This window comes from Chenopodium album, chromosome 11 (assembly GCF_948465745.1).
Source record: "Chenopodium album chromosome 11, dcCheAlbu1.1, whole genome shotgun sequence".
Classification (NCBI taxonomy): Eukaryota; Viridiplantae; Streptophyta; class Magnoliopsida; order Caryophyllales; family Amaranthaceae; genus Chenopodium; species Chenopodium album.
The window spans coordinates 1,098,233-1,158,085 of NC_137844.1; the positions used below are offsets into that span (position 1 = coordinate 1,098,233).

At 34.2% G+C, this 59,853-nt stretch overlaps 6 protein-coding genes across 6 annotated transcripts; 3 read left to right on the forward strand and 3 right to left on the reverse strand.

Moving 5' to 3' along the window:
* Window positions 1-4,786: 4,786 nt before the first annotated feature.
* LOC145567096 (uncharacterized) lies at window positions 4,787-8,538 on the forward strand. Its single transcript, XM_081626322.1, has 3 exons — window positions 4,787-5,165; window positions 5,544-5,986; window positions 6,891-8,538. Exons 1-3 carry the CDS (start codon window positions 5,064-5,066, stop codon window positions 8,152-8,154), a joined length of 1,809 nt encoding a protein of 602 aa, XP_081482448.1. The 5' UTR covers window positions 4,787-5,063; the 3' UTR covers window positions 8,155-8,538.
* Window positions 8,539-19,373: 10,835 nt separating this feature from the next.
* LOC145568140 (BRCT domain-containing protein At4g02110-like) lies at window positions 19,374-27,824 on the reverse strand. The gene is made up of 10 exons (XM_081627573.1): window positions 27,671-27,824; window positions 27,487-27,576; window positions 26,523-26,627; window positions 26,110-26,211; window positions 25,845-25,929; window positions 24,402-24,471; window positions 24,220-24,267; window positions 20,775-24,002; window positions 20,451-20,667; window positions 19,374-20,201 (listed from the first exon to the last, which is right to left on the reverse strand). Exons 1-10 carry the CDS (start codon window positions 27,743-27,745, stop codon window positions 19,695-19,697), a joined length of 4,527 nt encoding a protein of 1,508 aa, XP_081483699.1. The 5' UTR covers window positions 27,746-27,824; the 3' UTR covers window positions 19,374-19,694.
* A 2,307-nt stretch (window positions 27,825-30,131) lies between these two features.
* Window positions 30,132-33,111, forward strand: LOC145567097 (uncharacterized). The gene is made up of 3 exons (XM_081626323.1): window positions 30,132-30,464; window positions 30,784-31,003; window positions 32,649-33,111. The coding sequence occupies exons 1-3, from the start codon at window positions 30,265-30,267 to the stop codon at window positions 32,862-32,864; spliced, it is 636 nt and encodes a 211-aa protein (XP_081482449.1). The 5' UTR covers window positions 30,132-30,264; the 3' UTR covers window positions 32,865-33,111.
* Window positions 33,112-34,472: 1,361 nt separating this feature from the next.
* Window positions 34,473-38,631, forward strand: LOC145568141 (transcription initiation factor TFIID subunit 13-like). The gene is made up of 6 exons (XM_081627574.1): window positions 34,473-34,626; window positions 35,712-35,888; window positions 35,968-36,005; window positions 37,119-37,178; window positions 37,245-37,319; window positions 38,206-38,631. Exons 2-6 carry the CDS (start codon window positions 35,786-35,788, stop codon window positions 38,314-38,316), a joined length of 387 nt encoding a protein of 128 aa, XP_081483700.1. The 5' UTR covers window positions 34,473-34,626; window positions 35,712-35,785; the 3' UTR covers window positions 38,317-38,631.
* A 3,976-nt stretch (window positions 38,632-42,607) lies between these two features.
* LOC145567098 (phospholipase A1 PLIP2, chloroplastic-like) lies at window positions 42,608-47,322 on the reverse strand. Its single transcript, XM_081626324.1, has 5 exons — window positions 46,376-47,322; window positions 44,619-45,143; window positions 44,461-44,520; window positions 43,894-44,310; window positions 42,608-43,526 (listed from the first exon to the last, which is right to left on the reverse strand). The coding sequence occupies exons 1-5, from the start codon at window positions 47,039-47,041 to the stop codon at window positions 42,948-42,950; spliced, it is 2,247 nt and encodes a 748-aa protein (XP_081482450.1). The 5' UTR covers window positions 47,042-47,322; the 3' UTR covers window positions 42,608-42,947.
* Window positions 47,323-52,915: 5,593 nt separating this feature from the next.
* Window positions 52,916-59,283, reverse strand: LOC145568142 (dnaJ protein ERDJ3B-like). The gene is made up of 10 exons (XM_081627575.1): window positions 58,971-59,283; window positions 58,732-58,880; window positions 58,315-58,444; window positions 56,905-57,016; window positions 55,732-55,848; window positions 55,467-55,553; window positions 54,252-54,311; window positions 54,010-54,087; window positions 53,568-53,639; window positions 52,916-53,168 (listed from the first exon to the last, which is right to left on the reverse strand). Exons 1-10 carry the CDS (start codon window positions 59,051-59,053, stop codon window positions 53,010-53,012), a joined length of 1,047 nt encoding a protein of 348 aa, XP_081483701.1. The 5' UTR covers window positions 59,054-59,283; the 3' UTR covers window positions 52,916-53,009.
* Window positions 59,284-59,853: the final 570 nt, after the last annotated feature.

The following is a 59,853-nucleotide window of genomic DNA, read 5'->3' on the forward strand; positions in this document are numbered from 1 at the left end:
AACTAAACTGAAGAGCTGAATTGAAAAAGAGATAAAGGCAAGGAGGTTTACCTGCATCATCAGCAGTTGATTAGACCTTGCTGGGTCTGGAACTGATCTGCTGGATTCACCCATCCCAGTAGTGGCCTTCAGCGACCAGATCCTCGCCCTATCTACTTCAGTTAGGCTAGCAAAATTGCCGAAGTAGGCTGCAGTACCTTCTCGGTTCTAGCCCCATATGAGATCCCAGATGTGATCTGGAATTAGAATGCGAGGGGCCGAGAAACCCATTTCTCCAGACTGCAGCGTCTGGAATGAAGGAAAGGAAGATGAGGGAGCTTCCTGAGCCTTGGATGGCTCAGCTTCTTCTGGAACTTCTTCCTCCTTCTTCTCAGCAGAGTCAATGATTATGACCTCTGTTTCTTCTTCCGGGGTGAGGACGAAGGCCTCAACCTCTCTCGCAATATCAGCTGTGAAACCCTCAGTATCGGGCTTCACAGCATCTTCAGCATTGTGCTCAGCAGCACTCTCTTGGACTTCCTCCTCTTGGACCCCTCCCTTGGAATCGGGAGTTTTCTGATCCACCTCCATCTCAGGAGGTGGTGAAGGGGTCTTCGGCGGAGACTGGGGTGGTGGCTGGGGAACCCTCGGCGATCCACCGCCTTCCTCAGGTCCCCTGATGTTGATGCCGATGGGCCTCGGCCTCGTCTGAAAATCGTGAGGGCCGATGATGGCCATCCTTCGTCTTCTTTTGAGAAGAGGCTGCTCGTCCATATCAAATTCTTCAGATTCCTCTGGTATTTGGTCTTCGGGACGAGTAGGGGCTTTCCCTTCTCTCTCTCTCTTGCTCTCTTCAGACTGCAAAAGACAGGGGGCAGGAAGAGTGTGAGCAAAAAAAAAAAAAAAAAAAGGAAGCTGAAAAGCTAAGTCTAAAACTCACCGAGGTCTTCAGCAAAGCCTCGTCTTCTTCCTCAGCGGCCCTGGCTGCTGCCACCGCTTCTTCTGCTGCTTTGGAGGAGCCTTCTCCTCCTTCACAAGCTTCAATAACCCGCGTAACCTCCTCGGTTGTACGAGCAGCTTCGAGTTCCTCGGCCAACAGTTGAAGCCAGGGATCTCTCTTCTTCCACCAAGGCTTCTGCTTCTGATACACAGCAACAGCCTCAATTTGGAGATGGGAATGATCTAGATGAACTTCCCTATGCTTCGGATCAGTGATAGAAGGGGCCCGATCGATTATGACTCTTTCTCGGTTGACGCCGAGACGGTTGTAGTCAATGCCGACGTTAGTCTCGTCTCGCTCTGAGTATAAGAAAAAAGGAGCAAAGACCAGTTCAGCAAAATAGAAGATGCTGGATTGACTCAGCAGAAAAGTGCGAAACAAAAACAGAGAAAAATAAATAGTAAAGGCCTCGGCCCCAGCCGAAGAAGCTTACCATCCCTAAACTTTCGGCTGAGGCCGACAGCTGCTAACATGTTCTCTTGGAAAATGTAATGTGTATCCGGGAGCCAAGTCTCCGGGATATACTTCATTCGGCCGCCGCCCCCAGGGTTCAGCATTCTGCCGAAGATATTCTGCTGATTAAGGTTCAGATTTGGGCCGTTATCTTCGGGAGGGCCCAGACTTCCCATTTCAGGATCAGGCTCAGCTAGATACTTGGGAGCGCTGAAGACATAAGGGTGGTTAGGATCTGTGGGCGCCCTAACCCAGATCCATTGACCTCTCCATTCCTTGTCTGAAGAGTCGTTCGGCCACATTGTTAAATACTGGAGCCGAGACTCAATCCGGTACAACCCAGGACCGTGATCTCCGTGCCCACTTTGAGTGTTTGGCACTAGCCGATGGAGCTTTTTGAAGCAGTGCAGGTTCGGCACATATCTGAAGAACTTACAGACCCACAAATACGTCATCACCCTTCGGACGCTGACAGGAGTTAGCTGGCACAGGGAGACCCTGTAGTGGATCAGCAAGTCTCGGACGAATACGTCCAAAGGAATCCTCAGCCCGTACTGAAGCTGTCTTGTGTACACCCCCACGTACCCCGGGGGTGGACGATGGATTCTATCGGATGCTAGGGGCATTCTACACTAATACCCATCGGCTTCCATGATGCCGTAGTGCAGCTCAATCTGCTCGGCAAATCGATATACATCAGCGTGCTCTACCCACCATGAGTAGGGGCAGTTATTTATCATAGCTGAGGCTACCTCAGCATCCTCCCACTCTACAAATCCAGGGAGGACATCCCAAAGGTTGGCGGGGACTTCTTCGTCCCGCCCAGAAACACTTGGCTCCTCCGATCCCTCAGGAGGCGCCGATGAAATTGGGGTCGCCCTGATTCCTTCAACAGGGTCAGGTCCTACCCTTTGTCCATTCCAAGTCCCAGTCCTGTTCCTAGGATCGGGAATTTGCCTTGCCCTTCTTGGAGCACGGGCCCTACCTCTAACTCCTCTCACCATTGTCGAGTTTCGAAGAAAAAGTCGAAAAAAGGGGAAAGAGTTCGAATTCGAAGAAAAATAAACTAAAATCAAAGGAAATTACCTTTATCTGAAGCGGAATTTGCCGATCTACAAGTTGGTAGTGACAAATTTCAATTTCTAAGCTTAATGTTCGGGGAATTTGCGAAGTTTTGATGCGGGTTCTTGGGTTTTCTCGAGAGCTTTGGGTTCGTGTTTGTGAAGAAGTGAGGAGAGATAGTGCGCTTCTTTGATTTTATTTCCAGAAACGGGAATTCTAGGAGTCCGCGCTTTAATTCCTCTTAAATACCTCACTAAGTAACCGTTAAACACACGTCCCCATGATTAACTGCCCATTATCCGTCCAACTTCCACAAATTATCCATCCAGCCGCCGTCATTTCACTAATTGCGGTTTAAATTCAAATTTTTGGATTAATTAAATCATTTACTTCCCTCCTTTTTCTGATTAATTAAACCCGACCCGTCATACTTCCAAATCGGGTCTGGGGGGCAAGTTGTTTGGGTCCAATTTAGTCCAATTGGGCCTAGTCATTAAATGATCCAATTAAAAGCCCAAGGTCAAGGTTCAACTCTCCAATTGTGCTAAAGTCAAGATCAGTCAACAAGGCAAGTCAATTGGGCCAAGGCCCATTTCTCCCATATAAGCAAAGGTATAAAAGCCATCAATATCACATTTGTACATTCATTCACACAAAGCCTAAAGCAATTAATTATCTTGCATAGCTTTCTCTCTTTACACATTGTACTGACTTTAGCATCGGAGGGGCCTTCCTCGGCAACACCCCCGAGGCTAATTTACGTGTGTTTGCTGTGTCTTCACCACTTCATAGGACCTTCGGCAAGGTCCCATTGTTTTTACCCAAAACAGCATGTAATAGAGGATAAATTTATATATATATATTTAAAAATTGAAGTTAACCCAAGAAAATAAATGCTTTGTTCATAGAAGTTCTTCTTCCCTCTCTTCTAAAAACCCGTGACTGGTTGACCGGCTATACCCGGTAAGATATTAAGTAACAAAAATAATTCATTAACATTAACATTATTTAATTAATTATTGGAGAATGATAGGCAGAATCGCCTAACAAAAAATTAATAAAATTATTGAGTATTGACTAAACATTAATAAGTAAGATCCATTGACAATTTGACATGTCATATTGATATAAATTTTAAATTAATGACAGTACCATTTTAAGAGATATACGAAATACTCATTTAATATTATATACGAGTATCTTAAATGTTGCGTATATTATAACAATTAATACGGAGTAAGAAATATTATACTGTTGTACTTTTCTCTAATTCTACTCATTTGCTAATTTTTTGTAAAAAAATTTGACCTTATTTTTTGCTATATTGTCAGAGATGAGCAAAAGAGATTATGAAAAATTAATATAACTATGAACTATAAAAAAAATAATACGCATATGAATATTATATTTATTACGCATCGGAAAAATTACATAATTGGAAATTTAATAAAATTTCACTAAAACGTTGAGTACAGTATACATTTAGTGCTTGTTTGATTTTCTCGGGAAAAAAAAAGTGCTTGTTTGATTTAACTTGGGAAATAAATTCCCACACGAAATCATATATAGGGGGAACTTGGGGCCTGTTTTCTTCAGCTTAATTTCAACTCAGTTTCTAATTTTTTTCTCTCATAAACAGTTCAGTTTCTAATTTCTTTCTCTCATAAACAGTTCAGTTCAATAAATCATAACAGGACCTTGATGAGTTATTTTCCATGTTACGTGGGAATTTACATTTCTCTTGGTAATTTCATTCATTTTCTACGAAATTTCTAACCAAACACAACATATGTAGTATTTTAAGTATTGCCTAAGTATTTCTATTTATAAGGGAAATATCTTCCAACCAAACAAGCACTAAAGCTAAAATTGATTTATCTTAAATTAAAGATTTCAAATGAAACAAATACGGCGTCAAAAAAATTGAATAATACGAGTACAAGTAATTAAATGGGCAAAATAAAAGTAGTACGGAGAACTATTAAACTTGTTTAATAAAGGGTGTAAAAATGACTTAAAATTGTCAGACAATTTACTACTCTTGCTTGCTTACAATTACACCACACATAAGCCATCACCATCTCTTTAAATTTATTTAATTTCATTAAAATTAATCAAAATTAAATAAAAAATGACTTAGCTTAGCCTAGAGAGAGAAAGCAGAAAGTCTAGTGAGAGAAAGTAGAGAGAGAATCTGAGGGTGCCAGCGATGAAATTGAAGGATCAAAGCTTTCTCTTCTGAGAGTCAAAGCTGGCAAGTTTTTATGTCTAATTATTAAGGGAGTGTGTGTTTTTTTTTCTAGAGAGAGAAAATTATTTTCATTTTTCATTTAATTGTTTTTAACTTTTTTTTTTTTAATGAAAATCTAATCCATTTCAAATCCCACCCTCATATCTTTTCTCTCTCATATATAATCACTCTCCCCTCTTCTCCCATTCTCCTCCTTGAGGGAAATGAGCTCTTTTTAGAGAGAGAAACAGAGTGAGAACAATTCACAGAGTTAGAGAGAGAAAGTAAGAAGTTTTATTTATTTTTTTTTAGAAAAATAAATTAAAAAAATAAATTAAAATGGTGGATCAACCATTTACAACCATGTCTTCTACTTCTTCATCTTCTCCTTCTCATCTTCCTTCTACAGAAAAGAAGCATTGGTGGCTTAGCACCAAGAAGGTATTTTTTTTATTTTTTTTTTCAATCTTTAATTTCATTTCATTTTTTTTCTTCTTGGGTAATGCTAATTTTGCCTAAATCATAATGGGTATCAATCAAAATCCAAAATTTCCCATATCAATAAGTCAAAGATTAGAACTTTATCTTTAATTTGATCTCTAATTTGTCTTGAAATTCATTTCAATCAAATGGGTACCTCTAAATTTCTGTTAATTCAAATGGGTATTACTAAAAGATTGAAACTTTATATTTTTTTTAATGCATTCACACACATTTGATCTCCAATCTCCTTGATTTTAATCTGTTTTAGTCAATAAAAATCAAAACTTTAATGTCAAAATTAAATGGGTTTTAATGTTTGATTGATTCACATTACAGGTTGTAGACAAATATGTGCGAGAAGCTCGAGCAATGATCTCAACTCGGGATCAAAACGAGATAAACTCAGCTTTGAGTCTACTCGAATCCGCCCTTTCTCTATCTCCAAAATTCGAACAAGCACTCGAACTTAAAGCCCGATGTCTTCTTTACCTAAGACGAAACAAGGAAGTAGCAAACATGTTACAAGACTACATTCCAAGTTACAAAATCAGTGTTTACTCCGATGATTCTTCCGGTTCATCCTCGGATAACTCGAACTCGTCTTCTCAGACTTTGTCGAGAGAACGAGTCAAATTGTTGGGATCGTCTAAGTCGGAGTCTAATTTATCATCTTCGGGGTGTGATTACCCGACTTCATTCAAATGTTTCTCTGTTTCTGATCTTAAGAAGAAGGTTCTCTCTGGGTTTTACAAGAACTGTGATAGAGAAGGGCAATGGAGGTAATTTTTCTCATTAACCCATTAATTAATTATTACTAATGTTCATTATAATCGTCTAATTAAGCCAAAGTTCATAACTTAATTCATTATTTTGGGTTTTAAGCAATAAAACCCATTAATTAATTATAATGAGGCTAATTAGCTCAAAGTTCAAAACTTTGGTTAATTTGGGTTAAAATAATAAATATTTTTCTCATAAATCGAAAGGAAACATGATCTTGTGCATTACGCTAGGATTAGTTGCATTATGCCCTCCACCGCCACTCTGTTTTTCATGCTCTTCGATCCCCTAAACCAACAAACCCACTTTTTTTTTTTTTTTTTTTTTTTCTTTTCACATGGGTTAGTTTGGAGTTTAATGGAGTTAGTCCAAGTTGACTCGGTTTTTCTTGATTAATGGGCAAATTTTACTCATTTTCCTAAAATGTAATGAAATGGGCAATTTGAGGTACTAAATGAAAAGATTATTCCTTTTTTTAGAGTGATTTTGATACGCAGGGGTATTTTGGTAAATTTGCCGAGTTGGTCCGAGTTGACTCACTATTGCTTATGATCCCTTATTCATTGAATGTGTTTCCTACCTTAGGACAGTTGTATTGGTATTAATTATTATCACTAATAAATTGGTAATAGAAGTTTGTTTTATGTCAAACCGGTACTAATAATTGTTGGGGTTGAATTTATTTTGGAATTTTAGTCAAACAATAAAAATTTATTAAGATTAAAAGTAAATTCAAGACAAAAAATTATTGCTAGTCAAAACATTACAAATTGGTCATGTTAATTTTGACTCTTCAATGTAATTTTGGTCAATTTTTATTTGATTTTCTTGTGTAATTTTGGTCAATTTATTCCAAGTTGGAACAATTTGACTTAATTTTGTTCCGTTGATGATCATTTTCAGGTACTCAGTTCTTGGTCAAGCATGTTGCCACCTTGGGCTTATGGAGGACGCCTTGGTCCTCCTCCAACACGGCAAGCGCCTCGCCTCGGCTGCGTTCCGACGCGAGAGCATTTGCTGGTCCGATGACAGCTTTGCATTCACCATTTCCACCACCTCTGACTCAATTTCAGAGTCTTTAACTCAACATCAGCCTCTTACAGAGACTGAGTCAATATCCCACCTCATTGCCCACATTAAGCTTCTCCTTCGACGTCGTGCAGCTGCGCTTGCGGCTTTAGACGCCGGTCTCTTTACCGAGTCCATCAGACACTTCTCGAAGATTCTAGAGGGCCGTCGCCCGGCCCCTCAAGCGTTTCTTGCGGAATGTTACCTTCACCGGTCGTCTGCCTATAAGGCTGCCGGTCGGACAGCTGAGAGTATAGCTGACCTGAATCGTACCCTTGCATTGGACCCAACCTCGACCGTGGCACTTCACGCTCGAGCGGGTTTGTTTGAGTTCATTGGGTGTATTACAGACTCAGTTCATGATCTTGAGCATGTGAAATTGATCTATAATTCTATTTTAAGGGACCGTAAACCACCCGGTCCGGTTTGGAAGCCGAGGGCGGTTCCATATAGAGAGATTCCGGGCCGGCTTTGTGCTTTGGGCTCTAAAATTCAGCAATTAAAGCAGAGAATTGCAATGGGGGAGACTGGTAATGTGGACTATTTTAAGTTAATTGGGTTAAGGAGAGGTTGTTCGAGGTCGGAATTGGACCGGGCTCATTTACTTTTGGTTTTAAGGCATAAACCGGAGAAATCGATGAGTTTTTTAGACCGGTGCGAGCTAGCAGACGAAAGGGATTTTGATTCGGTCAAGGACCGGGCAAGGATGTCCGCGGTGTTGCTTTTCCGACTTGTCCAAAAGGCGTACTCGAATGTGCTGTCGACAATTGTCGAGGAGGAGGCGGCGGAGGCCGAGAGGAAGAAAACAGCATTGGCCCTACAACAGGCTCAAGCTCAGGCCCAGCAAGCTATCGAGGCACGGAAACAAATGCCGGTAGATGATAAGCCTGAGATTGGCCTTGGGACCGGGTACGAGTACGAGCCAGAGGTTGATGTGGATCAACCCGATGACAGGCACGACCCCAGTTGTGGTGGCAAAGTAGGGTCATTTGCTTACCAAGGAGTGTTTTGTAGGGACTTAGCAACTGTTGGGAGTTTGCTTTCTCAAGTTGGTTTCAACCGCCCTATTACACTCAAGTATGAGGCATTGAGTTGCTAAGGAAGATTTACTACTTGCTAGTGTAATGTAATTACCAAAGTTTAGGGGGTGAAAAAATTGATATTGTTGGGGGGTAATTTTGAAGTTTTCGAAATCGAGGGGGTGAAATTGGAAGAAAAGAAAATAAATTTTGGGGGTACATGTTAAATTAAGATAATGGCAGGGGGAATGTGATTAATTTTGGGGTTAAAATTCCATGTACAGAGGAAAAAAAAAAAAAAGGGAATGTGAAGGTGAAAAAATGAAGAAAAAAGAAGGATTAAATGGGCTGCCAGAAAATTTTGCTACTTGAATCTTTTAGATGTACAGACTTTTTATGCTTAAAATTCAATTTATGTGCACTTAGTAGTACTATTATCAATGAATCCAACTATATTACTAGTACATTTTTTCATAATTTCGAGCTTTCAATATTTTTTACTTCAATTCTACATTTATGCTCCATATTCGCCATTAAGTTGTGTAGGATAATAATGTTATCCTACATTATCAACTACGAATACAAAATTGATAGAACCTTTTTTTTTTTTTTACGCGTATTCAATTTATTTTGAATTACAACGGGTGACATTCGAAATGAGGTGGAATTAGTTAATTACATACACTTGAGACACAATTAATGCACAACTGAATTGTGCTAAAATCGGTTTTCATTGACCATATATTCATGTGCCCAAAAAACATGGGGAAATTAAATGAAATTTGGTAAAAAGGGGGTTTGGTACGGTGATTTTAGTTGGGAAAAAAGATGACATGATTTATGAAACCCCCCCCCCCCCCCCTTATTTTTTTTTTGTCATTCATGACATTTCTTCTTGTTGTACCTATTTATTAATTAACTAATATAATGCCCGTGCGATGCACGATTTAAAAATCAAAATTTTTATCTCATAGGAAAAAAAAAATACGAAGTATAATTTAATTAGTAAAAATAGACTTATTTACATTAACAAATTAATTATTAAAATGCTATTTACTGACAAATATGGTCAATAGAAAAATTAAGGAATGTGATATGAATATTTTTTATGTTATTTGCATTTCTTTTATTTGATTCTCTTTTATTTTTCAAATTGTTATTTTATTAATTGAAAATGAATAAATTATGTTTTATACAAGAATATATACTATAGACAATTGGAATAAATAAAAGATGATAAAGCATGATAATTAATAAATTCCTTTATTTAATCTTACCTTGCAGGTATCCACGCTATTTGTAACATACTTTTCATAAGATATTTTATACTTAATAACTTATTACCTTACTTAAAATTTTATTTTTGATTTTTATATAATATCTTGACAAACTTTTAAATAAAACGGATGTTCAGCAAATTACTGAACATCCGTTATAAAGTGACAATAAAATGTGCAAAAGTTACACTAAAACACACAAAAGCTACCCTGACATATATAAGAGTTATTTATGCTTCATTGATAAATTTGACAAAAGTGACACTAAATTTGACAAAAGTGACACTAAATCTGACAAAAGTGTACCCGATGTACAGTAAATTACTGAAAACCGGGTGTATACAAAAGTTTTTCTAATATCTTTATGAAATAGTATACTTAGGATAGTCATTATTTTTTTTTAAGAAAATTAACTTAGGTTTTAAGATATCAATTTCACACAAAAAAAAAAAAATATATATATATATATATATATATTTTGTATTAAATATTACTAATTTTCTTTGGATCTATTACATAACTTTATACAAATTACCATACATGAAGTCATTTTGATATTTTTTTTGTATTAAGGGTCTGTTCACATTTACTTAATTTCAGTTCAGTTCAGCTCCAATCAGTTCAGTTCAGCTCTTAATTTCCCACTCTCATAAAATATTCAGTTCAGCTCAGTTCAGTTCAGTTCAGTTCAGCTCCAATCAGTTCAGTTCAGTTCTAATCAGTTCAGCTTATTTCAGTAAATCTAAACAGGCCCTAAGTTTTTTTTATCCTTATGTAACTTTTATTATTTGTAGATACTAAGGTATTTTTTGATAATTTCCTTACTTTACCTTGCATGTGCATATGTATATTTTGAGAATGTTAAAACTTTTTTATATTATATTGGATGGATAATGTAGTTTGTAGAATAAGATACTTAAAATATTTTATTTTTTATTGAATAATCCCTTCATTTCATGTTAATTGCAAAACTTTAATTGATAAAAATGCTAATGTTCAACTTTAACCATTAATATTTGTCAAAAAAAAAAAATTGTAATTACATTATTAAGAAATACAAAAGATTAAGATTAATAAAATGAAAACATAAATAAATTCCAATCCAAATATATTTTATATAGCTACAGATGTTTTTTTTGGTAAAAAGTATGATCAAAGTTAGCATATGAATTATGCAAAAGTCAAAGTATTGTAGTTATTATAAACAGAAAAGAGTAATATAGATAGGCAAAAAAAATCCTACTTTGCTTTAAAACTTATCTTTACAATTTTTTTTTAAAAAAAAGCTTCTTATATAGGTTGATGTACTCCACAATTAAATGTCCATTATATATCAAAAAATTATTGGCTCATATATAATCATAGTGTCTCACATGGTTAAGGAATCTTTTTTTTTTTTTGAAGGAATGGTTAAAGAATCTAATATATACGAAGTACTATATATTCATTGATTGTCACATTCAAGATATCATACTATTAATACAAATAGATGATACAAAATTAATAAGATTATCATATTATTAAGATAAAATCGTTCAAATAAACAGTCCATATATTATAGTCATTGAAAAACTAATAATGTAGACAATTTATTTTGTATTCAAAATACTATCATTATTAAGAGGTTCTATAAATTTTTATTATAAAAACATTATTAGTAGCTGAAAAAAAATCCATTGTTGGTATTGTTTTCCTTTTCAATCTTAACCACGACCTTCTTTTTGTTAGTAGAGCGCTGTGCCGAACTTGTTTCATCATCAATCCCAACATTTGTGCATCATCAAGAGGTCTTTTTGTTCGAGTGATTAAGGATACATTAGGGTCTTCATTATCACATACAACGGTGACCAATTCCTATAAAACATAAATACGGAGTATATATATCAATACATATTACTAAATAAATTAAAGTATAGAATTGTGGTTTGATTAATACAATTATTATATTTGATCAATAAAATTTGTCCAAGGAAACAAAATCAAATCCATATTGAGGAAGTTGTGCAGCTTCCCAAACCCTAACAATAGTCTTATAATAGAAGTTCACTTTATAAGCATGGCTAGTAGCCACATGTTTACCAATATTATTAGTAATCACTTTGAAGCTAGAGGTAATACGGGAAGTCGAGAAGTGCCTTCTTTCACAAGACCTTCAAATCGTTGAATGAGTGATCAAGTTTAGATCATTGCGTTTAAACATTATCATATCAAAATCAAGTTTGCATTATAAATTTATAAGTAAACATATTACAAAAAGTAAACACATCTAAAAGACGAAAATTGTTATAAACCTACAATAGTGTACCTTCTCATCAACTAAAATTAACTCAAATGAGTTAATTATTTTTTTTTGGATTGGAATAGTTAGGTTGCTATCGTAGCATAACAATGCAATTCAAACTTTTTATTCTCCATTATTCTTTAAGAGGGGTGAGGTCAGATATCATAGTGAACGCTATTTGAAGAACAATATATTACACCTCTACGCTGTAGTATAGAAGATATGACCTTGAAATGAAAATTTTTACGACTTATATGACTATTATTATGACTGTTATTTATATAGATGTTAATTCAAAATATATTGTATCTTATTTTATTTTTTGAATATTATGATTTGATTTTAATGTGTTAACTATTATTTTTGCCGTATTTTTGTATGAAATATGTAACAGAGTATTATACTAAACATATTTATTTTTTATTTTTAGAAATTATCTTAGGTTTTAAGATTTCCTAGATCTTTGATTTTTGTACATAATATTATATATATATATATATATATATATATATATATATATATATATATATTAAATATTACTAATTTTCTTTGGATCTACTGCATAACTGTGTACGAATTACTGAATTACTATACATATGTTTTTTTTTTTTTTTGAAAGATATACATATGTTATTTTGATATTAATTATACTAAGATTTTTTTATCCTTAAGTAACTTTTATTATTTATATATAGTAAGATATTTTTTGATATCTCCTTACTTTACCTAACATGTGCATATGTATAAAATATTTTGAGAATTTTAAAACCTTTTTTACAACATATTTAGTAGTGAGCATAGGAAAGAATTATATTTAGGATTACATGATACTACATATAGACCTCTTGATGATACTACATTATATATGGACACATCAATATATAACAATAATTAAAAAAAAAAAAGAAATAATAAAAGACAGCGAATCATAATGAGACATTTGTCAGTCTCACATTGAGGCGCTTGTCTTTTAGTATAGTATATAGATGTTCTCAATTTTACCCACACCCTAAAAAATAAAAAAAAATTTACCAAAACTCTGACCAAAAGTCCTGTCAATCCACTAGATTTCATTTAATTCAGCCATTTATTTTTTTTATTTTTAATTTTTGGGTGGAAACTAATAGAGTAATAGTAATAGGGCAGCTTTGGATTCTTCTTCTAAGAACTTTTATTGCTACTAGATTTTTTGTAAGAATTTGAAAATTGGCGGTTAACTAAAGTTGGAAATATTTCGGATAAATAATTAATATTCTGAACTTTTGGTTTAGGAGCTTAATATTTTTATACGGAATAGTATAGTTGTGTAAAATTATTGGTAAAATGGTAGAGAAGGTCACTATATTTGATACCTTTCCTGAAAAAGAAAGGTGGTGGAATTGAAGTAGGTTTGGCTGGCCTGATAGCAACAAAGGATGGGTCTAATCACTTTATAATTGCAGCTCATTTGAGCTGTGGGATTTGCACACCCTCAATTCTTGAGTGTGATAGTTTCTTTTAATTTAATTATTTGCTTCCTTTTTCTTTTTATTAATTTAATTATATATATTCCGATTTCTAATCCTAATTATTTTTGAATGAAATTTTATACGGAGTAAAACTGATATAAAGTACGTCATAATGTATATATAGGTAACCGATAAGACTAACATGCATGATCTTCTTCCAACAAGGCGAGGGCTTACATGTATAGACTATTGCTATGTAGTATGTACAGCGAGCCTCAAGCTTATTGTACATAAACTATATAATATTTCAATATTCAAGATAGCGGACTAAAACATACTCTGTATATTAAACAAAAAATATAAGGAGTTATGAGCAAAATGTCCAATTGTAAGTTACTTGGTATAATACTCCAACATAAGTACTTTAAGCTATACGCTTGTAAATCAAAAGGAATTCATCACTTTTTATGTGAATGTGAATGAGAATGTATGTCACACATCATTAAAAAATACTGTAACAGATTACCATAATTTATAAAAATTTTAGGGTAAAACAATCATTAAGATACTTGTATATGAAATAATCCTACTCTTCATCTTTTTTTTTTTAAAAAAAAGAATATAGATGCATCATAATCGTAATTACTCCTAAAGGATTGGAAGATTGATATTGAAAAAAATATGATCCAAAATAATGTGCAATGGATAGAAGTCACAGGTGTTGTATGTACAGGATAATATGGGAACCCAATAAGGCTAAGGTTGTAGTAATCAAATTGAGTGTGCACTTTGTTAACTGTGCAAGCTCATTTGGACCATTTTGCTCTTATTATTCACCCTTTCATTAGATTCCTTTTATTTATTTAAATTTTATTTTAAGTATTTACTTATTTTGATTTTAAATTTATGAATTTGTAGTGAAACTCAATGCATGAAGTAGCTGGAGATAGTAAGTGCTAGTAATATTATTTTGCAAAATTCAAGAAAGTATGAGAATGATCGAGACGGGGAGTTAGTAGTTTTTTATCATTATGGTTTTTGTGGGTGGTCCAAGCTAGATTCTCACAAGTTTTGAGTGACTTGATAAATAATGCCCCATGTCATGAAAAATATCCAAAATCTAGAGTATATTATGTACTTTTTAGAATTTATTAATGAGGCTTACAAATTTTTAACTATAAATTTACAATCAAGTTGTATACATATATGCTTAAACAACTAAGGAATTAATCATGATCATAAATATTATTTTCAAATCTCAAAAAAAAAAAAAAAAAAACAAGTGGTATTACAAAAAATAATGGTTTTTATACGAGCACTTATTTATAATGTCTTTGAATAATCTACATTGATTATGATAGGTTCAATTCATTTCAATATGTGTAAGGTGCAATATATGAATGTGAAGGAAATCCCTAAATTCATACACATATGTTAAAAGTAGAAATAGCTACATGAAAATGAAATTAGATAAAATAAATGAAATCATATACAGAACATATGTTTTGGCCATTTTTATCTAAATAGGAGCATTTCAATTCATAGGTATGGTTAGTTGAGCATGAACAGTCTACTTTTAATTGAAGGAAAACTAGCTAGGAAAAGGGTGCTTGAAAGGAAAGGCTGCCAATCTTTTTAGACCTCCCGAAAATATAAATAAAAATAAACAAACAAACAAATAGATAAAACTTGAGAAACCCTCCAAAGAAAAAAAAAAAAAAAAAAAGGTCCAATTAACTTAAAGATATTAAAGGCAACATTTTAATGATATGCACATCCTTCAACACACCCCAAATCCAATGTATCAACGTATATAATAACAATTTTTTAAAAAAAAACAAAACCATTGTTTATCACTTCCATATTAATTAAAGTTTGATTACACTTTTTTCCCTCAAGTTTAGGAAGTTTTCTTCCCTTACAAGTGATTTAAACTTTAATTTGCATTTGCTCTTTTTACAACTAAGGTAACCCTCATCACAAGTCAAGATATTACTTTTATTTTCTTTCTTTCTCAAAGTATATGAACCATGTGTTGGTTTTGCAATAAATTTTTTCTTTAGAGTTCTTATCCGCATTTGCAAAATAAACATAAAAGGAAAAAGGTAAAAGAAAAGAAAAAATCTCATTTATACATTGTTAATTATATATTATATGCAAAATTTTGATTAAATTTGTAATATAGATATAAAATTTATATCGAGAAAAATTCATATATATATGTCCTAATTCTTCTAGTATTGATATCAACCTTATCTAGTTATCTTAGGTTCACCTATCAGGAGCATTTAAGAGCTCAAACATGGTTAAAATTAGTAAAATTGTGACATCATATCATATCTCATGCACTAATTAAATTAATTAAGGATATATTGTTCCCAAGGTTGAGGCTAGATCTACCTTTTTAAATTGGCTCCACATGGGTCATGAATGTTGTTGAATTAGCAAATGGTTTAGCTAGGAATTCAAGGCTTGAAAGGCTAATGGTGGAGAAAAAATGGAAAATCTTCACAAAAAAAATAATACTTTAGGTTTATCATCTTACACAGTTCTCCAATAGCTAATAGTAGGTGTATTATTTTAGTTTTGGACCAATGTTATAATGTATGATAAAAAAAATATACTTCTACAAGTATATGAAGTGCATTAAAGTATGAACCATAGCAAGTTATATATCTTTTAGAAATCCCCAATTGTTGCTCTGACCATACTCTGTCTTCTAGTATTGTGTTCTCATAGGTCATTGAACAATATTTTGTCACATATCAAAAAAAAAAAAAAAAAAAAAAAAAGGAAGAATATTTTTTTCCCTAGTATTTAAATTTGTTTTTAAAGTCATTATTTCCTTGTTTTATCTTGTGGTGAAAGGCAAAGGAAGGTGTTGCCCTTTGCAAAGGTTTAACAAGAAAACAAATTAAGTTAAAAATAATTATTCTAATACATTAAATCTCAGCTAAAATATTTTTATTTAAACATATATCATTAAAATATTATTAGTCAGAGGGCTTTGTAGCATTCTCTCAAACTTTAAGCCACACAAAATAAATAAAATGTACACTTAGTCAAGTTTAGAGTTTCAACTTTGCAATGGGAATAAATGTAATGCCCTAATATTTTATAAATATTAAGAGTCAAATAGGGAGTTAAATATGAGGATATGGTACAGTATGTTGAGTTGGAAGTTGGAATATTTCAAGAATATAATTAGTCTAACTTATTTTAATAAACTCAAAGTAATATTTTATCTTGAAAAATGATATGAGATGATCTTTGATGGTTTTATCAATGAGATATTTGATTGCTTCAACTAGTATAAACGGTCTAATTATTCTTCAATATTCCTTAAGATAAGCAAGTACAATTAGTGGACAACAATTGAGAGCTACTATTATAAGAAATAGATATTCATTTCATTTTTTATGTCAATTTGCATGGTTATACTGTACCAATTTGCATTGTATTTCATTAATTATATCATTAATTTTCAAGTCATTGTATCCCAAACCACCAAGTTTTTATAGCAATCAACAACATTCGTTGCTCCATCGCTCTGTATTGTCTTGTAATTTTTGTAACTTGTTAGTTGGCACACGTAGTATATAAATACATAGTCTTCATTATTTTAAGACAAATAAAAGTTCAACATAATAAAGTATTTCAATTCCACAAGGTAGCTCTTTAGGAGGTAGGGGTTTCCTTATCCAATTCGTTCCCTCCGCTTCTAAGGGTATTACTTTACTAATTCACGACAGATTATCCTGTGCGAAATTTTAACTACGTAGGGTTTTATTCTCTTTCTTTTGAAAAAATGATTCTAGTGCACAACAAATTATAATACCAATATGCAATAAGACGGACCTTTTAAAGTTACTCTAAGGGTTGATATAAGGCAACAATTACACGTATATATGTTGTATAGCTATCCTAGGAGTTAATAAGGAACAAGAAAATCATGTACTCGTATATAACGTTTTCACCATATATATAACTTATTGTATGCAATATCAAAGAATTTAATCACTATATAATAAAATCAGACAAACTTTTATAATTAGTTGCATCATAATAATCCACGTACGATCATACAATAACACTAGTATACTAGCTACATTAAAAAAAAAATAAAAAAAAAATGTTAAATTAATTAATTAAACTCAAACTCATTTCAAGATCATCATCACCACTTATATTAAATTTCATAACATGAGGTACAATTTGTGTACCTCATTTCATTGATGAAGGGGTGAAAATACAATATCATCATAGATTCTTTACACTAATCTATGTCACACACATCAAGATTTTGTAAGCTACTGCATCACTACATGTATGTTATTGGATATATATATAGTACTCCACCTGTCTTCAAAAATTCGACCCTTTTGGCCTAATTTTAATCCTAAAATTATCGACTCATTTATATTAAAATACCCACCAATTTACAATAATATTTGTGCAAAATTAGCTTTCCCATATAACATTTTGTTTTTTCATGTATTTTTAATAATTTATCAATCTACTTTTTCACAAACCCCATGAAATTTATCTTTCCAATGCGTTTTTATTTAAGTTTCTTAATAATCACGAAATCAACTCAAAAGGGTCGAAGTTTTGAGAACGGAGGGAGTATTAAGAATTATAAAGATAAAATTGGAAACTGAATTTTTGTCTCTAAGTAGTAGTAATACTATACTTCTGAAAATAAAATTATCAGAAGAAGGAAAAAAAAAAAAAGAATGGGAGGAGGGCGGTAAGCACGTGATGTTTGAATGTTGGGAACATCGGAAAGAGGAAAGATGGTGGCCAGATATGAAATATGATGATGTCAGTCAATACCATGTGATGGAATCATTCATGTGCTCTTCTTCATTTTTATTTTTTTAATTAAAATAAATTTTTTTAAAAAATATTTTCTTAAAAGAAATTTATTAATTTTGGAAATTTTCTTCACTCATTTTCAAAGTCAGAAAAACTAAAATCTGGGCATAGGGATGGTTAATGAGAAGTATGATTGGTTGAAAAAAGGTTGGAGTTTTCAGAGTTACTGACATTCATTTTCTTGACGTTTTATGGTTTAGTTTGGGTTGGCTTGTTTTTTTTTATGATTTATGATTCTTACTCTTTTGTTTTGTTTTGTTGATTTGAAGTCCTTAGATTCTTATATTATTTGGAGTGGTTTATGAGATAGTGAAAGTTATGGGTGTTTAAGTATTGGGACCTAAGGTCCATTCTTTCCTAGTCCAAATTTCGAAATTAATAGAACGAACTTCACTTGACTCTGTTTCAAATACAAAGTATTATATATGAAAGTCGAAGTTTATAGAAGTAGAATGATTGAGTATGTGTCTTGACATGAGAAGATTGACATGAAGGTCAAGTGTAATGATAAACCATTAAGTAAGTTTAATAAATCTCCTAGTTTCAAGTTCAAATTCTAGTAGGATCAATGTATTTGATGGGGAGAATTTGGGCCAAAGGAAAGTAAGTAAACACTAAACAATGCGAAGGATTCTTCTTCTTCTCTTTTTTTTTTTTTTTTTTTTTTTTTTTTTTTTTTTTAAATTAAGAAATCTTCATCTTTAAGACTATAACTAATGGAAAATAATAACACTACTATATATTACGGAGTAATTTAAATTCCATTACTACAAACACTAGGATGTGATACATTGATACCTATATGAAACCATACATATTTCAAGTGCTTGCTCTATAAAGACATTACAACCTCTCACTCGTTTTTTTGCTCTTTCGCTCTCTAGTGTAGTTAGATTTCTACCAAAAGAGCAAATAAGCAATAATCAACAAAATTAAAATATAATCAAAGAATTTACATTTAAAGCTCCAATTATAGATATACTTACATATTATTAAAAAAGCTGTCAAAAAAATTTATGTTATAAAAATTAAATTTTCCAAGAAATATCTTCTTAAAATGAAACCAATGCAACTTTATATAAACATCGTAAAAGCCGAAGTTACTTTTGGACCTTGAAGGCATAAAAAGGCCGTGATTGGGTTGGCAACCCAGATCTGTAAAAAGCTTGTAATCTAAATGATTGGCCCAGACATAGCCAAAATGCACAGCCTTTTAATATGCTAAAAGATGGGCCCATTTAACTGTCTATAATTCAAGGAATCTAAGGAACATAAATCAGAGATTATTACTGAGAAAAAATTATTTATACACCAAACTCTTTAATAAAGCAGCCAAAAAAAATTATATGCAGTAAAATATAACGCTTACTCTTATCTCAAGATTCCTCATGCAAAAAATATAAAGTAAAACATAATTATTAACACAAGCTTCTTATGAAAAATTTAGTCTAGATAAAATACAAAAGCACAATGATAATTGTACATTTGTACTACACATAACTTTTAACTTAGATTGTGCTCTGAGCCATTGATCACATGACTCTTAGTTCCTATAACATCTTCCTACAAAAATTTACAATACTAAGGAGATGTGCATGAAGGTGAAATGGCCGAGATTTTAGCTGTGATACGCAAATTCTGTGTATCGCTGCTTCAAATAACCCATAATGTTCCCTTATTCGTTCCCAACTTCCCCGCTGAAATTTGAAAAATCACTGATATAAACATTTACGGAGTTATTCAGTACATTTGGGACAAAACCAGTCTTCTTCAGGGATACTCTCGAGAGGAGGATCACAACAATCAATGTGAGTTCCAATTCCACAGCCAGTGGAACCGCTCTCATCACCACAAACTAACATGACTTCCCCTCTATCAGTTGAGCCACAAACTTGACATGCTAGGTCATCACTAACCTGATCATCTGGTGGTGTAACATTATCGGCTACAACCTCTTCTGACAGGCTCAAGAGCTTTGAAAATGACTTAGCAGCCCACTCGTGGGTGTTATATTGAACATGCCTATCTAGAGAGTATCCAGGCTTGCAAACATACTCCACCAAGTAATCAGCCAAAACACAAGGAATTTGGTGTTTGAGAAACTCTTGTACCCATATATCAACGCGTGGCATCCCAGGACTAACAATGGCAAAATCCACCCCTGATTCAAGAATACGGGTGTAAGGTGGAGAAGTAGCAAGGATAGTCCCATCTCCAGCCTTTATTACTCGCTTTAAGGTATCCTGTTGATACATTAACAGCATAATGAGAATGCAATATCAAGCAACTGAACAAAAAGTCTTTCGTAACTCTCCTCTCACTGTCCCAATAGTAACTTAGTTAACATTGCCTAAGAGTACAGCTATCTGTGGGTCCAAAGTTTAGAGGAACATGTGACATGCCAAAATGGTATAGCTTAGCTTTGGGAGAAAGGGAGAACTATATCAAGAATTCAGGAAAGACAATGACGAAGAAAGGATGAAGAAAGATACCAGAGGTGGAGCAATGCATTCTCCATATATTACAATTCGCATGCCATAGAAAGCACCATGACCTGTCTTCTCTCTTAGAAGGCGCCACTTTCTTGGAGCCTCGAAACTAATAGCACCATCTTCACTGAGGGCACTCTTGTGCCACTCATAAGGTTCCTCAAGCAAGAACTTTCCAGCTTGACTGCTCGCTATCAAGTACTCAGTCTTCAAAATCCAACTGTATTTGAGACAAATCATGACAGAAATTAACAAGCTATTAACAGTCTTGAACACAAATTACGTAGTACAAAAAATAAGGAAAAAAACAGAATATTTGAAATTCACCTTCCAGATGCTGCAGCGGCAAAGAACTTTTCTGTTCTACGGATTGGTTCTGGAACAACAAAATGTGAAGCCTGATATGACCATTGATGAGAATCTCGGCATACTTTTCCTCTGAGACGCTTGATGAGTTGTTGGAACTCTTTTCTCTGTAGTCTATGTCCACAAAGTATGAAACATGCTGCTTGTTTTTTAACCTTTTTCAACTCAATGTTCAAAGGATTTGAAATAGCTGCATCACTCTCATTGACTAGCATATTGGACTTACTGGTCAGCTCCTCCTTTCCATTACATGCATCGTCATCACCATCAAGAACTGACTTATTTCTGCTCTCCTCATTGGCTTGCACCTCTGATTTGTTTAATACTAGAGTGCCACGCCTCTTTTTCCCAGGTAATTTACCAGCACATTTTCCACCCTTGCTAGCTGCATCACTCTCATTGACTGTCAAATTGGGCTTACTGGCGAGCTTCTCAGTTCCATTACTTGTATCAACTTCATCATCAAGAACCAATTTATTTTCGTTCCCCTCATTGACTTGCACCTCAGATTTGTTTATAACTAAGGTGCCACGCCTCTTTTTCCCACCTAATTTACCAGCACGTTTCTCACCCTTAACTGCATCACTCTCATTGACTGTAGAATTGGACTTACTGGTCAGCTTTTCAGTGAACATTCCACCTTTATTTGTAACTTCTTCATCATCAAGATCTGGCTTATTCTTATTCTCCTCATTGACTTGCCTCTCATACTTGTTTAACACTAGAGTGCCATCCTTCTTCTTCCCTGCTAATTTACCAGCACGTTTTACACCCTTACTAGTATCTAAATTAGTAGCGAGGATAGGTTCGTTTTCTTTGTCAACCTCCACAGAACTATCTAAGATGTCAGGTGCACCAACCTGCTTCCCAGAGTATTGTCCACCATCAAGGACCGGCTCATTTTCCATTTCTGCTTCGGCAGGGGCATTTGACATTTTTAACTTCCCAGAGCGCTTTGAAACCTTGCTTGTGCCTTGGTCAGTACAAACACCAGTGTCATTTTTCTTTTTGATTTCCACATTGTCCAGTGTCATGTTGGAAGGAACAGCCAGATCTGCAGGGCAATTTTTACTGCCATTTTGACCATCGTCACAATCAACAACTAGGTCATTTTCATAATCCACTTCAACAGGACCCTTTGACCTGTTTGATAGTAAAGTTCCACGCCTACTCTTCACAGCTAACTTCCCTAACTGTTTACCACCCTTATTTTCATATTGATCATTACAATCAAGTTCATGTTCTCTTCCTACTTCAACACGATCATAAGAAATGGGTTCAATTTCTTTCCCCGCTTCAACAGGCCTCTTTGACTTATTCAACAACAGAGAACCACGTCTTTTTTTTGCAGCAACACCACCAACTTGTTCCTTCACTTTTCCGGCTTCAGCCTCATCTGCATCTTTAGCAGCTTCCTTTGCAGCAAGCAGAGACTTTTTCCTAGCTTTAACGGCCAATCCCTTCTGAGAAATCAAGTTTTTCTTCATATAAACAGTTTCAGCCACAGGCATTCCCTGCCCATCTGTTTGATGAAGCAGCGTGCCAGACGCCTCTCCGGATTTTGATTTCACTAAAAGCGACTGTTCAGCTGTCAAAGCTTCATTATCCACATTCAATTCTGGTGGAGCTTCGGTTTCATCATCTAAAAGTGTAGCAAAATTATTGCTTTCAGTACCCAGGTGAGGCTTTGAACCCAAACCATTTGACTCTTCTACTGCAGGGGGCACAAAAACTTTATCAGCAGCAGGTGAAGCTGTAGGCGGCTCTTTATTTTCTTCACCAGCTGAGTGTATGGCTGCATAGTCTCGAAAAGAGTCTTTGCTGGCAGAACTTCTCTGAACATCAGCACTTCTTCTACATACTTTAGATTTGGAACCCAAAGTCTTCCTAGCCACCATTTTTTTCCTTGATGGCTTTGGAATATCATTTTGATCAGTAGAGTTCAGCTCGAGATTACCAGACTTCTCAGCCTCCAAGTCATTGGTGCCAGGAGACGTATCAGTGACTTTCTGCAGAGTCTGGGGTTGCCCATTGTTGTTACCAACAACTGGTGAAGTAGACACACTATTGGTAAAATGTGTAGTTGGAGAATCTGTGTTCATAGGTTCACCGCCTTGCAGCATCTCGAAAGCCAAAGATCTAGAGGAAGCAACTGTCTTTGCTTTGAGCTTGGAAGATGAAACATTAGGGGATAACCTACCTACAGATGGTGTGGCAAATTCATCTCCTATTTGGCAGCCAGAATTAAGGGCACCACTACTCCTTTTCTCATGAGGTTCTGATGCATCAACTCGTTTACTGGCTGAAGATGTTAACTTCTGAGATTTGGGAGTAGAGTGAGAAGCACCATCTGAAGTCCTCTTTTGTGGAAGTAAAGCACTCGGATCATTCTCATCAAATAAATTAGCCTTCTCTGCACTTGATGCTCTAAATTCGGAAGTAGCTTTTCCTTGGTCTGACCCTATATTGGAGGTGCACACATCAGCAATCACCTTTTCAGCAAGAGGAATTTCCAATTTTCCATCTTGATTGCTCAACTTTCCCGGTGATTGCAAGGAGAGACTAGACTCTGCTGGTGATTTTCTTGATTTCAAAGAAATAAGCTTGCTAGCATCAGATTCATCATGTCTTTTGGAACTTGGTTCACCAAGGAAACCTGAAGCAACTTCTGCCTTGTCTATGTCCAGATTAAACGTAGGCATGTCTTCAATTATCTTTTTAGTTGATTTATCTTTCGATCTCCCACCCGACTTGCCAGACTTTCCTGCAGTTTGCAAAGAAGCCCCAGACCTTGGAGTTTTTCTTGAGCTCAATGGAGCTTTTAATGATCCAATTGTGTTCCCCAAGCCCTCTTCAACATGCAACGGAAGAGCAGTTTTCTGTGGAGTCTTCCTTGAGTATTTTAGACTATTAAAATTCTCAGCATCAAAATCACCAGCATTCTTTGGATTTTCAGAAGTAGAGGGATGGCCATTTCCAGTCTGATTAGATGGAGGAAACGCAGCTCTTGGTTCATCAAGATTATCAACTTTAGCATCCATCAAAGACTGAGCTCTATGGTGACTATGACTATGAGCTTTCCCCATTTCATTTTGCATTATAGTAATCCCATCATTGTTTCTTCCAGATATATCTTCAACCTCGTCTTCAGAATCTTTAGCCTCAGCTTCCATGTCTAATTCATAGCCACTGCAGGAGAGAGATAACTAATGTTACTAATCTAATGATTTAAAGAGAATGATAAGACAAGCAACCAAAGGAGAAAAGAACGAGCAAATAAAATCAATTCAAGTTTATACAAGAACAGAGCACTGACTTCTAAAACATACAGGTAAATACCATCACTTCAAAGCTTAAAGTTATCCAATATAAACCATCATTTAGCAAAAATTGGGGCATAGATTACCTTCTACTGCTATAAGGCTCCTCTGGAAGAATTTTCCAAGCCTCCAGGCTGCATAGCAAAGAAAATATTACAAAATAAGAAAGATTTGACAATTATTACCACAACAATATGATTTTGCAAACTAAGATACAGCATCTATGGACAATTCTAAACCAACTCTGAAGTACAAGAATTAGACATACCAATCTACCAACCACCGATGGTTGACAACTTTTGTAACGTTCATTTTCTTAGCCAGCTCATACTTCTCCCCTGTGAAGAGAGAAGATAATTTTGTCATATTGAGCTTGTTCAGCAAAGCAGACTCCGGAAATGAGTATATTAGCAAAAGGATTAAATAACTTTCTTATCAAGAGCTGAAAAGAAGATGATATGTTCAAACTGTACACTGACTCCATTCTATATTCAGGTATGAGCTGAAACAAAGTAGCTGATGCTTACAATTATACATAATAGCTAAATAATGTAATGTCTTTTTGAATGTGGAACAATTTCAGTTGTCAAATGCTCATAATTGAACAATCATGGAGGTGCACCCTCAAAATCAGAAGTACCATTATGTGCTATCCTACCAGCAAAATACTCCGTAATATATTCAAAATTTTAAAGGGAACACCAAAATTCTAGTGGCAATTTGGGTCAAAGATTTGGTTTCAAGTCAATTTAGGTTGTGCTAAGAAAATCAAAAACAATGCAATATAATATTAGTACAATATAGGAAATTTTGTCAACAACTACCAATTAAACCACGTGTTTTGAAAACAACTACCTATTAAATTTTTTTTTTAAAAAGAACTACCACAAAGTTGTAAAAAGTTTAAGTAGCACTACCATTCTAACAATTTTGGCTAGAATCTCCGGCATTTGAATCTCACTTTTTATCACTTTTTACCTTTAAGAAGGGTAATTTAGTCACTTTAGATGGTGATTTTATGAGATAAAGGTAAAAAGTGGAACCTACATACCTAATATTCTAGTTGGAATTATTAAAATGGTAGTGCTACTTAAACTTTTTACAACTTTGTAGTAGTTCTTTTAAAAAAACATTTTAATAGGTAGTTGTTTTCAAAACACGCACTTTAATTGGTAGTTCTTGACAAAATTTCCTACAATATATGATATATCATGTTGTTTGGCTTTGGTTAAAGTTGAATTCAGGTTTCTGTGGTCAAGTTCATATCAGGTTGAATCAGGGAGGATTGCAAACTCTAAGTACATTCCACACATAAGCATTGAACACAAAACTTCTCAAGATGCACAGGTTTTTACACACAAGAGTGTAAAGTAGCTCATAAAAAAGACAAGAAATGATGAACTGAATACAATTTAATTCTGTTGTTTGCTTCTCCTTTTTGGTGTATTTACATTTCCTAGTTAGGATGATTGGGATCTATTTTACTTCAGAAGAATTTATTCTGCTAATATGTTTAACAGAACATCACATTTGATGAACAAGCATCTTGCTAGTTAAATTCAAAAGAAGGAATCAGCATCATGATACAAACAACTTCAGTTACAAAATAACAACATGCATAATAGAAGGTACAAGCTTTATCCATTAGAATTGACTCCATGGACTAGAACACGAGAGGGAGGGAAAAGATACTGAAAATGCAATTACTAACCTTCAAACTTGTAGCATATAAGATGAGTAACTGTGCTGACCACCAATGGTTTAGAAATTTGTGCTCCCATTAATTGCACCATCATCTAAGAAGAATTTCAAAGAAATATATTACGAAATATATTACATACAGCCACACGGTCACAACTCACAATGGATGAATTACCCCATTATCTATGATCATCCATGACATAAACAAACAAGTAACCATAAAATGAACAGCTCAAGCAACGGAGCAAGGGACACTTAATGATATGTACAAATACCTTCATGTCTTCCCTATCCATCCCTTGGTATCCAGTCAAACAGATGATAAGCTTGTTAGCACCAGGAATTCCATTTAGATCCTTCAGTGGCCTATACATAATCTGTGAGTAAACATGAAGCCGACTTAATGAGGCTTTAAAAGCCAAAAAAGGCACATTGAGTGAATTAAAGAGCAAGTTAGAGCTAGGTCAAAGACAGATCAAATGCATAAAACTAAAGCAAAAAAAAAAGAAAACCATTAAGACACAGGAGATAATCAAATCATAGCATTATAGCAAGCTAAGTGATAAGTACTAAGTAGTGATTCACATGGTCACAGCATTGTGTCAAACCTGTTCATACTGTAGAGAGCAACTGATGGGTCACTTGGAACAGAAAGAGAGAGCGAATATGAAAGAGTGAATAAACTTACATTACCAATGTCAATCGGTTCTCCATATCGTAAACTGTCCTTGAGCCATATAATTGTTACAAGCGTCTTCTTGTCCCTTCTAGCAGTAACACAGATATGATCATCCTACATAAAATAGGCAAGGTAAACAGTTACACATCACACACACAGATCATCCTACATAGAATGGGCAAGTGAAACAATTACACTTCACAGTTCACACACTCACACACACACAATTAGCAATTACGAGTAACACTAAGTCACTAACAATCACCACGCAACATATTAACAACTGCGAACAAAATTGGAACCTCTCCAAGTGTCCTCTCATAAGCTAATTTAACCTTATTATTTTAAAGAAATGGATGCAGTAAAACCTAGAAACTTGACATTATTTAGCAGAAAAGCCGAAAAATAGCAGTCTAAAATTGTTTCATTTTACCTAGTACCAACAACAAACTCATACTATACAATTCCAAGTCACTAAACCTAACAAAATCATGTGTTGTCTAAGCTTAGACAATGTTGATAAACACCGGTACACGTTCGATTGTAAAAATCAGTCGTTAAAAAACCGGATTTTAGTGAACCTAAGTTTCATACGGAGTATAAGTGTTTGAGTGAAAAAAAAGAACATTTCAAACCCTCAAAGTTACACCTTGTCCCATTCTCCTTTAGCTTCATCGACATTCATATGAATCATATCTTTATAAATTCCACTTCCTCCGTCCAAAAATGTTAACGGCGATTATCTCACAAAAATGTCTTAACCACGAACAACATTTAGATAGGGAGGGAATACTTTAATTGAATTGTTCAGATATCAAAATAGAGTTTTTCAATCAAGCAAATTTACACTTTGCTTCATCTTCATTTCTCCTTAATTTTATCATAATTAATCTAAATTTCATGCTCAATTACAAACATAAACAAATAAAAAATGCGAAAAAATGAAATAAAAAACTAAGGAGAGAGAGTGTACAAAGGCGAGGTTGTGGACGACGACGTGAGTACAATCAGGACTATAATCATCATAAATTACTCCTCCTTCACTCAAAATCCTGGATTTATACTGTTTCCAGAAAAACAAAAATCAAATTAATCTCCAAAAAAAAACACAAAATTAAAGCAAAATTGAAATAGTTAGAAAGAGAAAATTGATAAACCTCAAGGATTTGTTGAGGAGTGAATCCAGCAAGGAAGAAGCGGATTCCGAAGAAGATAGATGAACCGTACATCATTTTTACAGAGTTTTTGTGAGAGCTTGAAAATGGCGGAATTGGAGAGAGAGTGAATAAGAGGAGAGAGAAAATGGAGAGAAGAAGAAAATAGTTGTAGTGTAGTGTTGGAAAAGCTTTGGGTTTTTTTTTTTTTAAAATTTTTGGGTTAGTGGCGGGAGAATTAAAAAAAAGGTGAATTTTAAAAGGTTAACACGTGGATTGTTCATATTAATTTGAATTGAATATAGGTAAAGTGAATAATTTTATGAGAGAAGTAGATTAGGAGCTGAACTGAACTGAAATTAAGCTGAAGTGAACATGCCCTTAATGTTTATTTTGAGTTGCGTTTAAACTCTCCACGACATTGGGTTTTTAGAGAAAATAGTTTGATAAATTAATGGAATGTGTATATTGGGTTGTGTTTAAACTTTTCGTTTTTCCTACAAATTAGACCCTTAGTGTGAGATAAGATAAGTATAACAAATTCTGAAAATTCATTTCTCATCGGTATAAGTTATCTTGTTCTCTTAGAGCAATCCGTAAGTGCCATCAGTTTATTGTGACCTTTGATTCGTACTAGCTCCCAAGTCCCAAGTCCCAAGTCCCAAGTCAATCCTAGTTGTCAAACTCGTTGCAATGACTTTGGCAAGCACTCCACACTCATACATCGACGTTTGAGAAGATTTGTTATCCATATTCACTACAATGAAGTGCATCACAAATGTTATCCATATTCACCGTAATGAAAAGAGACTGAACTCATGTCACAACCCATCACAAACAAGAGCGCGACACAAATTGCACATCATATAGGGTCTTTTCTGCTCAGTTTAATTTCAATTTAGTTTAGCTCTAATCAATTAAGTTCAGTTCCTAATTTCCTTCTCTCATAAATAATTCATTTCAGCTCTATTCAGTTCAGTTCAGTCCCAATCCATTCAGTTCGTTATTTTCAGTAAATCGGAACAAGCCCTTAGTATAGTCGGATCTTGATTCTTATTTGGGACACATTTTTCTTTTTTTTTAAAAAAAAAAAACACAATACCACACAAAAAGATATCTATCCGTAAATCCTAATCTGTAATTCAAGAGTTTGGCATGAGCCACGATACACAACCATATTAGGTGGTTAGGTGTGGTAAAGAAGCCACCCCAAACCACAAAAACAACATTACTGTTTACTACGTTGAAAAATAAGAGCTGGTCCCTGTTGATATCGGATATCAACGTTTTTTGTTGATATAGTGGCAAAGTTGAAAATAAAAGCACTACTTTATGAAAAGTACTCATTTAATATATAAACTGATGACGTGGACTCCGTTTTTTGAATTTGTTGTACCAATTCCATTTTGAGGCTACGTTAACAGCAAAATTAACGTCGTTGCTTCCTATGTGTCTGCAACTCTGGGTAAGAGGAGAGAGAAAACAAAACTTAGAGAGGGATCTAGTGGATCTGGAAAGTTTGGTCGTCTATCATCAAAAATTTTGCTCTTTAATCGTCCCTTCTCCAGCTCAAATCTAAGGTGTGTTTTTTTTTTAAAGCTCAAATCTAAGTTTCTGATACCCATAATTTTGATGTAAGTTGTCCATGGGTTTAATCGAGTATTTACTGCAATTTTGTTACAAATATGGTACATAATTAAATCTTGCCGTATTTGATAGCACCCAAACGAGGTGTCCGAATTGGGTTCCTTACTCCCCTTCAGTACAATCTATTCGAATAACGCTGCCGGAATTTTGGTAGCACCATTGTTGGAGAAAGTTGTCACTAATAAGAATTGTTTATTCAATCAAAGAATGAAAAATTCAATCAAAGAATGAAAAATTGGAGAGATTAACAAGGGGTTTGGATAAAAAAATTGGAGAAACCTAGAAATTTGAGCAACATTAAATGATGATAAATACTGAAAAGATGACATTGGATTCTTGATCATCATCTGTCTAACGCATCAATGAGAGGGTTGTCGTCTACCATTTTTGATTTTTTTGGGAATCAAACAGATCGATAAAAAGGGGAAGGAGATAATGTGAATGAAGAGAAAAAGATGAAGATCATATAGTGGAAATTCACTCCATTTCAAGAGAGAGAAAAGTCATCTGAGAATAGAGACAGAGTGACGAATGAAAGTGGGATGAATGGTTGAAGATGAACCCAGAATTGGGTTTGAGATGAAGGGTTGAATTGACGCAGTTACACCTTATTGTTAACGTCTAAATCTTTGAAAACGGGGTATGGGCTACGGGAGTTGTTAAGTTACATGTGAGAGTACCAATTTGCCCTTCATTTAACAGAGGAAAAGACCACACCACCCTTATATCAACAAGTTTCGTTGATATTGGATATCAACTTGTATTTTCTCGAAAAATAAATGGGCCAAAAATGGTTAGTCAATCACAGTTAAAACTGTCACACCATCTGATCACCTCTAAGAACAACCAATATCAAAGATTCAAAGTCAAGGAAAGAATAACAAAATCCGAAGATCAATTTAATCTACTTTTACAAACACTCCATTTCAACAACCCAAAATCAAACAAAAATGGGGTGGTTATCCAGATTTGTAGTAGCACTATCATTCTTAGCAATCGGAATCATCTTCTCCCCTGAAACCTTCAAATCAGACAACCCAGATTCTTCTTCTCTCTCCTCCATTCTCAAATTGTCTCACCTTCTCTGCTTCTCCACCGCATGGGGCGCCGCCTTGTGGGCCACCTTCATCGGCGGCATCATCATGTTCAAGTACCAAATTACTCTCTCTGCCCCTCTTAATTTTTCTGAGTTTTGAATTTTCTTCCATAATTTTGCTGTTTTTTTTGTCGTTCAATTACCAAATTATTCTCTCTGCCTTTCTTCTTAAATTTCCTTCCATGATTTTGCTTTTTTGTTCAATTCTTAAATTTCTCTATCTGCCCCTTGTTCTTAATTTTCTGGGTTTTGGTTGTTTTCCATAATTTTGTGTTTTGTTCAAGTACCAAATTACTCTATCTGCCCTACTTCATAATTTTTCTGGGTTTTGATTGTTTTTTCATAGTTTTGTGTTTTTTGGGTGTTTTTTTAGGAATTTGCCAAGGCATCAATTTGGGAATTTGCAGAGTAAGATGTTTCCAGCGTATTTTACTCTGGTGGGTGTTTGTTGCGCGGTTTCAACGGCGTCGTTTGGGTATTTGCATCCTTGGAAATCATCGTCTTCTACTGAGAAGTATCAGCTAGGGTTTCTGGGTTTTGCGTTTCTGTTTAATCTTTCCAATTTGCTGGTCTTTACTCCTATGACCATCAAGGTTTTCTCTTTCTCAAGCTTTTTTTTTTTTTTTTTTTTTTTTTTTTTTTTTTTTTCACAATTATGCTTTTTACTGATCAGAATTCCAATTAGGTAGCTAGAGCTAAACCATGTTGGTTGGAATCAAATGGGATTGTGTTAAATTTGTGAATTGTATGTAAATTTATGTTGTTCTGTATTGGAGATGAAATCTTGGTTCGTGCAGCCGTCCCCCTAAATTTGGAAAAGAGCCTTTGGTGTTGTTAGTATTGTAATTGTTCCTGTGATCATTTGTTGTACTTGCTAATAGTCTAATAGTTGATTGAAGTGTTTTGCTCTTGTTTTGTTTCTCTGACCACGGCGAGGCTGCCTTCATTTCAATGATCGTGGCAAGTCTGTACTTACTGAGATGTGCAACATATTTTTACTGTGGAGATAAACCTCACAGTTCTCATATTTGTCATCTATACTAGCATTATCACTTACCGTGTTAATTGAAGAATTGTCGAAGTTTGGTATTAGAATGTCTCATAATTTAATGTGATGTAAAGATGGGATTTAATCCACTTCTTACAATTTAGGAGTATATTTAACATCTTTGGTACTATTAGTGTGAAGACGAATTCAATCAAGAGTTGCTGTTAATCATAAGATTTAAATGTGGCTAAACGACATGTTTGTGTTTGGGATCAGCATTAGCAATTACAGTGAGGTTTGAAGTTGCAGGAGAGGAAAGTAGAACTATTGCCTTTTTTGTTGCCAGAGGATAATTGATTTCTGTATGATGATGATCTTGTTGAATTTTATAGCAAGCTAGTGAAGTATTTTGCTGCATCTTACATTAGTCCAGCCCATGGTGTGTAATAATTCTGACAAGTGATGAATGAAAAGTGTATTACACTTTACACGTTAACTTGTGTCAAACAAACTTCATGTCTATTGGATATAGTGCTTGATATGTCTTGGTTTTGCACTTGGCATGGTCTTTGGGTGAATCGCTCTAGTTAACTTATTTTACCTTGTGGCGTGTAGGACATTCAGTTTTATTGTTGCTTATCAACATTATCTCGAATATCTGTGTTTGGCATGATAGATTTATGGTACGAAGGCCATGAAATCTTAACAATGCCAATGGTTTGCTTTGATTGGCTTGTTGGTTGTGCTTGATATATCCTGCATTAGAGTCATAGCATATGATCCAAGACATCTGAGATAAATCAAAATTTTAGATGAGGCCTATGTTGTTTTGAAAGTAGCTTGAGCTAATTAATTCCACCTCTCCCTCTCATTACATAATCTTACTTGAAGTTAGAGAAGTTAGAGGGGTGCAACTGTAGTATATATATTCTCTTTTTACATTTCGTCGATATCTATTATTCTATTCTTGTGCCTTGTTCAATAATTCCATATGGTATGTTTAGAGGTTCTTACATCTCAATGTTGTCTTCTTGTTCAATTGAACTCTTATATGCATACATGATGTCTACTTAACAGCCTGATCAATTGCTGGTTCTTGTTACAAATCTTACAATGCTGCTTCTTGAATTAGCTTCAGTTGCATAACTTTCTGTTTTTTAGATTGCAGAAGCTCTGTTTTTTTATGCTAGTGTGTAATGTGACTTCTTGTCTTTGTTCTGAGAAGTCTCTTACTTTGTTGCTGGTGGCAGATGATGAAGCAAAGGCACAAGATAGAGCGAGAGAACAACATTGGGGAAGAAGTCGGGTGGACAAAGAACAAAGAAGTTGCGAAGAAAAACCCCCAGCTTGCAGCGATGAACAAGAAGTTTGGAATGGTCCATGGCTTGTCATCTCTCGCTAACCTCCTGTCATTTGGCTGCCTTGCCATGCACTCATGGTATTTAGCCGTAAAACTCAACCTGTGATCGGATCATGCCATCTTCCTGTTACATCTTTTACCAAACTTAGTGGGAACTGAGGAATATTAGAGTTTACACAGAGTTTCTCTGTTGTTAAGCTTGTATTTATTCAACATTGATGACAAACTATTCAAGCTTTTCCCCTGTGTTTATAACTATGTAATCATGATGTTGGATTATGCAGCTTTCACAAATTACTGAAGAATTCATGGTAGACCTGGTAGTTTATATATGCTGAGTAGTTGCTGCTTAATTGTTTCTTTGAACTCCCTCTATTCATAAATAGCTGCTTCTTTGTCAAAAAAAAAAAAAAATAAAAAAAAAAAATAAAAAAAAAATTGCTTCACTTGATAGGAGCTTTTCTATAAAAAAAAAAAAAAAAAAAAAATTGAATTGAAAATCAATAACGACCCTTGCTTTCAATTTTTTTTTTAATTTTCACTTTATTGTTGTGGTGTTGCTTTGGAGTATCTTCAAAGTAATTTGGGGAAATTTAAATTATTAGTAATTTAAAAGTTTGATCAAAATGGAATTGTAACATTTGGGATGGATGGAGTATATGATTGATAATAACACTGTCTCAATTGGTTTCTTGAGTTAGAATGATTGGGGAGATTGTCTATGATTATGAAGAGAAGTATAGAGAATTTGATGCACTGAAATGAGAAAGTTGATATCCCAATTCACCAAATTTGGAGTTTAAGAGGGTAATAGATTTCAAATGAAGTGTAATAATCTTTTGAATTTTTGAATTGATGAATCGATTCTACTTTAGAGCTTAAAATGAAAATTCACTTTCAACAACTTAAATGGCTTTTCGGACTGTTGTAGGGTCCATGAAAAATATCCCGATTAATATTTTTACAAAGTCTGAAAAAGTAAAAAAAAAAGTTGTCCTAATTAAAGGATATATTTCACACTTTTGGACAAACTTCGAAGGTCTCAAAATCCAGTGTTGAAAAAGTTCAAGAAGGTAGGAAATGTATCATGGGATCACATATGTTGTTTGGTACCATGTATGATCATTTTAGTTGGTCACAAAACGACTCGCAGTGGCCTTAAGCTGTTTAAGGAGGTCGTGTAAATAAATGGCTATGTTGATAGTGTAAAGGCAAAGTAAATGGTTTTAAGTCTTCCAATCATCCAAATGACTTCCCAACGTGTCGTGGGGTCCATAGGAAGAACCACCATCACTAATCTTTTTGGGTAAGAAAGTCCAAAATTGTCCAAAATTAAAGATAAATAGCTATAACAAATTCAATTTGGAAGTTTAAACCTAGTGACAAAAATCCCCGAGATTGTAGGGGATAGATATTAGTATATTACTATAGACTTAGTAAGAGCCTGTTCTCTTCAACTTAATTTCAGTTCAGTTCAGCTCTAATCAGTTTCAGTTCCTAATTTCTTTCTCTCATAAACAATTCATTTAAGCTGTATTTAGTTCAGTTCAGCTCCAATCAATTCAGCTCAATTCAGTAAATCAGAACAAACCCTTAAGTCATATAAATCCCATGGTGTTGTTTTAGTTAACGAAGGGAGGTGTTGTAGCTATTAGCTAATGGGTAAACTGGTAATTTAAAGACAAATGAAGGTAAATGGGCAAGTGAAAATTGTAAATACCCAAAAGCGTTGCAATTCTTCTTCTTCGCTCTCTCTCTTTGGCACACTCAATTCTCCACCGTCGCACCGTCGCACACCTCGCCTCACCACCGTCTTACGCTCGGAAAGACCATCCAAACGCCGCCTTCCATCACCAATTGCCGCCTAGGTACCACCAATTCTTCTCCCCTTTTCTTGACTATTTCTGGTTGTTATTTCTTGCATTGGCTTTAGAATTTAGAACAACCCTTTTCGAAATTTTGAATTTTGATGATTTTATGATTGATTCTAAGTGATTTAATTCAGTTTATTTGGGGAATTTTGAGTTATTTAAAATTGTGGTGAATGATCTTAGGGTTTAAGTGTATACAGTATACTGCATTATCTATTTGGCTTGATTATAACAAGCTTTGCGATACCAAATTGTGAATTGTAATGTACAATTATCATGCTATTATTAGTGATTTAAGATTTATGATTATCCTCTAATTTGGGGTTATTTAAGTATAAATTTCTTGTTGTTTTCGAGTAATTGGGTTCGGGTGAACTCATGTTGAGTATCCAAAAATAAGTCAGCTTTATTACCAGGCATAGTTGCACAATGAGTTTGATATGATTGGGTAAGGTCATTTCTAGGTAATCTCAGTATGCTATATAATTGAGTGTTTGATGTATTGGGTTTTAGATGGATTGAATCAATTGTGCTGGGTCTAATTTATCCTTTGAAAGTATAATTATGAAGTTTCCAATTAATATATGAGGAAACCAAGGCTTATGAATTTCATGTTTCGGTCAACTCGTATCTAGTATCCAATACCAAAGTCAGCTTATTATCAGGCATAGTCGGACTTTGAGTAAGATTTGATTGGGTAAGCTCAGGATTAGGTAATCGCAGGAAGTCAAGATGCTATATAATTGAGTGTTTGATGGATTGGGTTCTAGATGGATCGAATCAATGGTGCTAGGTCTAATTTTACCCTTTAAAGTATATTATCTGTGGTTTCTTATCGATCTGAGGAATCCAAGGCTTATGCATATTCTCGGCTTTGCATATCTTTGTTATGAACTTGGACTTACTCAGCTACTATATGCATATCTTGGTTCTTAAACTTGGACTTTAGTAAATCATGCACATTACCAAAAGAGCCATTTTTTGTAATGACATCCATAGGGGCTAAATCGGCATTTTGTACAAGAATTAAGGTGAGATGTTTGTTTTAACAAGTCTGTATATATGCTGTTTGTCTTAACCAGGGAAAAAAGAGAATTTTGGGCATTTGCAGCCTGATCTTAGCAAGAAGAGAGTGTAGAATTACTACGAAGAAATCATGAGTGGAGGAGGTGCAGGAGGTTCCTCCAAACAGAAAGTTGAATCTTCAAGTAAATCTGATACTTCTTTCAAGCGTAAGCGAGGTGTTTTCCAGAAAGAATGTGAGTATCTACACCTTTTTTGCCCCCTCTTTTTTTTGTAAAAAGATTTGACAATAAATAATGGATATTTTCGTTGCAGTGCAGCACATGATGTATGGTTATGGAGATGATCAGAATGTGAGTTTCTTCCCACTTTCAATTTTTACTTATAGTTTTCTATTCCTTCTTTTGAGTGATTGAGGTTTTTCTATCAACTTCTTGGTTCAAACTAGTTTGTTTATGTTGGTGCCCTTAGTGGGTTAGCGTGATTTGACCTTTTGTAAATTGATTTTTGTTTCTTTTTATGTTTTAGTAATTTTGATCAATGACTGTTGTCTAATTATTGTTGGGTGTTGCTTTTGTGAATAAGAACCAAGCAAGTGTATTTAATTCAACTACCTTTTTCTTTTGAGATATGTTCTTATTAAATTCTTGTATGAAGAAGTGATTTCATTGGTGAGTTGTTGAAGTATGACTTTGGTTGAATTACACTTGATGTTTCTTAGGAAGAATTTGGTTTTGTTTGATAAGTCTTAAAACTGCAAGGAGTACTTTTTGTTGAATATGTGCTCCTGTTAGTCTATATCTTGGCAGGAAAGGGTTTTCTGTTGTTTCCCTGCTCCAATGAAATTGGCTTTCAATTTGGGTAAGTGTAGGGTAGTTGTTTTGCTCATGTAAGTGATATAACTTCACTGTGGATCTAAGAGAGAGAGGGGATGTAAAGTGCTTGTCTTGTATAGCTTCCCAAACAAAATGGATGTTTATATATGCTTACAGAGAAGTCAATTAATGCTTTGCAAAATAAGAGTTTTCATGTTAATATTTCCTCTTTTTCTTGATTGATACCTTGGATGGGTGGGGGTTTATGTGTGGACAACTGGAGATGTCTCATAAGAATGAAATCTCAAATACATATTGGAGAAGGCAAACGAGTGACAAATTGGTGATTTCCAGAAACTTTACTTTCCAGACCCTCTGCTTTATGGTGTTTTGGTTTTCCTTGTCTGCCCCTGGTAATGCTAACAAGTATGCATGATGAATCACTGAGTTTTTTTTATTTTAATGTTTATTTCAATGGTTTAGGCCTTAGAGAAGGGAGGGGGGTCATTATGGTCATTTTTGGAGGTGTAAAATGTGTCAATTGTTATGTTATCAGAGCTAACTTGTTTACATCTATATTCATTTATTCAAGGTAGATAGATTGTACTTTTGCTATTTGTATCTTATTAAGATTGGGTGTTGTATATTCAGCCACTTCCGGAGTCTGTGGCCCTTGTCGAGGACATTGTTGTGGAGTATGTTACAGATCTGGTAAGTCCTAAATCTGCCCTGAAAACTCAGTTTACTCTTCAGGTTCTCACCAGCTGTATGCTTTAGACTCACAAGGCCCAAGATGTGGCTTCAAAGAGGGGGAGGCTGATGATAGAAGACTTTCTGTTTATCATTCGTAAGGTAAACTCTTAAAGACTTTACTGAATATTGCTGTGCTTTTTCATGGTTATCTATTTTGGATATTGTAGCTTATGGATTAAGTCGTGTAACATGTTAAAATTTAGTATGATTTCGAAGGATCAAACTTAATGAATGTTATTGCGGTTTCCTAAAATTTTGTTTACTATTGGCAAGTAAAATAACTAAACCATCATCTTTTATCCAATCTGGCTTGATTTTAGAGACGATGTAGTATTTTAGTGGTTTGTTTATAATTCGTAAATTCAGCTGGAAATATGGCATGTCTTGTAATATACTTATGAAATAGAAGGATATACTGGCTGTCATTATAGATTTGTTGGTTTCATGATATGCTGTGATTGTTGCTTGTTATCTTGATTAGCTTCATGGTCTTTAAGGTCCCTGTTGTTCAATTGTGAGAAGATACTTGCAGCCGGTTGTTCTGCTCTTCTGTATGTTTGATGTTAGTTCATAGGATACTCAATCTGAGCCCCTTGGCTACTGGGCTTAACCAGTCCAAGTGGGTGGGTCTTGGGCCAAATCTGTAAAGATTGGACCATGAACTGGCCCTGTCTGCTTGCTAGTTGCTTTATGGATCATTCCTGGTTCCCCACCTACCAGCCCAGTCCACCAAGTGAACCGGCCCACTGATTATATGTATTGACATCCAGCATGAATCTCAATAAATCTGCATGACCAAACATTGCCTATTGCATTGACCTTGTGTCGATTTGTCATTCAAGTTTGGCTCTAACATTGCCTGTATACCCAATATCTTAGAATCAACTTGTCTTTAAAGGCTTAAACAGTTAAATCACATTGGTTAAACATGCTAATATGTGTTGCATAAGGCTAACTTTGTATCTGTTTATTTATTGAAATTCAGGACTACCCAAAATTGAATCGTGCCACAGAACTACTTGCTATGAACGAGGAGCTCAAACAAGCTAGGAAGGCTTTTGATATGGATGAAGAAAAGCTGGTTTCAGGTGACTGATGCACATGGCCCCTTTTATGGATTTGAAAACTTCCAAAGTTTTATGACAGAAAGAAGAGTTGAGGATGGTTCGTAAAAACAGACAAATCGAAGCACATTACGGAATAGAATGAACGAGCTTAATGACAAGTTACTTGTAAAACCCAGTCAGTTAACACTGCATTTGTAGATTTTAATAATAACTGAGAAGGATGCTAAATACTGCAGGTTCATTTATTTAATCTATCTTATCTCATACTGTATCTACAGTGTAGGCTTGGTGTCGATTTCATAATTCTGCTAGGTTTTGGCATGGAGATTAAAACAAATTTATTATCCCTGGGACTTGGTATTGTCTGTCATTCGACCATTTGAGCATTTGATGTAATTTCTAAGAATATCCAAGTCTTTGGTAACTTGTTTACATGATCATGGGCTTTGCTTGTGGCATGGCTTTCATTGACCCGTTTTAAGCACAACCTATTTGAGCTCTAGGCCTATTGGCAAAAGATGTGGGCTTGCATGGCCCATTATGTTCATATTTTTTAGTATTTGTTTGGTTGATATGGGAAACGGAGATTCTTAGAAAGCATGAGAAGTAGTTGACAATTGATCTCGCAACCTTCCTCAAGGTTGTGACTTGTGAGATCTAATCCTTCCACCGTATCAAATAAATACTACTTGATACCAATTGACTATTTAGGTGGTCTATATTTACGTATATGACACGTAAAATAGATCCAAATTACACGAGGAAATTATGCAAAAGGGATATGAGGGACCTTGTACCTGCATTAACTCCTTTGTTGTTTAGCTGGGGGCTACATATGACACTCAAAATACAATTCAAGTTATATAACTCGTCAAAGTTTTAGCTTTGTTGTCTTACTCTCTATAGTGTGTTTTCCGCGTATACTTCTTTAGTTTGAAACCCAGCTAAGCTTTGAATTTGGATGAGAAAATCTGAATGTGCATGTTTCAATGGGACAAAACAAATTATATCTAGTGTCTCCAACTTGGAGTAGGCTTTGCATTATTCATAGACAGTCTAAGTCTCTAAGAGTATACACAATGGTTAACCACAATCATTGTGGTTATCATCTATTTTATTCATTTCTCTATCTTTCACTTTATATATAACCACTTTTTATAACCAATGTATCTCAATTGTTGCCCATAAATTTTATTCAATAAGTAGAGAATCTTACAAAAGTGGGTGAATATTTATTCAATAACCATGTTACAATAACCTGGTTAAATATTCAATAACCATGTTACAATAACCTGGTTAAAACTTTAACCAGGTTATTGTTTTATCTCTCCTTCTTTTTCTCTCTCTACAATTGTTTATAATATTTTTACACTCTCTCACCTAATAACCACCCTAAATGGTTAACGACTGGCTATGCTCTAAGACTTGTCACATGAAGTACATCGTATCGATTATCGATTAGACGATTACCTATTGCTGTATATTTTATAAATTGTTGTCATATTATTTGAGATGCATGCTCCTAAGTGCACCTAATAATTTACTAGTCTTTCTAAATTCGAGTTGAAAACTACGAGTTACTATAATAATTGGAATATGTAATGCAATCATGTGACTAATTCCAGGCCTTACAATTTTTGTTAACATTGGAGCATAAAAATTCACGTACTAATGCACAATTTGAAATTAGTTGTATAAGTTGTTAAGATTAGCAAATCTTTATTTTTAACTTCTAAAACGCAAAATAACAAATTAATCCATAGATTTAGATCAAATACACCTAGAGAATTATGAAATGGGTAAAACAAAGTCACAAGAAAAGATCAAAACTAGTCATTTATTTTGTAAATCCTAGAATACTACAAATAATGTGTCATATGTTTGACCAAACCATGTAGAACTTTATAAGACTCTTCTCCAAAATACACCTGAATTAATGGGTAACCAAGTTGATAATATAGGACACCCAGAATAGTGAGCATGCCTTGTTGTATGGATAAGGTTACAATATACTCGTAAATTTAACAAAAAAGACCAAAAAACATGTTGAACAAGAGAATGTGTTCACCACTTTCTATTTTTTTGTCTCTCAGCAAAACCTAAGTTTTGGTTGGTCTCATATTCACTGAATTGTAGATTTGCAGGTGTCCAATTTGCTCTGACGTGGAATTCTTTCAACAATCGTAATCTTAATCCGACTTCATAATAATCCATTATCATTATTACCTCATCAAATAATATTTCATGGTAAAAACATGTGTTTTTTTGACGAAACCTCTTTGAAATTTAAAGATTCATTTTTTGGTTCATGGAATATTCATGTGATGCTATAACCATCAAATTTTATGTACTTCGTATAATATACCTTAAATTCATAAAATTATACAGAGTGTGTGATTTATTATGATGGAAATATAGTTAATTCTTGTCAAATTTCGTGAAAAAATGTTGATATTGAGCCTTTTATTTGTGGTGGTGGAGGACAACAACCAAATATTGGTTTATAATGATGGATGAATATGAAATAAAAGGGACGTGTGAGAGAAAATTAGCCATTGGAAGGACTTCAAATAGCATAAAAGCACCAATTGCTTGTTTCACTCAACTTCAACTACTCTTTAAGAACTTGATTGCATATAGTTCCAAAGAAGCTGTAATTTAGCAAAATATGACAAATTATAAATCAATGTAGCTTGCAAAAATATCCAATTAAAGATTAGTCCATATGATTATAATTTTCATAAAAGTCACTTTCATTATTTAACCATAATCAAGGTGAAAACAATTTTGACTATGTGTTTAATGGGGCCTAATTGACATTAGTCTATCAAGACAACTCATAATCCTTGACAAGGGGCATTTTTTGGTGTTTTAATTGTTCTAAGAGTTTTAAATTGACATTCCTAAATTTGTCAATGCCTTAAGAAACAAGCAAAAAATTGTTCCGCGTGGATTGTATAGATGAGTTTGAGTATGCACGTACATATACTTCGTATAAGCTTACAAGTTATTCATTCCTATTAATCACCATGCTTATGTTAGGATATACAAAATTTACAATTACCAGATCTTTCAATCGAATCATAAAAAGTTCATGCAAAAATTTAAATTCACTAACTCCAATTTAATACGGAATGAATATAAAAGGAAAATAAAGATTGGTATAGATTTAAGCAATACTCCAATTTCTATCCCAATTTCTTTGCTTATGTTTTGGTTTTTTCTAATTCACACGGAAGTTTAGGCAAATTATTTTTGGTTTATTACCGGTATTTATTTGTATATTCTTTTTGTAGAAAAAATATGAAAAATATTTATTATTACAAAAAATAAAAAAATAAAAAATAAAAAATTGAAGTGACATGAGGCTGACTATGATTATAATTGATTACTATCCTGTTTCTATAGGAAGATATATGTAAATTGTAATCCCTTCAATTTTGATACATGGATTTTGGAAGCAACTAAGCAAGAGGGGTCAGCTATGGTCCCAACCCAAATATGCTGACTATTCATCATGGTTTTGCTTAGGCTTTTGGATAGGCTCTAAGTTGACCTTTTTTGCCACTTCATTTCCAACTCTTCTGGACCCAATCAACTTTTACAATCTCTCTCCCTTTTCTTTTCTTCTTTTTTATTTTTTTTTATTTTTTTATTTTTACATTTTTTCTATTTTAAATTGTTACCAGAAATATAATTACACTGAAATTAATATTTAGTTGAGCTAATAATATAACACATGTATTTCATTGATAAAATTGTAAGCAGATGTATCAATTTTTGAGACAAATGTATAGTTTATCGTTGTATTTGGTATTTATTACTCCTTATACAACATATATACCATATAACATTTCTGTAACTCCTTTTGCAAATATTTCTATAACACGTACATCATAGCGGATGAAAGAGCCATATAAGAAGATAAAAATAAAAGTCACAATTTGAAATCGATCTCATTCATCATTGGACATAGAAACATTTAGCTAAGGTAGAAAGTAATTAAAGGTTCATCCGTGAAAATTTTGGCATGTAATTTTTGTTACTTTAAAACCCTTCAAAGGAAATCTTAGTGAAATTTCATGATTAACGTGCTTGAAAAAAACACCGTCCAAATCAACTAAAGTTGCTAATTATTGAAAGGAATTATATATGATCGTGATATTATTATAGGGACAGTTCATTTTAGACTAGCCATTCAATATAAATATAATTTTCAAAGTATCAACTATTTCAAAATAGGAGTTCTATACTAATTAAACAATATAAACAACATCATATTTAGAATACTAATATCATAAATCAAAAGATAACAAAAGATAACACCAAAAAAAAATCGTAACATTAAATAATTTGAAGTATATGATTATGACATTTTGTATAATGATTTTAGTAAAAATTCACATTTTTATGACTACAGTTCCATATGTTTACAACAATTACATCTTTAAGAAAGAAAATAAAAATAAAACTACAGTAATATGTCGGTTTTCGACATTTTCGTATTTAATCTAATGTGACAAGAATTGCCTAATGCTCTTCACGGATGAAAAATCATGCAGAGCTTCTAAATCTCAATGAATAAAGAATTTCCCAACTAATTTTGGGAGCCACCTTCTGTACATTTCATCCAAATGAATTATCAAACAGTTTTACCAAATTAACTGTAATTAATCACACTGTAGGCGCCGATTAGCAGCATTCTAGCAGGAAACAAGAGCACAACAAGCAAATGCATATGCTGTGATGCAACAAGCCTGCTAAACCGTTTCAACGACTCTCTCCCGGACTTTACAATCCCGGCAAACTTGAATTTTGCCTGACCTACATTAATCGGACCCAATGTGGTCCCCACGGTGATGCTTCTGTCGGCAACATGTGGTGTCACTAGAGGCCACCACACCTGACGACGTCGCTCCCTCTTGGCCTTCCTGATGCGGCTGAGCTCTAGGCGGATCACACCCCTTACACACTTCAGGTAGGAGTTCATGTCATGATCTCTTTGGATAGTACCGTCATTTCCATATGCTGCGCGGTCACTTAAGATCTCGAGTGGGTGGGGTATGTTTAAGAACGCGTTCTTTGCAGCCCGAAGTTTCTTTTCTCCCTCGATGGCATCACCAACCTTGTAAGTTAGAAGGTATAGACCACTTCCCGGAGGAAGTAGGTCATGCTGCGGAGAGAACTTTTCATCCGGCTGTAAAACCAACATCTCCCCCATGGGTGCATAGAGTAGCTTCTGCAATGAAAATGGTCACATATGTCAAAAAAGAATTAGAATAGATCTAAATGCTATGTACTCTTCCAAGTGATTAATCCGAATTCAAGCCATCAATACTTGGTACTCCCTTAGTGTCCCAAGAAGATCATAAAACATTCTAAATTGACAAAAAATGAAATATAGTTTAACAATTTCTTTCGTCCCAAATTCAAGCAATCAACGTTTGATACTCCCTCAGTCCCAAAATATGGTAAAAGTTTTAGTTTACAAAAGATGGGGGAATAATAAACACAAGAGACCTATTTCTTCAATTTTCAGAACATTACTAGTCCTAGGAAGGTTTTGCAACAAAGCACATTCAGTTACTCAGCAATGATGAAATTACCTGGTTATTAAGGCAAGGATGGTTGCGGAAGCTTCCATTGACGGCCTTGAGTAGTTGTGCAGCAGCCCTAGGGTAATTGCAAGAGAAAGCTCGGGGTACAATGTCACGGTGCATCACAATAGCCTGAATATGATTCTTGGGCAATCCAAGCTTGCGGAGCAGCTTATCCCCTCCACACATAACACCAGGAGAGCCAAACGTGATGACAGGAAGAAGCGAGGCATATGGAACCTCACCTCGCATCAGCAGCATGAGATTAATGAGCAGTGACAAGCTTCCACCAAGTGAATGTCCTGTGAAGCGGAATTTGGCACGACTGCCATGTGTTTTCATATAGGATTGAACCTCAGGCAGCATTTGCTGATACATGCCCTTTGCAGCTTCGTATATGCCTCTATGCACAAGCACATCTAGACCCTGTGAAAGACAACAGCACGATGCTTAATAATGGATTATTTTGCACAAAAAAACTCATCAAGCAAAAGTTATGTGATATAAATCAAGATATAATATTGGAACAGGGAACAGGGGAAGAAATCTCTCCCAACTGCGGAAATAAGCATTTACCTCAAATTGAACGGGTTCAAAGAGTAGATTAGCCTGCCAAGAAGCTAGCGTCTCAGACCCCTACACAGATATGATATAACAGTCCTTAATAAGTATCACATTGCCGCGAAGAAAAAATTAGAGCTGTAATGCACTGAGTTCAAAACAAATTAAATTACCTGAATGACAAAAAATCTAGTAGCACTCTTATCGTCATCACAAATGTACCACTCACACGGTGCAGAGCTTATTGAATTCAAATCATCGGCGACAGCCTGCTTAACTTCCTCTTTTGCAGCGACCACAGCAGTTACTGAATCTGTGGTGGCCATTAGAGAAGCCATATCTGAGTTAATGTCTCGATTTTCATCGTTTCCACTATCTTTGTTCAATGAGTTGCCATCCACTTTGTCCTTTGAGGACCGAGAAGAAAGCAAAGTTCTAGTACGAGAATGCAAAAATGAAGCAGCAGAGGCAGCAACCTGAAAAGCAGCTAATTCTCTCACTCGAGATTCTTCTTTCTTTTGATCATCACTTTGCTCTGCCTCCTCTTGACAGTTGTCCTTGCTTTCAGCTTCACCAGACAGTTGCTTGGCTTCAGAATTGGCTAACTGTTCTTTCTTTTCCGCCTCAGCTAACAATTCCCTCTTTTCGATTGAAGAAGTTACATAACGTAGACTATAGCGCTTCAAAAGATTTCTCGGCTACATTGGGAAAATGATAGCATTTTAATTTCCATTGCAGATGTATTGATAATAAAGTGTCCAAAAAAAGAACATTTTCCGTGCATACAGGCCATCATGATTCTTGTAACAGATATTTACTTCGAAAAAGATATGTATATTCCTTTGAAACCATTAACATGCTTAAGGAAAATCAACCATTTTACTATTTATAATAATAAACCCAAATTAATACTTGGACCACAACACCGAAACAATGTTTTAGTGACAAAATCAGCTAAATTAGCTGACCTCAAACTAATTCCAATGCTCCAGTTAAAGTCAATAATTGAATCTGTTGATAATATGATTCACATCCTAGAAGATATTTGAAGAATACATATATGATTGAATCAGGGAATATCTGATAAAGCGTCGACACCATTCGAATTACAGATTTGCCCTTAGCTTTATCCTAATTTCCCAATAGACCTAACAACTTGCAAGCAGTTGCAACTAGCAAAGTTGCAATCTACCAAACATTCCAGTTTCCTTCTTCCTAAACTTTCAAACAGACATAACAAATTTCAAATAGTTGCAACTTGCACTCAACCAAATATTCCAGATCAGAACAGCTTTTAATCTAAGAACTTCCACCAGCAAAAACAGCTCAACAAATATAAAGTACAAGTTAAATGGATAGTCTTCAAGAAATTGACCCTTTCATCGAAACAAATTTCCTCACTTAATTTCGGTAAGTTAGGTTACAGTCTTGAGAGACGAAGAACCTAATTGTTCTCGTGTACAACACTTTTTTAAAATTAATTGTACAGTTGTAATAGTAAAAAGCTAAACAAAGTTACTACGGAGTAGATTTTTTTTTTTTTTTTTTTTTTTTTGAAGCCACTACGGAGTAGATAGTTTAACCTGACTATGCATAAACAAAAGAGGTAGGCAATCTTCTAAATCATCTATTTCCTGTTCAAACATATCATCTTTATCTAAGGTGTAAAGGGAGTTGCAAGGACAGTAATATAGACGGGATTTGATCCGAGACCTTAAGGACCATCCCGAATACGTAACCAATTATGCTAATTGACAATATAACATCCACCTTTCAATAGTAAGGTACATAATGGAACACAAAACAATAATGTACTACCATTACCATTGAAAAAAAAAAAAAATCACCAAAAATACCAAAAGATCATAATAATAATAATAAATAACAAAATTTTAAAATTAACGTGCAAAATAAAATAAAAAAATCATACCTTGATGCTAGGAATACAGTAAGCCAAGCTCCCCAAATAAGACATTTGAGCATACAATTTAGCTTCACCCAAAGAAACCTTTTTTAACATCTTAGAAAATGAATTTCTATCAAATTCTACATTCTTTTCATCATCATCTTCATCACTATCACATGCTTTACACCCTTCATCCGAATTCGAACAAGAAGTGAAATTCCCATTTTGCCCTTCTTTCTCATTTTCTCTCTCCTCCACGTCACCCTTCCCTTGCTTCTCTGGAGAAGACCATAGAGACCTAACATGGAGGATCTTCAATACCCAATTACCATTTTGCCCTTCTAATTCAGAGGGCCCCAAAACACCACCACTACTACTACTTCTACTACTGCTTCCCACAACATCTTCTTCCTCCATTAAAACGGCGTCGTCCAAGGCAACACCTTTAGACCTCTGTTTTCTCTCTCCTCCAAAAAACAGAGATCTAAAAGGGTAATTAAAAGCTGCAAACTTTGAAGACGAAGATGAAGACGACGCCGTTTTATCGACTGATATTGCATTCGTCGCCGCCGTCGGTGACCGTCCGACGGAAGAAATTGATGGGCTGGGCCGAAACCCATCAAGCCCATTATTTAATGTGATTGTTGAGCCCAACCCATGAAGCCCAGATCTCACACAAAGACTATCCATTAAAGTTTCAATCTTTTTTTCACAACTTTTCTGGGTTTTTTCAGTTATTTAGTTTTTTTTGTTTCTGTTGAACAATAAATTAAAAAATAGATCAAACTTTTTTGATTTGTCGAATAATTTATAGGTAGAAAAATAGAAGACGAAGAAGAAGAAGGAAGAGAGAGAAAATTCGGGGAAAACGCGAAAAGGGCAGGTGGCTGAATTTGGTGCAAATACGTGTGATTTAATCTTTGTGTGTATGATTTTTTATGAGAGAGAAAAGGAAGAAGAAGAAAGAAGAAGTTTAAGAAATTTTGGGTAACCAAACAAAATAAAATGTACAAATACTTTACCTATCTAGTTGGGAAATCTGTTAATTGCCCTTTTCTACGTTCCCCATGTTTTTTTTTTCTGAATTTTTATTTTAAAAAATTGGTAAATTAAAAAAATACAAGTATAAAAAAGTGATAAAGAGTTCTAATGAAAGAAAAGGTCTTTTGTGAATTGAGATATTTTTGTTTGTTTGTGTGTGTGATTCGTGTATTGTGAAATACTCTCTACAAAAATGTTTAATCTACTACGTATATTAAAATGATTTTACTAGTATTTTTATACAAGTACGAAATTATAGTATATATCAGATTTACTCCCTCTATTTTTAAATACTCTACTTTTGTTTTGCGGCTGTTTTCAATTATATTTTATTACCTTTAGATTATCTCTCCTCCAATTTACCTCCACTAAACCCACTACCTCTATATTTTATTACTATCTTCAATTTCTTTTAGAACTCTGAGCATAGAAAAATGAAACAAATGTGTAAAAATGGAAGGAGTATTTTTTAATAAAGTAAGAAAAAGACGAAACATAATACATGGCGTATATGTATCTGACATAGAGAAGAGTTTGGAAAGCATATGACATATATATTATGTACGTTATGAATTGTATTCATACCTTAAAGTTGAGGAATTCATCCATGTAAATATATGTTTTCCGTTAAACTTTTAGCAATCCCCATTCTTACTATTAAGATGAAAAATTAATATATACTCGTATTTGTGTTCATCTCATGATTAGGCTTGATTACAGTTAATTCGTCATGCAAACAAATAATGAAATTGAACAAAGCTTGAGTGTTATTCAAATTACTATGTTTTGAACTCATTTTGTATAAGCTCATGTAAGTTTTTATACATACGAACATCTCATACAATTATAAGCTCATGTAAGATCAATTAAAACGGGTATAATACTCATTCAAGCTTAAATTCCACCAATGTTTAATTAAATAGGGTTATAAATGAATATTGCCGTCCTAGGCAACCCATGACATAAGTTGCAGGGTGTCAAGTACAAAGTACTTGGGACACGAATTGATGAAGTCTGCTGTACTCATCATTGCATAAATATTTGCATTTATTTCCTCCCTCTAAAGTTGTTTCAGGCAACTATGCCACCTCATTATTGGCTGAATAACTTCAATATAAATAAATTTCAACAGATAAAAACAAATACTGTATGATACAATTAACAGCAGAAATACTTGCGTGGACCTGGTTCACAATAATATTATTGTGGACCCGAGGTTTATACACACGCAACTGACATTATATTGAACGTAGTGACCTTTATTTTTAACATAGTAACCTTATTTTTAACATAGTAACCTTTATTAAAAGTTGCATAATGTTTAATACTATTGTGAACTTGAAGTACGACGTTATGACCCTTATTTTAACATAGTGACCTTTATTAAAAAAATTAACCTCTTATAGTCTATATATTACCAAAATGACTTTTATTTTCAACATAGTGACCTTTATTTTATTATAGTGACCTTTTTTTTTTATTAATAAAACAACCATAGTTTCTCTAACGTTAGTGGTCCACAATAAATTACTGTGAACCAGGTCCATTTAAGACTTTGTAAATTAACAGTCAGTTTACTTTATCATTTTATCCATTTTTATGTAAGCAAATAAAACAAATTTCTCTGTTTTTGTCCCCATTGTTGCAATGTTGTTCTTAAATAAATCAAAATTTTCAGCATTACGTATTTACCTGACTACGTGAGTCGTGAGCCCTTATTCTTTCTTTAAGTTAGAAATGTGCCGTTATTACAATTAATAATTTCTCTTACTCGTATTAGCTGGCCATATTATTACGGAGTACATTTTTTGATAAATTTTACGAGTAGTACTATATATAAGCTATAAAAATCAAATTAATTATAAATTACTCTTCCTTTATACAAAATAATCAAATTATAATTTGCTGACAATTCAACATTTAAGGCTTATATCGCACTAAAGAACTCAATTTATACCCAAGAGAAGGTATTGTGTCAATCCGAACTGACGAAATATTTCGTTAGTCCGGACTGACAAAATGCAGATTTTTGATATCCTCAATTGGCGGGATGATATCCTCTATTGAATGGATGGTATTCTCTATTGGTTGTATGATATCCTCTACAAATTGGATGATATCGTTTATTGGCTATATGATATTTTTTATGGGCTGGATGATATTTCGTCAGTCCGGATTGACAAAATGCAGATTTTTGATATCCTCAATTGGCGGGATAATATCCTCTATTGGATGGATGGTATCCTCTATTGGCTGGATGATATCCTTTATTGGTTATATGATATCCTTTATGGGTTGGATGATATTTCTACTAGCTAAATGATATCCTTTATTGGTTGGATGATATGCTCTACTAACTGGATTATATCCTTTATTGTCTATATGATATCCTTTATTGGCCGGATGATAATTCTACTGGTTGGATGATATCCTCTATTGGTTGGCTGATATCCTTTTATTGGCTATATGGTATCCTTTATTGGCTGCATGGTATTTCTACTAAATAGATGATATCCTCTACTGACTGAATGATATTTTCTATTGGCTATATGATATCAAGGCTTGATGATATCATATAGCCAATAGAGGATATCATCCAGCCATGATATCATATAACCAATAGAGGATATCATCCAGCCATGATATCATATAGTCAATAGAGGATATCATCCAGCCAATAAAGGATATCATAGACATAATTATAAACGATATCATATAGCTAATAGAGGATATCATCCAACCATGATATCATATAGCCAATAGAGGATATCATCCAGCCAATAAAGGATATCATAGACACAATTATAAACGATATCATATAGCTAATAGAGGATATCATCCAACCATGATATCATATAGCTAAAGGATATCATCCAACCAATGGATGATATGTATAACTTGTTTGAAGATATGTATAATTTGTTTGATAATATGTATAATAATGGTGGAACCTCCATTGAAGTGCTCGTACTAAGGTCATGGACATAACATAACTTGCTCGTTTCTCAACCAAAATACATGCATATGTTATCAAAATGCTCACAATTCAACATACAATCATATGGGAGAATCAATTTCAATAATTATACATCACATAAAAAAGCCCCAATTCGATTTTTGGGCATTTTTCAAGAAATCCGAGAATCTCAAGCTTTCTCTCTCTTCCGCCATGGATGACCTCGCTGCTCTCCTTCGCCGTAACCACCACCAACTTGTCATCGAGTGAAACCTTGTTCTTCATCGCAAGAAGATAACGGTAATCTGTTACTTTCTTGAGTCTCGACTGACGAAACATTAGGTGCGACTTGCCGCACCCAATACTTTGTGTATATCCAAAACCAACTCAGCTAAAATAAAATCAATAAAATTTTATGTCAACATTCAATAGATAACCAAAAATCAAGGGGGAGGTCAAGGCCCACTCTACTCCCCCTTGAATCGGCCCTGCATAAGAAGTGATAATTAAGAAAACCAACGAGATTAATGTCAAGATCTCATTCACATTCGATCACCAATACAATCATATATTTAATTGATAATGAAAGTAAAATAGAAGTTCATTTCTTATTTCGGTTCACAAAATAAAGTTGGCATGATTCTCAACTCCCAAGTCCCAAGTAGTTGGAGAGTAGGTGGGACCATTCTAAAGCATTCTTGTATGAAGAAAAGCAATTAACAAATCATGAATTAGTAGCCATTAATTTCGTTTAAGTGTTGGTTAATTAGACAAGTAGTTGGTTGGAGATAAGTAATTAATGTTTAAAAGCGTAACTAGTCGATAAGATTTCCTCTAATGGTATCAAACACATACTTTTGAATTACCCTCACTTGTAAATGTGATACTACGTTGTTTTGGACTATTATAATTTAGTACCTATTCTACCAAATAATAATTATGATGGGTGACTAACACATACGGAGTATATTATATCAAACGAAAGTCATTAATTTGTATCACTCATTATTATTATTGTTTAAGTTTTCAGGTCTTTCTAAGGTACTAAATATACTCCGTAGTATTTGTTGTATTGCTACTTCTTTGACCATAATTCATACTTACTATATATATATAGTTGGATTAGAAAGAGGCAATTGGATAACCTACAATTCTAACATCAAACTACTACTTCAAAACTTGTTGCTTTTTAGGACTTTGCTATATTCCCAGCTTTTGAAAATGAATAACTAATGGATTATTGCAAGCTAAAAAAACCCCAAATGGCCCTAATAAATCGAAAGTTTGTATTCATTATATAGAAATATAGAATTGACTATCGCACTATTTAAATACGGAGTACAAATTTTCTTTTCTTGTTTTTTATAAGTTGTGAAGAGTAGATCATCAATATGGTCATATAGACATATAGACGATATAGTACACACATCGAACATGATGCCTAGGGGAGGAGAACTAGACATAAAGCCAACTCATTAAAATTCATAAGCTGTTACAACATGCTTCTAGCTATTTAATGGTGATAAAGGGCAATAAATAGTAACAATAAATTATACTCCGTAGTATATGTATGATTTGTATGAATGTATGATGTATAATTTTGCAAAAAAGTTTCATGTCAATCATGTTTGATACAATTCTTCATAAAATACATACATGTATCTTCCCAAACACTTATTTCTAAGATAATAATCAAAATACTTAAGAGTAACAAAATTGACAAAGAGTTCATTAAACGAAGGCAGAAATTACTCTTTGTCAAAAAAAGAAAAAAAAAAGAAAAAAAAAAGAGTAACAAATTTTGCTTTAGTTTTCTCATTATGTCCTTGAATCATAGGAATTGAAGATGATAAATAACTTTCGTGCAAGATCCATTGTGTTTGTATCAGAATTACCCTAATGAGTTATGGTTGTTGCTTCTTTAGAGAAAAGGTTAAGAATAAAGATGACTACAAATGACCAACTATGTAACGAACGTTCAACCACCTTCGGTACTTCGTACTGTTTTTACCAAGGCAAACTATGTCCTGAATCGATAATCCGTGGTCGATTGTGGGTTTATGGTACAATTAAGGCTATTATCGTCAACCAAGGGGTTGGTATCCTTTAGGAAGCCTATTTGGCTAATTATAGGATTTTATTCACAAATTTGGTATAAGGCTATAGTGTGCTGTGTGGAAGAAAGGAGCAATGGGCCATGGGTTGGATCCTGCCACTCCTGCAGAGTTAGGCAGAAAGCCCAAGGATTGTCTACAAACCTATAGTCTACAAACCTATGTAAGAGTATACATGCTCATTTTGTTCGAAATTAGTTGTCACATGCTCATATTTATCCAACCTTTGATAATAGAGGTCTTGAAGACATGCCATATATATAATTTATAAATGTCCATCAAAGTCAAAAAACTATATAACACTATATTGATATTATAACAATCCTAAACCCAACAAAGGTATTTTTGTAACCTCAGCAGAAGCCCTTATAAATACAGGACATTTGCAAATTGCAGCACCTAATCTAATTCATAAAAATGAAGGATCAAGGACAAGTTAAAAAAAAAAAAAATAAGGCGCGGGAGCTAAGGTAAGAAGTTCACCATGTGTTCATGTTACAGTGGGCACATTAGAACATCCTTGAGCGAACAAAAATTTTACGACAATCTAACTAAGAATTTCTTTGATTTTGATCTTCTGTTCTTCTGTTAATGAAGTTGGAAACAAAACTTCAAAGGTGACATAGAGATCACCTTTCTTGTTGCTCAAATACAGTGGCATTCCTTCTCCTTTAAACTTCCTCACTTCCTTGGGCTTTGTAATACCCTGAACATCATTCAGGATTTGCCAGGTTAGTGCCTCGACAATCATAATAATATTTGGAAAAATTCAAATGATTCCGCTAATCAATTCACAACAGCTAAAAGTATTAATATTATTTCAATGCTATGGGTGAGTTTGATTTGTGCAGAAAATATGAAATACTGGTACTAACTTCCTCAAATATGTCACATTAGACTAGCACATGTAAGTATGGAGTATTACTAATAGGGAACCGAGCAGGGATTGTTGATTTGTGTAGCGAGTGACATAACTTTCTGGAATACAGTACTTTGACTAATGAAGAAAGTATAGGATTAGGTAATACAAAGTTACAATCTGATACTCGTTCAGTACGAGAAATCAAGAATAACTGAAGCAAAAACCAAGTTATTGAACTCTCACCTTTGAACTGATGTTTACCAAATGTTCATCAAGGTGTTTAATAGTCTTCTCAAATCCAACAAGAGCTTGAACCTGAAAATGCAAAGTAAAGAAACCATGAAATCAAAAAAGTGTGGGGTGGCAGGGTAAAAAAAATAGCACTACTAGTTTCAAAAAAATAACCCCTGTCCAAATGGGCCAAATGCGATATTAGGCCAGAACCACCAGATAATCACAGAGAAATATCAAGAGAGGGGAAGAAGAGAGAAGGAGAGAGGTGGCAGAATGAGAGGGATGGGTAAAAATTTTCCCAGTACTAAGTTACTAATAAGTTAATAGAGGGCATAGAGGATTAGAATTATTAGTTATAAATCCTCGACTGTTAATATACAATGAAACAAAATATCAGTCTAACTCCTTGCTAGACAATAATCTACATTCCATACAAAAAGGTAGTACTTACCAAAGTTATCGTAACAGTTGTTCGCAATTCATTCCCATCCCTGTTGAAAACATCATGGGGTGCTGTACGGATACGGAACTGCAGAACAGGATGTAACAATTAATATGTAGTTATGTATTATGGTAAACTACTCACTGAGAACTTCTTTAAAGATGATTCCCACTGCAAACATAGTACTTTTAATTGGAAGAATTAGAAAGAACTTGTTATCTAGAGTATCTTCAACAACATAAAAACTTTACCTTCAAATCCCCAGCTTCTCCGTCTATTTTGGGCTCACCATCTTCATAGAAAGATATTTCCTACAAAATATAAATGTACAAGATACAATTTGTTAGGAAGGATAATTCAACCTTCTAATAAATTAACAATTGACCACAGGGGTTGGGGGGGTGGGGAGTTTGGAATGAGGGGGAAGTGTCAATTATAAACCTTTCAGACAGGTAGGTCCAATCAATTTCATATTAGGTAATATGAAATTTAGATTAAGTTGTTAAGGATCACCTTTCGGTTCAAATCCAATTTTAAGTTATCCCCTAGTACCTTATATTTTGAAAAACTCTGGTTAATCCCACAATATAATGTTACAATTCCAAGTTGTGTCAACTCTAGATGTGTCTAATTGTTTGTTACAGTATAACTAATATATGCAAGCATGATCTATCCATTATCTTACATTGTTTAAAAGTATCATTTGTCCTTCACGGTTTCATCCCTCACACACCAAGAATGAAGGAAAAGAGGGAAACAATCCGGCAATATAGACCAGCTTATATATACAGCAATAATTATTAGGAAGGTGGTCCTTATTTTATGATTTTTTCGCAAGTAAGCTAATCCACCTTATTCAATCCTACCCTCAATATATTTCACATGAATTGATTTCTTATAATGGAGCCACTCAAGGAACCCAGGTGAGGGAACAAGTGCTTCACAAGAGTTTGAAAATGAATTGAGTTCAAAAGCAAGTCAAAATTATTTTCACTTGAATTTTTCCCTGCCACATCCTCTTTCTCTCCTTTGATACAAGTTTACCAAAATAACCTCTCTAGTAGTCTCAAACTAATCAGGTTTTTTTTAGTGGACTGTTACAGGACCAGCTAAGTAGATATATAGAATACTCAAAAGGGGCTTTGGCTCTGAGAAATTGAAATTTGATTCAACAACATGAGTCCATGGCCAAATACTCAAAGAAAAATGTGCAATATAGTCCATGATGTGTTGATGATATTCAAGCCAGCATTGTAAAACATCATTTGATGAAGGAAGTATGAGGATTACATTGCAGTTTCAATCAAAAGAGCCTTCCACAACATGCACGGTTCCCAATCCCAACCACCCAACAAAACTGCTTTTTACCATTGAATTATTTTAATTAAATGCATTCCACAAGAATGGTGCTCCCACAGTATGATGCATAAAAACTTGTTCACATTAATAAATCAATAAAACCTTACTTGTCCATCTTTCATCCCTTTCTCGATATCTACTGTCAAGGAGTAACCTTCACGCTCATACTTTACATTTGGGCACTTCTCACAGACCTGCAAACAGAGAGATGAGGCTATGTATTAATACGAAGTAATTGAAATAAATAAAATACACCGGAGTGTGTATAAACACATCAAACTTCAAATACGCTGGATCATTATCATAAGTATGAACATCCACTAAAAAAAAAGCCTCATAAAAGCAGTTCAAGGACATAAATAGCTGGTATACCTGCTCCGTTATCTGCTGGTACATTCCTGGACCTATTTGGCGATGATAGACCTCATTACGACAGTTGCAGTCTCTTTTTCCTGAAGCTGGCTTTATAACATTTTTCTCCCTCCACACCTGGAATAAATTAGATAATTAAATCAATTAATGATCATCCCATTTTGAATAATACTGATCAAACTCTCTTGTCTAGATTACAGAAATATCACTTCTCAAGTCACCTGCAGGCATCCACTGCAAATGCATGGCAATGTCATTTATTTTAGAAAAAATTGAGATGGGACATGCTCTGAATATGTATTACTCCGTAGAACATAAGAGCAAATATGTAACAGCATGCCTAAGGCTGCTGGGATGATCTTTAGTTCTTTACAGCTTTGCTACAGTGCCTTGCAAAGCTTCAGGCACAGGAGGCAACTCACTTATCTTAAAACTAATTTATTCTCTGTATGACAGGGTATCATGAAATTTAGAGGTTCCCAACATCAGTAATTTGTACAGCACTACGTATACCATGTCACTGTGTGTCTAATCTACAATAAAGAGAATTTACAGGAACGACTATATTACTAGTAAGTAATAAAATATACGTTGTATGTGAGACTTGCTTCAGGTAGAGGTGTGCCTAAGCCTCTAGAATTATGCTCAGGCTCTAAGTATTTCATTAAGATTCATCCATTTGCTTTATGTTGTCTTATTAGGATAGATGATAAAGTATTGTACTCGTATAAAAATGGAAACCAATAGAATGTAAGTCCATACAAAAAGGAGGGCTAGAGCTGAAGAAAAGGGTATTGTCATTACAAATTAAATAGCTTCATCCAAGAGAAGGGCACATGAAACCACAATGGAAGGCCAACAATGCATAATGGGATCATCAGAAATACAACCTTGAACAAAAAAAAGAAAATGAAAGAGAGCAAAACCTTCATGCTCTTCCACTAAGTTTAATCCACAACTGCTGACAGTCATTGAAAATTAACAATTTATAGCATGACTCATGTTTTTTGACATTTCCTAGTAGGAATAAGGGTTGTCTCTTTATATTCATTTTTTCTATACAGTAACGTGACTGGCTCTTTCTCAATTCATGCAGCAATCAAGACTTCATAAGTTTATATATAACTAAGTTTATATATAGCATTATTGTTTCAGATAAATATACCATCCTACCTTCATTGTGCCTCCCATGTACAGATCTTCCAATGATGCTTCTAATTCTACAATCACGTCATCCCCTTTCAATACTTTCTCTTCTTCCTCTTCCATACCTCCTCCAAAGAATCTAGAAGTACCAAAATTAGAAAGATTAGCTAACAGTAGATCGCACGGAAATGTATTAACATAACTAAGTGCAGATAGTTATGGCAGACATAAAAAATGAATCAATGAATAAATAATCCCAAAGCAAATAAATATGAGCTTTGCTGACAACAACCACAACCCTCGACAGTTCTCATTATAGCAGGGTTTTATGTAAGTGAAACAAAAAAGTGCCAAACTCTAGCTGGTTTTGCAATTATTGACTTGCTACCAAATGAGAAAAACCTTGACTAATTTAATTTCCAGAAAAGAAAACATTAACAAGGTTATTTCATATCTATTATAAAATCCAAAAATGAGAAGAGGAAACACCAACAAGAGTAAAAGGGACAAAATGCACATATGTTTTACAGAAGTGCTACAGTTCGGTATTTTATGGATTATCACACTTCTTCACTGATCATTGGAGAAGGGGGAGGGGAGTTGAAGGAAAAAGCCTACTGTGATCATAAAGAACAGTAATCTTAAACCTTCCTTTAATAAGATGCAATTTATAATTACTCATTGCAATGGTTCAAGCTAGCAATAAGCTGTTTTTGGTAAAAACCAGTCTTTACAATTTCAGTCTGATGATATATTGATATCAACCATTTTCATTAGTTTCATTTTGTCAAAAGTAACCAATCTACACAAATCACATTGCTTCTTTTTTGATTAAAAATAATAGTTTCTTCATCCTAGTTTTCCTTCGTTTCCTCTTCCTTCTAGAGATCTAACTTGTACTAACAGAATTATAGCCTGATAAGATGACAGTTGACCGGTTCATATATTATGGAAATTCACTCCCCAATCACCCATATACTTCGTTCTGACTTGTAAGACTAACAAAATGGTCTAAATCAACTATATAGCTCTCCTTCTCTTCTTCTCTTCCTATTCCTTCAAAATTTCCAAATTACAAAGTTCACGTACCCAATATGTTGCACTGCACACTCACAAGTTTTCCAATACTAAGGAAAGTTTAATTGTAAACAACACAATCCAAAGTTCATCTATCATTGTCAACAGTCAAGACCCCTTTCTCTCCGATTTGTTAGCCAACAACCTATAACGTAATTCTCAGCTTTAAAACTACTCAATCCAATTGTCCAAATCACAAAATCAAAGTTGTTCTCAGCAACACATATTTTTTATTCCCATAACGGATTAACAAGTAAACCAACTTCAAGTCACTATGAAATTAGAATACAACATTAACATATAAATAATTAAATAAATTTCTGGATGGGAGTGTCTAGGGGAAAAGGAGTGTCAACTTACTGGCTGAATATGTCCTGGAATCCTCCTCCGCCACCACCTCGGCCGCCACTAGCAGCATGTTGTTTTAAACCCTCCTCACCATATCTATCATAAATATTCCTCTTCTCACTATCAGTCAAAACTTCATAAGCTGCCAAAAACAATCATATCTTAGAAATCAATTCCATAATCAAACACCTACTTGTTTATCCTCCAACAATATAAAATAATGCAAATACTCCATAACTAATACAGATTTGAACAATATAACTACATTTTAATCCTTAATTGTTCAAATCATCTAATTTGACCTTGAATTGAATAATGATCATAATTTGGCGCTTGAATGATTAATAATAACGATTTTATATCAAATTTGATCACATTTTAAGCTCAAATCAGTTCAAAACAATCCGATCAAAAATCGAATGTGATTACCATTGTTAATTTCTGCAAATTTCTTGTTTGCCTCTTCATTGCCTTGATTCTTATCAGGATGATACTTCAACGCAAGCTTCCTGTAAGCTCGTTTGATCTGATCTTCTGAAGCTCCTTTTGGCACTTGTAATACATCATAATAACTCTTCCTAAAATTCACAAAAATTAACAAAATAATCAGCTCTTCGATCATTCATATTATTCAAAAAATAATTAGAGGAGAGAGAAAATGAGCATACGCTGCAATGGCGAAGACAGTGTAAGATAAAATGCAAGCGAGAAACAACAAATTCAAACTCAGCGTTGTACTCCGAGTCGCCATTGATTTGCAGAGGAGAGATTCGTGATCTCTCCGCTTCGATTTTCAGATTTTCTAGGGTTTTGATTAGGAAATTTCTAGATTTTTACAAATGACGATTGAAAAATCGATTAAAATTTCTCAACCTTCTCTGAAAATCGGAAGAACAATCAACAAAATTTGGGAAATTGGATTTGATTGGCTCTATTGTTGTGTGAGCGATAGTGCGAGTGTAATTTCGGAGTGTTTGTTTTTGTTAAAAAAAAAAAGAGAGAGAGAGAGAATGTCAATATTCAACTGGGTATTCTAACCGACGTGTTCTTCATTGAATTCGACCAATCAGGGTGCAGTTTTTGTTGTTGCTGTCCAATTGAATGATGCCATGTGGATGTTCGTTAACTTTTGGTATTGCCGTGTTAAAAGGAGGCATTACTTTGGTTTTCTGTATTTTGGTTTTTTGTTTTTTAAAAGTATATGATAAACTTATATGTCTCATAATAAATCAAAATTTATATAAACTTATTAAAATCATGATAATTTTGAAAACTGACAACAGAAAAGTGAAAACACTTTTTTCTTGTTTCCTGTTTTTGGTTTTTCGTTTTCAAAAAAATTGAAAACTGAAAACCAAAAATGATGTCAAACAAGCCCTTACAAATTAAGCGACATTTTTGGAATGAAGGACTAAGGTTTACCCACCCCAACTCCACAAGTCACCGTTTGAGAGTAGAGGCCTAGTCATCTAGATGGGGAGGTAAGGAAATCCCCCTACTTCTAGGTTCTAAGTATTTTGTAGTTAGTGGGGCTCGAACTTGACATAACTA

Coding starts and splice junctions, on each gene's coding strand:
- LOC145567096 (XM_081626322.1), top strand. CDS start 5,064: ATGGTGGATCAACCATTTACAACCATGTCTTCTACTTCTTCATCTTCT. Junction 5,166..5,543: donor GGTGGCTTAGCACCAAGAAG/GTATTTTTTTTA, acceptor TTCACATTACAG/GTTGTAGACAAATATGTGCG. Junction 5,987..6,890: donor GATAGAGAAGGGCAATGGAG/GTAATTTTTCTC, acceptor GATCATTTTCAG/GTACTCAGTTCTTGGTCAAG.
- LOC145568140 (XM_081627573.1), bottom strand. CDS start 27,745: ATGATGTACGGTTCATCTATCTTCTTCGGAATCCGCTTCTTCCTTGCT. Junction 26,628..27,486: donor TCGTCCACAACCTCGCCTTT/GTACACTCTCTC, acceptor TATTTTATGTAG/GATGATCATATCTGTGTTAC. Junction 26,212..26,522: donor AACCGATTGACATTGGTAAT/GTAAGTTTATTC, acceptor GTTTACTCACAG/ATTATGTATAGGCCACTGAA.
- LOC145567097 (XM_081626323.1), top strand. CDS start 30,265: ATGGGGTGGTTATCCAGATTTGTAGTAGCACTATCATTCTTAGCAATC. Junction 30,465..30,783: donor GGCGGCATCATCATGTTCAA/GTACCAAATTAC, acceptor GTGTTTTTTTAG/GAATTTGCCAAGGCATCAAT. Junction 31,004..32,648: donor TTACTCCTATGACCATCAAG/GTTTTCTCTTTC, acceptor TGCTGGTGGCAG/ATGATGAAGCAAAGGCACAA.
- LOC145568141 (XM_081627574.1), top strand. CDS start 35,786: ATGAGTGGAGGAGGTGCAGGAGGTTCCTCCAAACAGAAAGTTGAATCT. Junction 36,006..37,118: donor GTTATGGAGATGATCAGAAT/GTGAGTTTCTTC, acceptor TTGTATATTCAG/CCACTTCCGGAGTCTGTGGC. Junction 37,320..38,205: donor TTCTGTTTATCATTCGTAAG/GTAAACTCTTAA, acceptor ATTGAAATTCAG/GACTACCCAAAATTGAATCG.
- LOC145567098 (XM_081626324.1), bottom strand. CDS start 47,041: ATGGATAGTCTTTGTGTGAGATCTGGGCTTCATGGGTTGGGCTCAACA. Junction 45,144..46,375: donor ACTGTATTCCTAGCATCAAG/GTATGATTTTTT, acceptor TTCCCAATGTAG/CCGAGAAATCTTTTGAAGCG. Junction 44,311..44,460: donor TTGAACCCGTTCAATTTGAG/GTAAATGCTTAT, acceptor TGTCTTTCACAG/GGTCTAGATGTGCTTGTGCA.
- LOC145568142 (XM_081627575.1), bottom strand. CDS start 59,053: ATGGCGACTCGGAGTACAACGCTGAGTTTGAATTTGTTGTTTCTCGCT. Junction 58,881..58,970: donor ACTGTCTTCGCCATTGCAGC/GTATGCTCATTT, acceptor TGTGAATTTTAG/GAAGAGTTATTATGATGTAT. Junction 54,088..54,251: donor GAGAAGCTGGGGATTTGAAG/GTAAAGTTTTTA, acceptor CCTGTTCTGCAG/TTCCGTATCCGTACAGCACC.